This window comes from Coenobita brevimanus, chromosome 6, assembly GCF_032717465.1.
Source record: "Coenobita brevimanus isolate Jiangsu-jjx chromosome 6, ASM3271746v2, whole genome shotgun sequence".
Classification (NCBI taxonomy): Eukaryota; Metazoa; Arthropoda; class Malacostraca; order Decapoda; family Coenobitidae; genus Coenobita; species Coenobita brevimanus.
In genome coordinates, this window is record NC_136959.1 from 28,105,928 (window position 1) to 28,178,016 (window position 72,089).

At 40.7% G+C, this 72,089-nt stretch overlaps 2 protein-coding genes across 2 annotated transcripts; both read left to right on the forward strand.

The window, feature by feature from the left end:
• The first annotated feature begins 28,917 nt into the window (after positions 1 to 28,917).
• On the forward strand, positions 28,918 to 29,705 carry LOC145400728 (uncharacterized). Its single transcript, XM_080273166.1, has 2 exons — positions 28,918 to 29,139; positions 29,388 to 29,705. Exons 1-2 carry the CDS (start codon positions 28,918 to 28,920, stop codon positions 29,703 to 29,705), a joined length of 540 nt encoding a protein of 179 aa, XP_080129292.1.
• Positions 29,706 to 30,110: 405 nt separating this feature from the next.
• On the forward strand, positions 30,111 to 30,719 carry LOC145400736 (uncharacterized). Its single transcript, XM_080273172.1, has one exon. It carries the CDS (start codon positions 30,111 to 30,113, stop codon positions 30,717 to 30,719), a length of 609 nt encoding a protein of 202 aa, XP_080129298.1.
• The last annotated feature ends 41,370 nt before the right edge of the window (positions 30,720 to 72,089 follow it).

Genomic DNA, 72,089 nt, shown 5'->3' on the forward strand with positions numbered 1-72,089 from the left:
ATGTTTGTCTATCTGGTAGTATGTGTGGGCATACATGTTCCACATAATCCCTCTCAAAATTTTTTTTCCTCTGTAAAAACTGATTGGAAATTCTTATTTAGTGCTTCACAAATATCCTTCTCTTGTGTATAGGTGATTCCATCGTCCGTAATGGATTTTATTTTATCTTTTACTTTGGTTTTGCTTCTGATGTAGCTGTAAAATAGCTTAGGTTGATCACTACTTTTATTTATGATATCCTCCTCAAACTGTTTTTGGGCTTCCCTCCTTATTCTTGTATAATCGTTTCTTGCCTGTTTGTAATTATTATATGCCCTTTCACTATTGTGTCTTCTGTATCTATTCCACAACAAATCTCTTTTTTTCTTTTGATTTTTTGCATCCTGTATTGAACCATTTCTTTCTTTTCTTTTCTACTTCTTTGTGTTGTGGGATGTACTTCTGGACTCCTATTTCATAAAGTTCACAGAATTTTTCATATATAGCATTAAATCTTGTCCTCTAAGCTCCTTTTCCTAAGCAATTTCTAAGAAGTACTTCTTTAGGTCATGATACTTTCCCTTTTTATAGTTTAGGCTCTTTTTGTAACTTTCATTGCTGTTATCTATGTCATATGCAATCCTGAAATTGCAATTTAGTACTGCATGGTCGCTTTTGCCGAATGGAGGGTGATATATTAAATTGTCAATATCGTTTTCTTGCCTTGTAAATATGAGATCTAGCATTGAGGGTACATCGAGTCCTCTTTTTCTGGTACTTTCCATTACATGTTGCATTAAGAAAAACTCTTGCACGAGATCCAGGAGCTTTTGGTCCCAACAGCTTTCTTAGCTTATTATATCTAGAGTATTCCAATTCATATTTGTATTAAAATCTCCAGTTAGTATAATTCTTTTCGATTTCTCTTCCATTGTATGTAGTAATGCTCTTAAACTCTGAATTGTACTCTCCGCCAGGTCCTTATATTCGTCTCTTTCCCATGTGTTTGATCTGGGTGGCATGTACAGATTGGCTACAATTACTTTACCTTCAGATGTATTTACATCTACTCAATCAGTTCTACTTGTGAGGGTATATCTAATTCTATTTCTTTGACTTTTAGATTTTTCTTTGTTAATATTATAATTCCTCCTCCTTTTTTTAAGTTCCTATCTCTTCTCCATATATTTTATTCCTCTAAGTTTAGTATGTCATTTGATATCCTTGGTGTTAATTTTGTTTCAGTTAGGCATATTATAATTATGTGGTTCACTTTCTCTGACATAATCATTCATCTCTAATAATTTAGATACCATTCCATCCACATTTGAGTACATCAGCTTAATCATCTTGTTTATATACTTGTCATGATTTGGTTCTACTACCTTCCTCCTTTTTATTCCCTCCTATTTATGTACCATTTTCGTACCTGCAATCCTATTACTTTGTATAAAAAAATGTATTCTTCTCCTCTGATCTTCCCTCAAATTTTGTTTTTGCTTCCTCCCTCTTCTCTTTCAGTAATTCCAGTTCTTCGTGTGTGTGTGTGTGTGTGTGTGTGTGTGTGTGTGTGTGTGTGCTATATAAATGGTGGAAATACGTCAAAGACAAGGGAATAGGGGTACCAGGAAATGTTATAGGCCTACCAACTCACCGCAGCGCAGCAGACGTATGCGCTTAGTTGAACGGTCTTCCAGCTGCATAAACTCTGCACTGGTTGTAACACACAGAAAGCTCTTGCACGTAGATTATTGCAGTTATATGAAACATAAATAGTTCTTATACTGACCATAAAATCCACCAAAACTTTGGGAGCCCTGAAAGTTTAAAGCCACATTAATAAGTTGTAATCCAGAGCCATGACTGTCCCGCTCTGTGACCCTCTTTTTGCCACACTTTATCTCCTCTACCAGCACAACAGGATTTGTCTTAATCCCTGTGTAATCCTCGTACTGCGTTTCGTTTCTCTTCCCAAGACGTTAGCTCCATTTCTGTCTGCCCGTAAGTCAATGTTAGTATTAGAGATACTTTAGGATTAGGTTAAGACCCTCCACTAAGCACACACACACACACACACACACACACACACACACACACACACACAGGTCTGGGTTGGCAACAGTGGTGGTGAAAGGGTGTTTTTTGTATATTAAATGGGTTTTGGAGGTCGTTGTTTTTTACTCCCCCTTCCCCACGAAGGGTTTAACAAAAGCTTATTAAAATCTTCGACAGATCGCTCAGTTAATGATGGTGGAAGGAGTATGATGAAAAGTACCATAATGGTGTAACACTAATTTCACTGTTGTTGGAGGGACTGTGTATAAAGGAAAGCAAACATCGAGCTGTCCTATTGACTATTTCGTGTCTGTTTATCTTTGGCTTAGTTAGAGCCATCTATACTACTCTGTGAGTCAAGAACAAGAATATCAATGCAAGAGGGATCCCCTCCACCATTCCCTAAAGTCGAAGCCTACAGGATAAAGTGTGAAGGAGTACCAAACATTATAGAAAAACCTTCATGGAAATTTTACTGTGCCATTCAGGATCTGCAAGGGAAAGCAGCAGTAAGACAATATTCAATACAACAGTGAACAAAGCTTCGCTAACAGTCCTCTGCCAGCATTGTATCCTGCTTTCCATTTATTTTTTCTTTACCATGGCAGAGAGAATCCCATTAATTTTTCTCATACTGTTTTGTTGTCTGTTTAAAACTTTTATGAAATACACATGTTTCATGTAACATCTTCCATTTCCACTGGTGGTAGGGGAGTGTCAGTGAACTTTTGCTTATGTTTGTACTTATCGATGATGTTCTGTGGTTGTGTTATCTAGCCTCTGAACTGTAAAAAAAAAAAAAAAAAAAAAAAGATAAAAACATGTGGTCAAAATGTATTATTCAAGAATGAAAACAGTTAGCGTGGGATCAGAATACAAATATTTATCCAGTGAATTATTCAAGCATAGTACTGTATCATTGATTCCACAAGGGAAGACAGTTTGTTCCATATAATATTTCCTGTAGTGACGTCGACAAGCTTTGATGGAAGACCTGCTCGCAAAAAGACATCCCAGCCTGAGTAAGGACTAAAAATGGACAATTGTCACCTCTTCTCGTCTCCCCAGGAGAAGTAGGATGGGCCGCAGTGTCGGGACAAAGCCGTGCTTCAGGAGATACACTCTTCAGCGTTTTTTGCTTCTAGACGGGCTGGAACAACCCTGACCTGCTAGTTTTTTTTTTATTCTTGTAGCCTGAGATATTGAACTCAAGGCCTGGCCACAAACTGTAGTGAAAAGATTACATGCTGACACTGGCAGGTTGAGTGCAACTGCTATAAAAGAGGTTGCATCTGGAGTGCTTTGGCCTTTCATCATGCAAACCTCATGACTCCCAGTGGAGATGTGGCTGCAGCAACACACAGGGTGCACACACGCAACACACATATTAAAAACGAACATGCAAATGCACAAAAAAACACATGATAATGGATTTATAAATAGACATCAGTGACATCAACATATAGGACTACAGACTTTCACAACTTTCTCCACTAACACATAGCAGTGGCATGGCATTAATACAAGAGACTAAGGTCACAAACTGGTCTAACACTCCACACTTTACAAACTAGCCAACACTGAAACAAGAAAACAAACAACAGGAAAGGGAGTAGCTCTCACACAAAGACACCTCTTTAACAAACACTGCATACAAACAGTATCCAGTGACAACACCATAGAAATAACATCTATGCATATCAAAATACTCAGTGAAATATGCAACATTGTCAACACATACATACAGTACCTCCACAGAGTCTAGATTCTATTGCAAAAACTACCGAACCAGTCTTCTTGTTTCATAAAATCACTAATGAAGACAGAACATCAATCCATAGTGGCAACCTTAGTTTTTCTTTTAAGTAAAATAGAAATAAATAGAATCAACTCAACCTTTCAGAATTTGAAGCTTTGCAGAACCTCAAAACACCGTAAATTAATTTATTAAATCTCAATAGCATGAAAAGTGGAAAAGCTTTGTGGACAACCTTCATCATAGAGCGAACAGTAGCATAATTTGGAAAACGATAAAAATATCTACACATCAAAAACCTCACCCTCACCAACCCTCAGAACTCTGCAAAGCAGTGATGAAACCATCTCCAGCAATAAGGAAGAAGCAGACATTCTAATTATTTTGCATCGAAAAGCCATAAAAACACAATTCGTCAAAACAGAGTCATTACAAAATCAAAGCTAATAAACACTACCTCCATTCACATCAGAAGTACAGCACATAATACAAAAAACACGAAAAACTCCAAAGCAGCCGGTTCTGATGAGATTTCAAACATCTACTTTAAACATGTTGGTCCTGAAACAATATCCACCCTTACTGAACTGTTCAGCTTCCAGACTCACAACCAAATCCCAGAAATTTTTAAGAAAGCTAGTCCATATTCAGACCAGGAAAACCACCCAGTAGTCTCACAACCTATGGACCATTATTCCTACGTTGTAAACAATTCACAATCATAGAGAAGTTAATGTTAAAAAAATATCCCCCCCGCCAATCCCGTGATTCCCAACTTGGATTCTGATCTAAACTCACTACCACTAACCCTCACGTCAAGTTAATTCTTACCTGATGGCTTCAGCAAGATTCAGTCACCATTAAGAAACTCCTTAGCAGCCATAGACGTAATCAGGGCTTTCGATTAAATACCAAACCGTATGCTAATAACCATAGCAAGAAAATCTTGGATACAAACACGAAAGAAAATAGTGAAAACATAGCAGGCCTGGTTTCAGGCAGACAAGCCCGGGTGCTCTAACAAAACCAAAATTCTGAATTCCGAATGCTACCCAACAGTGTTCCACAGGGTTCAGTTCTTTCACCTTCACCCTTTAGCCTTGTCCTCCATGACATGACAGTACCATCCTATGTCCATAGCATGGCAATAGCTTCACAACAAAAAGTCGGGATGCAACAACCCATTTCCTATACTCACTTTAAAATAAGCTCAGAGAGAATACAAAGACTCCCTCACTAACCGGATCAGTCATTACCTCATTGATCTAAATGCAAAACAAGGCCTTCAGAATAATGAAAGGATGCACTGCAGCCCACAAAAATAGGTCATTTACATCTAGAAACAAAAATACCCCCAGCTGAAGGTCGCATGAATTTTACACGTACCTATTCCACCTATGTAACTTCATGGTGCATCTCTCTTTTTCAAAAAGAAACAAGAAACATATAACTATTCTGCAAAATAAGAAGTAACTCAGGCACATCTCCCCTCCTCCACCCAGCGCCACACTTCATAAACATATCCATAAACACATCGCCAACACAGTCATTCAACGCCTTCAACCAAATATCATCTTTCATGACCTTCGACCAGACTACACCCGTCAAAAACACAGGTCTGAATCAATCTGCTGTACCCACACTGCAGTGCGGGCCCACATCACAATACGCTCACTGATTATACAAGTATGCGCCACCTATCACAGCTTTGACAATGCTTCAACATCACCTCAATGAAAGACCTCTGGAAGCGACCTGTTAAAATGATCATTTTCCTGTAGTCCATTAGGGTCACGATGAGTCTGTGGCAACAACAACCACGAGAACAGCTCTGTTGTCAGCTTATGTTTTATATATATATATATATATATATATATATATATATATATATATATATATATATATATATATATATATATATATATATATATCTCGCATGGACGGACTCTGAGAAGGTATTGATTTTGGTCGATTTTCTTTGTTTGCTTGTTTGTTTGTTTGTTTGTTAGCAACATTACGGAAAAACGGCTGAATGAAATTACATGAAACTTTCGATATGTGGACACTGGTCCCCAAGGAAAGTTATTAAATTTTGGAGGTAACCGAGTGACGCTGAAATGTCAAAATCAAGGTCACGGATTTTCAGAGGGCTAAAAGAAAACGGTTGAAGAGAGAGATATTTGCAATTATTGACTTTCATTTGGCACCAAGACCTTTGACCGCAAGTGACTTTGAAAGGTCAACCTCAGGGTCATTCATATTCAGGGGGCTATAATTCGAAACTCGTTGAACACAGAGATATTTACTGTTACCAAGATATAGGAAGTCTCACAAGGGCTTTCATTTGGCAGCATGACCTTTGACTTTGAGTGATCTTGGAAGGTCAAACCTAAGATAACGGATTTTCCGAGGGAATAACTTGAAAATATTTCCAGCATTACCTTAGACTTTAAGTGTGCACTGACACTAGATGGCAGAAATGAGTCAGTAGTTAGCAACAATGAAATAACTATTGGCGGCCGAGGTTTGTTGTGCCTGGTACCACTTGTTCACATGATTAGGATAGTTTGCCAACATGACTATTTCGTCTGGTGTAAAGCAACTGATCTGTGTGTGTGTGTGTGTGTGTGTGTGTGTGTGTGTGTGTGTGTGTGTGCGCGCGCTGGAATTAAGTTCCTTAAGTTGAAGGGTGACCATTCTCAACCGTCTAACTATCGTCCAATTGCTTTAACATCCTGTATCTCTGAAGTTTTCGAGTCAATTCTTAATGGAAATATTTTAAAGCATCTTTCCTATCACAACCTTCTTTCTGATCGTCAGTATGGGTTCCGTCAGGGACGCTCCACTGGCGATCTTCTCACCTACCTTTCAGACTCCTGGTCATCCTCCTTTCGGAACTTTGGCGAAAGCTTTGCCATTGCAATTGACATCTCAAAGGCTGTCGATCGAGTCTAGGATAAGTCTTTAATTTCCAAACTGCCTTCTTACGGTTTCTATCCTTCCATCTGTGCCTTCATCTCTAGCTTCCTTTCTGGCCGTTCTATTGCAGCTGCTGTAGACGGCCATCGTTCTTCTCCTAGATCTATCAACAGTGGTGTTCCTCAGGGCTCTGTCCTATCACTAACTCTCTTCCTTTTATTCATCAATGACCTGAGTTGTACGTCTAACTCTATCCACTCATACGCTGATGACTCCGCCCTTCACCTTTCCATTCGGTTCCCTTAACGCCCATCTAAGCAGTTACTTCAACAAACAAGGGATGAGGCTATGGCACACCTAATGTCTGACTTGGCTCGTATCTCTGACTAGGGTAAAAATAATCTTGTTGTTTTTAATGCATCAAAGACTCAGTTCTTACACCTATCAACCCGACGAAATCTTCCACAGGTGTACCCACTAATGTTAAATAATATTCAGCTTAATCCTGCATCATCCTTGAACTTGCTTCGGGTTTCATTTACTCGGGACTTGTCTTGGAAAGATCATATTACAGCTCTTGTAAAATCTGCTTCCAAGAGATTAGGTGTGCTAAACCGATTCCGTTCCTTCTTCACCCCTGCACAATTGTTGACTCTATACACGAATTTTATCCGCCCCTGTATGGAGTACAACTCTCATTTGTGGGGAGGTTCCCCACATACAGCTCTTCTCAATATGGTGGAGTCAAAGGCTCTTCGTCTCATTAACTCTCCTCCTCTTACTGACTCCTTTCAACCTCTGTCTCATCGCCGCATAGTTGCATCTTTATCTCTTTTCTCTCGCTACTTCAATGGTCACTGCTCCTCTGAACTCTCTGCATGCATTCCTCCACCTTTACGACGGGCGTGTAGCACCCGTCTAGCAGCAAACTCTCATCCCTTTTCTGTCCAACTCTCTAATGCAAGAGTTAACCGTTACTCCCAGTCCTTCATTTATGCAACAGGACAACTCTGGAACTGTCTCCCTCTGTCTGTATTTCCTGCTTCCTATGATCTCCAGTCTTTCAAACACAGTGTGTCCAGGCATCTCAAAATGATTGGATCTTGAATTTGGCTCTCTCTCTTGTATTTTGTTTTTCTCATGGAAGGAACAGTTGTAGCGGGCTCGTGGCCTTTGGTTCCTCCTTCCTCGCATAAATAAATAAATATATATATATATATATATATATATATATATATATATATATATATATATATATATATATATATATATATATATATTCCGGCCATGGTTAAGTTACACAGGTTCATGTCATATAATCATTCATTGTACTGTTGATCACTTCATCCTGGTATAACTTTCGTCACCCTTAGCTTTATTCTCTTAAGTTTCTATGTTTCTTTTATTATTTTTAAATAAATTATGTAGAGCTGGAGTCAGTGCTCTAAGTGTGGACATGCTTGGGAATTATACGAGTACAATGCAAGGATATTCTTCCGATTTATATTCAGATACTGTAATTGTGAATGCGATTAATTTCCTTACTTTCATTAAAAACCATTTACTGTATAAGTTTCCTTAAATTGGTACCAGCCAGGAAAGTTTAGTTGTGGGGGGATCATCGGGATGGTAGTTGTGGTGGGAAAATAGTAATGGCAGTAATGATGGCAAAGCTGTAGTGATCTTAGGATTGTGGAGGAATTAGTGGTGGAAAGACGGGAGTTGTGGTAAGGATGTGATGGTATGCGTGGTGGAAAGATTGTGGTCTAATGATTAGTGGTGGAGAGAGGCAGCACTGACTGCAGTTGTGGTACGGTTTTGGTGGTTTTGGTTGTGGTACTAGTAGTGGGAGGTTTTGATGGCGTTGGTGGTGAAAGGGTTGCTGTGGCACTGGTGGAGGAAAGATTATGGTAGTATTGGTGGTGTAAGGAGTGTGGTAGTGTTAGTACTAGATGGGCTGTAGTAACAATATTGTGTTAAGATTACCCGTGGAAGAACGCTGTGCTAACTCATCACTATCACACATCGCATTTTCGTCACCATAATATCACTGTATTATATGTATGAGTATACTATAATGCACACCTCCTTTTTCTATTTTGTAGCTATTGCATTCTGTAAGCAACATAAATACATATGATTTCATTGTTACCGAACCTTACTTATATGCACTCCTTTGTATGCATACTTCTCTAATTTCTGCTCTCTCTCTCTCTCTCTCTCTCTCTTGGTTATACTGAACGCCTCGTCTTTAAGCTCAATGAATTTTTCTTTGTCTGCTTCCCCTTCACAATTCCAACACCGCAACCTCATTCTCGCCTGTCAGAAATGTGTACTCCCACTGAGTCGAGGATAATATACTGTCTTCTTCGTTATATCAAAACAAAGGATTATTGGTTTATACAAAATTCTCCTGCACGTGAAGTACAACTAGATTCCCCTTTAATCTCTTTTTTTTTTTCTAGCTTTGTCCCGTACTTGTAAAGTACGTTCTCTAAAGAAACAGTCAGGTCTGTCATTTCTTTTTCCTCAAGAGTACTTTCGCCACATTCTTTCATTGCGTCCCTTCACAGCTCTTTGTGTTTCTTACCTTTACATTGTTTTTCATTTTGCTTGTGAGTTTCCCTTCGATTTTTCTGCCCATAGTCATGTTCTTTTTCTCCATATGTATTCATAATGTCTGAAGTCAGCAGCTGATTTCCAACAACTGCGTCATATATTTAAGTTCAATGTTTTCTCTTCCCTGTTTTAAACTTGACATTTTTATTCTATCCCCTGTCTCAAAAATAAAACAAAAACATCTGGATAACTACGAACATCGATGGAAAGCGTTGATTTTTTTTTTTTTTTTTCACACATGGCCACAGATTCTTCATGAAATTCAAGAATATTGTCTATTGTGAGATATTTATAGTATTTGAAAATCAATATTTTGATAAGCATTTCATGACCTTTCCTATCTTCTTTTTCTTCAAGCTCTGTATGGGGTCTATGTGACTAATCTTCGCCATGTGGCTCGGTCATTTTGGTTTTGGCCAGTTTTACAGCTGGTGCCATTGCCACGCCAACCCTCCCCATTTATCCGGGCTTGAAACCGGCACCGAGATGGGCTGTCTTGCCCTCCCAGTAGCTATGGGGAGTGCTTCTAGACTGACTGCTGCTAATAGGCCCCTCAAGTATGACCCCTACATAGTCAATGCAGAATCAGGACTGCCCACCATTGTAATATACCATTCCAGAAACTGGCTCGTTCCCACCTTAGAAAGGCCACCACCACTTTCTCCAGCCGGGTTTCTGGCTCCAGAGAGTCTCAGGAGAGGTGGAGGATGAGGTAGTCTGGCCCATCTCTTCTGCGCCCTCCTTGTCCCTACCCTTAAAAGTTCACCAACATGTTTGCTGGCTGGAATTCTGGTTCAACAGGTTCTCCAGACTACACTAACGTTTGGAGAGCTACTCAGAAGTCTAAATGAAAATCAGTGTAACTTAGCCCAGTGCATCAAGATCATCGAACAGAAATTGAATGATGCAAGAACAGCAATTGCGTTCAACCTCATTTGCTTACAAGAATCTATCAATATATGTATATTTATATATATATATATATATATATATATATATATATATATATATATATATATATATATATATATATATCAGAGGTGGGCACTGCAAACGAAAAATCACTTCCGCCACGCAAGTCCGCAAACTAAAAAAAATTGCCTTCCACAACCGCAAATCTGCAAAATTCTTGAAGCTGGCAGTTCCGCAAATGCAAAAACGCAAACACAAACCATTATCATCCCTTTCATTACACCGGCATCAGTTTCATTTTATTCTGTATACCATTTGAGGTTAATTATCCGTCCCCACCCCGGAGGGGCTAGGAGACGGATATTGTTCACACGGTTTGTCTGTCTGTCTGTTCGTTTATTTGTCTATTTATTTGTCTGTCTGTTAACAATTTTACGCAAAAACTACTTGTGCGATTTTGACTAAAATTACAAGGATGATGAGCATTGACCTTCTGATCACCTGATTAAATTTTGGGCCAAATTGGGCCAAGGCTTAGGTTGTAGGCCCAAAGAATTATTATTATTTTTTTTTTTTGCCATAAATCCTTTCAAACTCGTCATATCGACATGAAACCAAAACCTAAAGGTATACCTTTCAAATCTGCATCCTATAACATACCTCATTACATCAAGGGGGATCACCCCTCAGTTAGCAGTAGAGGGTCAATGTTGGGTGGGTCGGGCCTAAAATTTCAAAAATTGTCATAAAATCGTCAATTTTCATCCGATTTACTCCAAATTTGATATGTGACATCTTTAACTAGAAATTTTGTTGTGTTTATAAGTCAGCACTAAAATGGCTGCCGGGGACGGGTTTACTGTGCCTTGGCACCACTTCTTGTATTAAGTTTAGTATGATATTTTTCATAATCAAGGGGTTAAAAATCATCTCTAGTTACTCATCCACTACAGTTATATCTGTATTTTCTCTATTCTGAATAACAATAGGTGACTCTATGAAGTATGGAAACTGTCGAAAGTAATGAATGGGCTATATAAAAATATAGTTATGGGAAAACTAAAATATATATATCAGTTATTATTAGTAGTATATCAAACCTTATTTACTACAAAACAAGGGTAAATCCTTCACTACTGTATATAAGTGAATTATATTGTTACTCCTCACCAATGCTGGGAACGCTGCTAATAAAAAGTAGCGGCGCTCCCATTCCCGTTACTAGCTCGAAAAAGTAATGGCGTTACTGGTTTCGCTACTTGAAACAAAATGTAGGGGCGCTCCCACTACTCTGGATAAGAAAAAGGTATACGAAGGAAAAGTTTACAAAAATCTGTGATATAGCAGTACACTGTATACTGTTTTGATAATATTAGTCAGTCTGAGTGGTTATGTTGTGTACCAGTATTGTCAGTATATACTTATACTGAAAATATAAAAAAACATCACATACATGTAGGTGTCACTTTAACGAAGCTTAGAGCCGAAGGTACAGGAAAAAGCTTTTTACCGTATAATGTAACATATGTTCTTTTACATTGTTACCTAGTATACCTACTAAAAGTAACATACGTAAATAAAAGGCAAAAACATATGGCCTACCATTGATACATATTATACAGATTTATTATATTTTCAATGATACCTATTTAAGATATGTACGAAAACGAAAGTAAAAATGAACTGGGGCTTTCTTTTAAAGGCTATTTATACAATAGCATTGTTTTTTTTATTTTTTTCATAACTTTAAACTGAAAGTAACATACTGTTACGAAATAATAACGTACCGGTAGTAAGAATTAGTCTGAAAGAGAGAATGAGGGAGAGAGCGGGAGTTAGAGACGGGGATAGTTGTGTGTGTGTGTGTGTGTGTGTGTGTGTGTGTGTGTGTGTTAGCATTGCGTACATCTAGCTGACATCGTTATTTATCTTGAGGAAAGCAATCTTTTCAAAATTTGAAGCAGACATGCTAGCTCGTTTCGGTCGCAGTATATATTTTCCTACAGAAGAGACTCTCTCTACAGCGACACTAGAACCAATTACAGTGTTAAGTGCAATAAACATTGATTTAAAATTCTTTGATGGAAAGCTATCACAATCAATATTTAATGATCCAGTAGGGGGACTGCTGAGAAATAGGGTCACTTCATTTGAACTCTGTTGAGCTTGTTGAGTATTCTCACTTAATATTAAACACCCAAAGAAATCTCGGTGTCATTATCATTGAATAAAGTAGCGAGGAGCGCGGTAACGCTTGAGTACGTCCAAAAAGTAGTGGCGCTTTCAGTTCCGCTACTGGCTAAAAAAAGTAATGGCGCTACCACCATCGCTATTAAAATAGTAGCGGCACTATGTAGCGACGCTACTAATAGCGGAGCTATTCCCAGCTTTGCTCCTCACAGCTCACACTTGACAAGTTGACACACCGGTCCACCTCTATTCCTTGACTCTAACCTCCCCAGTCCTCACTCCTTAGTTCATGGTTTCCAACGAATGGCTTCCTGGGAGGGCGCGAAGGCTTGATAAAGGGGGTAATTATATTTGAAAACAATTAATTACGATGAAATTCAGTAATTTCTAAATATGGAGAAAATTTTTCAGATATGAATCAGAAATCTAGTTATCTTAATATATAAACCATTTCAATGATTAAGAATCTATGATATTTATTGACACGTGCCAACTATGCCAGTAAAATACAGTATTTGAGGAAGAGGGGCGCATGGAACGTGTCATTCAGTGAGGGGGGGGGGGCGAGAATTAGAAAAGGTTGGAAACCACTGACTTAGTTACAGTCAGACTCCTTCAACAACTGAGACAACAACATATAGTATATGTGTCTGTCTATATTGATACTGCATGGGGAAAGGTGGTTGTCTAGTAAGGAAAATGGTAATACTGTGTTCAGTTTCATTTCATATGTTTCTTGTTTAATCTATTATTTATCTACTTAAGAGATTTTTGTTGAAACTGAAATACTGGCACTGGCGTGCTATATGACTGACAAATTTGAATTTTAAACCAAAAGTCATATTCTAGGTGGACTGTGAGGCTTCGTAGCACATCTTTGCACTTTTCATCTTGTAATTGGCTTGTATACTAAACAAGTCTTTCTAGTGTCGATGTAGTTTATATCAGTAGCATACATTATAACATTTGAGAATCTGGAAAATAAATTGATCTTAAATTAGGCTTTATATTTTTATTTATTTATTGGGGGAAAAACATGTTTGCTGGCTTGTATCCTTAGATTCTTATTTCTTACCCTCCCCCCAGAAAGCACATAGAGAATTTCATTAAGATAATGTGGTGAGGAACCCTTCAATGTAAAGTAGAATATGACATACTATGACGATGTTATGCTTTATTATATAACCATGAGTACGAACGTTGCCCCCTCTTGGCTTATACCCATTTTCATTCCTTTCCTGGGTATGAAGCCAGTGAATATCAAGAGATGAACCGGATCTTCAACCACTCTCTCTCTGTCTCTCTCTCTCTCTCATCTATATATATATATATATATATATATATATATATATATATATATATATAATAATCTATACCTATATCTATATATATATATATATATATATATATATATATATATATATATATATATATATATATATATATATATATATATATATATATATATATATATATGTCTTTTTGAAGGAATCGCTAAATGATCGTACAAAATGTACGATAATGAAATATGCTATTGTACATCGTACCTATGGTGAATTTATCATATGTACACCATATTCATCGTACATAAGGCAACAGTGCGGGAGAGGCGGGCGCCTCCGGTGAGCCAGCAACTCACCCAGAAGCCGCCTGCCAGGTTAGGCCACGTAGATGTTTGCGGGCAGATTTGCGTTTATGGAAGTCCTTCCGCAAGCGCAAAACCGCAAATTTGCGTAGAATTTGTCACAAAAGCAAATCAGCAAACAAAATCACACTTCTGCATTTGCGGACTTTGTGGTTTGCGGAAGTGACTGTGGAGGTGCCCAGCTCAGATATGATATATATATATATATATATATATATATATATATATATATATATATATATATAATTTTATAGATAGATAGAGAGAGAGAGATAGATATATATACATAGATAGATAGATAATAGATAGATACATTGATAGAGATGTGGACCCAAAGATAGGTTCAGTTGATAAAATGGGACCCTGGGGATTTTCCACAAGGGGAGTGACCATCCAGGTTCCAACCAATGCCTGTATTCACGATCATATTGTATTGCTGGGTCAACACCGAGTACCACTGATAGTTTTTGTTTTTACCAATTTCTTCTAATCGACTGCACAATGGTCATTATGGCAAATAACCACTGTGGGAGAGTTTCTGCAACTTGCATCTTCTTTCTCAGTAGGATGGCATACAACTACTCTTGGTGTGGGGATGGGAGTCGTAGTCGATGCTGAATAAACAGGATGGTCATAGGTCAGTGATGTGATGTGATGTGATGGTGAGGGTATATATAAGAATAGATCGAAAAGAAAGTGGGAATGATAGTGCAGGCAGAGATAGAAGGATGGGTTGGGTGATGGTGGGTATTAATGGTGGTAATCATGGTTGTGGTTGTGCTGGTGATGATGGTGATCTTGTAGAAACTTCGTAGCTTCTTGTAATGTGTTTTGTAGATCAATTATACATATATTAGACTCGTGGACGAGTGGTTGTTATACGTGAGTATTTTTGTAAGTAGGTAATCTTCGTTCTCTTTTGTCATGTAATGACAAGAGAGGTAAAGATTGGTTTGGGACTATTTTTATTTGTCTTGGAAATATTAACAAAGTCTCTCACACACGAGTGAAGTATAGAGTCCCGCTAGCTACGTCTCTGTCTCGCTCTCTCTCTCTCTGCCACACTCTCGCCCCTGTTGCTAGCTTCCTTCTCCCTACTACCTGTCGGTTGTATGGCTTGCCCCTTTCTGAGCTCTGATTGCTGCTTTCTCGTCTAGTAGGGGTCGTGTCAAGTGGGCCATACTGTTGTGGAAACATCTAGAACACTGTATGTCTGTGTGTAAATACAGCTTCCAGTGCAGGACCAGCATTCCTTCACATTAAGAGTTGCAGGCTAATTTCCTTTTGCTTGATTCTCGGTGATACACTACCTATCTCACACCCTGGCTTGGTGCTTCTATCTATCTATCTATCTATCTATTTATCTGTCTATCTATCTGAGTTGTATTATTATAATATGGAGTCCTGACATCGCTCGGTCACGCCATTGGCGGTCCTCCGACAGCAATCATTATTGACATATTCTAATCTATTAATACATAACATTGATTATAATATTGTACAGATATAATATTCATGTTAATATTGCAATGATCCAGTAATATTACATTTTAAACAAGTTGTATACATAATTGAACAAATGCAAGATGGTTAAATTGGTTATTGTGTGACATATTGTAAGATGTCTATGTATAACAGACATACCCATATAATTGTGCAAAGGTAATACTGCTAGGTCATTACATTACATATGGAGTTATCCCTTTAGTAATGTCTAATATTTCACCTAACTTGTATGATGATTCTGGTAATACAGAATTGTAGCAACATTGTATGAAATGTTACATAATTGTATTTTTATTGTACATAATTGTATTATAATAACTGTGGCAAGTGTAACATAATTCTAGTAACACTGCAGTAATATTGTAGTAATGCATGATTGTAACATTGTATGAATTGTTACGTAATATTGTAGTAACATTGTAGTAATACATAATTGTAACATTGTATGAATTGTTAAGTAATACTGTAGTAACATTGTAGTAATACATAATTGTAACATTGTATGAATTGTTACGTAATATTATAGTAACATTGTAGTAATACATAATTGTAACATTGTATAAATTGTTACGTAATATTGTAGTAACATTGTATGAATTGTTACGTAATATTGTAGTAACATTGTAGTAATACATAATTGTAACATTTTATGAACTGTTAAGTAATATTGTAGTAACATTGTAGTAATACATAATTGTAACATTGTATGAATTGCTACATAGTACTGTAGTAACACTGTAGTAATACATAATTGTAACATTGTATGAATTGTTACATAATACTGTAGGAACATTGTTGTAATACATAAGTGTAACATTGTATGAATTGTTACATAATTGTATTGTAATTGTTACATATCGTTTGTAGTTAAATAATTGTAGCAAGTGTAACATAATGCAATCGTTTGTCGTCACATAATTGTAATTATTGCAGTCCTGACATCGCGAATCCGGTCATGCTGCGGTCGATGATAGTGATGATGTGCCTTGCCACTTGCTAGTGGAATATACTAATTTGCTTTTTGTTTCACTTGTAGAAGGAGTTTATGTGGTATTTTGGCATTTGTAGTAACACGCTTTTTTTTTTTCATTTGTTTATGTTATCTTACTGTATTTCTTTTCTTTCTTTTTTTTTGTATGTATTGATTTTCTATAGTTTGTTTTTCTTCGTTTGACTACGCTTTTTCGGTGTTGTCCAAGGTTGCATAATTGTTATTTAATTTCCTTGCGACCCCTTTTTAAGGTTTAGTTTATATTGCACAGATATTATTGATAATTATATTATATACCCCATATATTGTTATTTTATATAAAAAAAAAATATATACGCTATATAAAGTATTAACTATATACACTGACTTGTTCACTTGTACCTATCGTGGGCAATATACAGTATGTGTCAGCACTGTGTGGAAATCTTTGTCATCACGATTGTGTGGAAGATGTTGTTCATTCTTGCTAACGTCATTTATGTTGGCCATTTTTTTTTCTTGTAATTTAATTTGTCTGTTTCCACTAGGTAGCTTTAATTAATAAATGTTTAATACAGTTCTTTTAATCGCTCACTGAATAATTGTGATAGTATATTTTCTTTATTACTTTGTGGATGTATAGTTGTATGTATGAAACACGTATTTTATGCAGGTTTAAATGGTTACACCAGTTGTTAGTAAATAAATGCTATAATAAATGAATGAATATATACAGTGTAGAATATTTATTGTTGATGATTATTTAGTGGTTGAATTTTGTAGATAACTGAAGTATGTGTACGTAAGTTGTAACTATACAGCACGTTTTATATGTTTGTGCAGACGGTGTCTACCACTGTGTCTATTACTGTGTATTGTATAAATGAAGTAACTATGTAACTCACTAGTTTTTACCGTGGTGGGAAAGGTGTGAGTGGTGTTGCACGTGGCGATAGCATTGTCCTTCACGGGCTGATTGACGTGTTGTGGTGTCTGACACACGTTGATAGGCGTGGCGTCGTCTCAGCAAACACGCATGGTGACGTTGACTTCCCACACTGGTAGCTGTGGTGAGTAAATGAGTAGCGACGAGTAACATGAGTGAAGATGAGTGAGTAAGATGAGTTGTGAATATGGGCTTGGTGTTTGCCGTCATCGTTTTGACCTTCTTACACTCCTTTGTCAGCGGTGGAGGTTGGGGGACGGTAGGAGAGAGCGCTGGGGTTCTAGTGCTTGTTGCTTTGGTCTTGCTTTTCGTTTGCTTGTTCTGTTTTTCTTTCTCAATGTATTCTTGGTTCTTTCCTCTTGTGATTTGCTCATTGTGGAATGAAGACTGCCGCTACTTGTAGGTGCGTGTAGAAGATTATAGAGATGTCTTGTAGACTTGTTACTTGTAGTTGATCGTAGATGCTTGTAGTTCGTTGGTTCGTTGTAGAAATTGGAAGATTGTTTGTATCAATATTTTGTTAAACTACTGGCAAGACGTCGTGTGATCTCTTCACCTCTACATCAGCGTGATGATTGAGGAGACGGAGGGGGGGTTGGAGAGAATACTGTCAGGAGCTGGTTGTGAGTTGTTACTTGTGAGAGGTATTGTTTGTTTTCTATCTTGATAATGTAGACTCAACTGTACACTCATAAACTCATAGACTCGTAGGCTTGTAGACTCGTAGACTCGTAGGCTCGTAGGCTTGTAGACTCGTAGACTCGTTCTTCTTACTGCATACATGCTTGTGGTTACTTGTAGAATTGTAGTTTCTTGATAATGTAGAATCAGCTGCAGAACTGGAGCTGATCTAGGTTTCAGTTTTGCCTGCTTTTGTAGAAATGATGATTCGTAGGCGGTGAGTCGATCGTTACTGCCACCATATCTTGTAGAAACTTCGTAGCCACCATTAATATATATGTAACTCTTTGATCTTCTAATAAGTGAGTCTTGAGTTTTGGTTAAAGTTATTTTGGTAATTGAAGTACAGGAGTTAAAGATGAATACAGGGAGTTGTTCTTGATTTATTATCTTCAGAGAAAGTCTGAGTTGAGAGGCGTATGTATTACAAGGGATTTTATATACTAACTAAGTCTAGTTGAACCCCTCTTCTTATTCACTCTCTTAACTACCTGCCGGATCTATGGCCAGCCTCTTTCTGAGCTCTGATTGCTACATTCTCATTTAGCAGGGGTCGTGTCACGTGTGTTATACTGTTGTGGAAACATCTAGAACACTGAATGTCTGTGTGTACGTACAGCTTCCGGTGCACGACCAGCATTCCTTCACATTAAGAGTTGCAAGCTAATTTGCTTTTGCTTGATTCTCACTGATACACTACCTATCTCACACCCTGGCTCAGTGCTTCTATCTATCTATCTGTCTATCTATCTATGAGTTGTATTATTGTAATATGGGGTCCTGACAGTGATGCCTTGAGGTATTTAGCTAAAGGACCATCTCATTTATATCCAGTTTTAAAGAAATTAAATATATTTCTCATTTACTCTATACCTGTATTTCAGGGCTGCAGAAGGATGAGGATAAGGTGACGGAAAAAGAAGTTAAGAGCAAAATGGATTAACAGGTGAGTTCAGAGCCTAATGTAAATGTTAGTAAATTTAAATCCGTTCAGAATGGAAGGAATTTAGTAAACTGAATAATATGATCTGGAGATGCCAAAAATAAGCATGAATGACGTCATAATACTGAAAGGGTTATTGCCTCTGTTTTCCTATGATGGTCTTCACTGAGCTCAGTCATACTGCCTGGCCGCGTTTGTAGGAAATATATGTAAAAGTCGCCATTGTAGTGAAGGTTAAATAGTATTAACTGCATCCCCAGCTCATCTGAACGTGAACCCGGTTGACTGTTGGCTGATTCTGGTCCCCTCTTGCAATTTACCTTCTTCCTATAGGGGGAGAGGGAGCGAGTCGAGGAAATTTTGTATAAACGGACAGTAGAACAGATGAGTTACATTGTTGCTACCGGGAGGAGTCCCTCCCCAGCCCCAAGGAATGTGGTAATCGACACATATATCGCCTTTTTGTGTTTTGCCATTACAGTGTGGGTGACAAACGATAATTCCGTTTTTCATTTTCTTTTTCGTCTGGCTACTGACTCAGGCAGTCCAAGGTTGACTGGAATTGCTTTTCTCTTTTGAATCTGCCACTACGTCAATTTCGTCCACTTCTGGAGACCAGTGAATGTCAGTATTCTCATTCAGTAGTTACTCATTCCTTTACTTTACCTCTCTCTCTCTCTCTCTCTCTCTCTCTAAGCCAATCTGCTCCCCTCACACCTCCTCCCCTCCGGCTTTTGTTTCATTCACGGTTTCACACTCGCCCTTCCCGCTTCCCCTCTTCCTTCTCATATTTCATTGTGCTTCATCACCTTCTTGCCATTCCACAGCGTGTACGAGAAGTGGGACGAGCCGGATCCTTATTTTTAGGATAAGGATGAGGGTGAGGATTAGGAGGAAGAAGAGGAAAAATGAGCGCTTTTAGAGAAAAAGTGGTGCCTAGCAAACCGGAACGTCCCACTACAGAAAATGGCTTTGGCTTTATAGTCCAGGAGACAGTGAGGTGAACCTTGCAGTAGGGTATATACAAGTTTTTTTTTTGCTGTTTTTAGTCTTCCTGGGTGTCCTAATGAAGAATCTGACGGATGCCACTCTGGTACCCTTGGGCATTTGTTTTTATTAAATAAAATTCAAAATGACTGCCGGACCATATTTATCACTGTGGTACTGTGCAGAAGATCAAGAGGATACCTGCTTTAAATACTATGTACAAGCTGTCACTGCTATTATAATAACGTCTATGAGTTTTATTTAACATCACACACATTCATCATGACAATACATGGACATAGTATGGGCAAAAAGCTACCAAAAGGGATAAAAATAGCAAATAACAGCAACAAAATGTATGATGCCAGCAGTGAGTAACATTCATCAGTAAGTTCTTTAAACTACCCTTCACCAAAATATTTAAAATAAAGCTCTCTACACTTCACCACAATATGTAAGCTTTAAACATTTACATCCATAGCTCAAAACAGAGATCTATTCATCCAGATCATCCTCACTGTCTGATTCAAGAGGATCATCGAACATCTGCTTAACTGTATGTTCATTGTTGCTCTCTACACTTCACCACAATATGTAAGCTTTAAACATTTACATCCATAGCTCAAAACAGAGATCTATTCATCCAGATCATCCTTACTGTCTGATTCAAGAGGATCATCGAACATCTGCTTAACTGTATGTTCATTGTTGCACTTGTCCTCTGTTTGGCAGCTGCAGAATGTGGTGCAAGACATCTTTGCACTCTTACAGCTGCACTGCTTACGACTACATGGTGTGCTGCTTGTGCATCCACATGCGATAACTTTCATCAAGTCTGAAGGTGCTGCAGGCCTCTACATTGTTACTGGAAAGGGGACCCCATCTCTGTTATGCCACCCATAGTCTTCTGCATTCACATCTGGGGGTTGCTGCTCATCAGCAGCTTTCCACAACATTGCCTGAAGGTGAGCTCGCTTCATGTGGTGAGTGAGTGACTCGTCTGTTGGCGGAAGAGAGCGGAGGTTGGAGCATTTTTCTCTCTTTGTGGTGAAGAGCATGTGGCGAACTTCAGCCATGGTTGTGCAGATCATGGCACCATACAAGAGGCAAAACAGACGACGACCAGTCTGCATCAAGACTTCTTCAGAAGTGTTTGGTTGACCCACTGGAGTAAGATCAAGGTTGTCATGCTTCATCATGACATTAATGGCAGATACGTTGCCTTTCCCAAAGGGGGATGAGACTGTGTCACACCCGGTAATCACATGCAAGGGCAAAAGCTGCAAGCTTTTACTTCCAAGCTTTCTAGCTGTAGCAGTTATATCGATAACTGTTCCATCAAATTTCCTCATTGTGACCTCCTGGGAGAGGTGGTGTTTCCAACAAAAGTATACCAACAGCACAAACACATCTGTGTCCTCACTCAGTACCTGAATGTGTTCCCTGCTTTCCTCTCTTGCCAAAAGAAGAGTGTAGCTGATGATGTTGATATCGGCTTCTTCATGTCCAAATTCTTCATCCTCCTGACCAATCATCTTCACATTCACATCATCAACATATGCTGAACAAAGAAGGCCAATGAGTTGCATTTTGTTGTTGACATTCTTCATGAGCACATTCCTAGCTGGCAGAGGAGTGTTCATTGTCATTTTGATGTCAGGGGGCAGAGCTCCAGATGTACGTCTCTCACGTTCATGGGACTTAATGGATCCCTCCTGGTACCGGTCAAAGATAACGTACACCTCATGACTTCGAGATACAAAAATTTGCTGAAGTTAGCTGCCAGCTGTTCCATTGCTGCATTCTTTGGCCAGGAGATGTGGTACAGCATTGCATTACCATCAATGATTTCAACCTCGGGCTGAATGGTTGAATACTTCAATACTGCAAGATGGCTGACAAGAGAGGATTTGTTGCCTTTCCTCATATCACCATAGTCATCGAATAGACTGAATGGGATGGGTGCCAGTTCATAACTGAGGACATCCTTTAAGTCAAGGCCCCTGTGAGCACTTGTCACGAGCATTCTTGCATACAACCTTTCTGTGTCATACATTGTCTTGTCTCCGACTCTGACTCCTTTCGTCACTGTCTCTATAGTGACCACCTCTTTTTTCACTGGTTCATAGAAACCTCCAGGTAATTTGCCTAGAAACCTGGCAGCCATATTTTGCCCAATTGCAACAGCATTCTGGACATTGACCTTGCTGTCTGCAGTGCACCGATTGACAATGTTCCCAAGCTTTTCATTTGAGGATTTCAGAGGTTGGAAGCATTTCTGTAGTTCACTCCATATTTTCCGTCTGTCCATTGCATCGAGCTCAACCCTTTGTGATCCTTCCTCCTTATGCCTTTTCTTTGACTCCTTCCCTTCCACACTGATGCTATCTTCATCCTTGAACACTGTATCCATAGACAGAGAAACCGTGTTGCAGACACCATATGAAAGGATCCATCGTGCCACTTGATCTGGCGAGAGGGTGATGTGAGGAGTAATCTGTAGCACCAGTCCAGCAGGGCAGTACTCCCGAGGTGGATGGAAAGCTGATGACAGGGAGTGCTGGAGCTCCCGTTTCATCAGCCCTCAGGACTAGTTCCTGACCATCCCTCTTTGCTGAACTTTTTCAGTGTCTCAGTTACACAGAGAGTAGTCCAGCATGCTCTCCAGTACAAATTTCTCTAACTATGTACACCAAACTACATGCACAGTACACACTACACTTCCTTTTCCAAAATACAAAAAATTATGGCGTCTCATCACCAAGCCTCGGAGTCCCCGGGGGGGGGGAACATAAATGCCCCCACCATCCGCCCCTCTCCCGGTGACGACTCGAGGTGCCTGGGACCACTGTCTGACTCACTTCTTCTTCATTTCTGCAACATTCGCGGCCTTTCCTCTAACTTTCGCTGTGTTGAGCACCACCTCTCCTCCTTTAAACCTCACCTTTTTCTAACTGAGACAGCTGTCTGAGGCAACTGACAGCAAACCCTTTTCTGTATCCTCCTACTTTCTCTATACTCATTTCAAAGCCAAAGGTGGCTGTTGTGTATATATACACAACGACTTATCTTGCTCTCGTGTTCCTGAACTCGACTCTTCTGAATTCTCTACACTCTGGCCTCGGCTTTCCTGTCATTCTCTGACTAAATATATCTGTGCTGTTTACTTATCACCTAATTCTACTGACTATCAAAAACTCTTTGACCATCTAACTTCTATGATGGAACACATTCTATATATTTCTCCTTTCTCTGAAATCTCCATTCTAGGAGATTTCAATGTTCACCACCACCTTTGGCTCTCCTCTCCTTTCACTGATCCACCTGGTGAACAAGCCTACATCTTTTCTATCCTTAATGACCTAGAGCAGCTTGTACAGCACCCTACCCGTATCCCTGACCGCCTTGGAGAGAGCTCCAACATATTTGACCTCTTCCTCACAACTAATCCTTCTGCTCACTCTGTTAATCTTTTCTCTCCGTTGGGCTCCTCCGATCACAACCTTATCACCTTAACCTGTCCTATCACTCTGGTACGGCCTGTGGACCCTCCAGAGAAACGTCGTCTGTGGCATTTTGGAGCTGCGGACTGGGAGGCCCTCAGGCAGTACTTCTTTGCTTTTCCCTGGAATGATTATTGCTTCCATGGCCGTGAGCCATCTGAGTGTGCCTTGCGCGTTACGGAGGTTATTCTCTCAGGCATGGAAGTATACATTCCTTTCTCATATCCTTTGACTAAAGCAAGAAAGCCTTGGTTTAATCACGCTTGTTCTAATGCTGTCCGCAACAAGGAGAGGGCCTACAAAAGGTACAGGAGCCAATCCACCCCTGAATCACATCATCTTTACGTTTCTGCCCGGAATCGTCCTAAGTCTGTTCTTCGCTCTGCTAAGAATAGTTTCATCCATACTAAATGCTCTCAACTCTCCAAGTCGAATTCTTCCCGCTCCTTCTGGCACCTTGCCAAAAACCTTTCTAACAACTTTACCGCATCATCCTTCCCTCCTCTTTTCTACTCTGATGGTTATGTAGCTATTTCTTCTACTGATAAAGCAGATCTCTTCACACAGACTTTCTCCTCCAATTCCACCTTAGACGATTCCGGTGCTGTTCCTCCATCACTTCCCCCCTCTGATTTCCTCATGGCTGACATTAAAATTTCTTCAGCTGATGTATTTTCTGCCATCACTGGCCTCAATACTAACAAGGCATATGGGCCTGATGAGGTCCCTCCTGTTGTTCTCAAGAACTGTGCTTCTGTGCTTACACCCTGCCTAGGCAAACTCTTTCGCCTTTGTCCGTCAACTTGTACCTTTCCTTCTTGCTGGATGTTTGCTCTCATTCAGCCAGTCCCAAAGAAGGGTGACCACTCCCAGCCCTCCAACTATTGTCCAATTGCTTTAACGTCCTGTATTTCAAAAGTTTTCGAGTCAATTCTCAATAGAAAAATTTTAAGGCATCTTTCCTATCACAACCTTCTTTCCGATCGTCAGTATGGGTTCCGTCAGGGACGCTCCACTGGCGATCTTCTCACCTACCTTTCAGACTCCTGGTCATCCTCCTTTCGGGACTTTGGCGAGAGCTTTGCCATTGCACTTGACATCTCAAAGGCTTTCGATCGAGTCTGGCATAAATCTTTAATTTCAAAACTGCCCTCCTACGGTTTCTATCCTTCTATCTGTGCCTTCATCGCTAGATTCCTTTCTGGTCGTTCTATAGCCGCTGTTGTAGACGGCCATCGTTCTTCTCCTAGATCTATCAACAGTGATGTTCCTCAGGGCTCTGTCCTATCACCAACTCTCTTCCTTTTATTCATCAATGATCTTCTAAGCTGTACATCTAGCCCTATCCACTCATACGCTGATGACTCCACCCTTCACCTTTCCATTCGGTTCCCTCAACGCTCATCTCAACAGTTACTTCAACAAACAAGGGATGAGGCTATGGCACACCTAATGTCTGACTTGGCTCGTATCTCGGACTGGGGTAAAAATAATATGGTTGTTTTTAATGCATCTAAGACTCAGTTCTTACACCTATCAACCCGACAAAATCTTCCACAGGTATACCCACTAATGTTTAATAATATTCAGTTAAATCCTGCATCATCCTTGAGCATGCTTGGGGTTTCATTTACTCGGGACTTATCTTGGAAAGATCATATTACATCTCTTGTAAAATCTGCTTCCAAGAGATTGGGTGTGCTAAGCCGACTCCGCTCTTTCTTTATCCCTGCACAATTGTTGACTCTATACATGGGTTTTATCCGCCCCTGTATGGAGTACAACTCTCATGTGTGGGGAGGCTCCCCACATACAGCTCTTCTCAATAGGGTAGAGTCAAAGGCTTTTCGTCTCATTAACTCTCCTCCTCTTACTGACTCCCTTCAACCTCTGTCTCCGCCGCACTGTTGCATCTTTATCTCTTTTCTATCGCTACTTTAATGGTCACTGCTCCTCTGAACTGTCTGCTTGCATTCTTCCACCTCTACGACGGGCGCGTATCACCCATCTGGCAACAAACTCTCATCCCTTTTCTGTCCAACTCTCCAATGCAAGAGGTAACCGTTACTCCCAGTCTTTCATTTATGCAACAGCTCAACTCTGGAACTGTCTCCCTCTGTCTGTATTTCCTGCTGCCTATGATCTCCAGTCTTTCAAACGCAGTGTGTCCAGGCATCTCAAAATGATCGGATTTTGAATTTGGCTCTCTATTGTATTTTGGTTTTTTTCTTGGAGGGAGCTGTTACTGCGGGCTCAAGGCCTTTGGTTCCTTCTTCCTTGCATAAAAAAAAAAAACAAGTCCTCCTCTTGCTTTTCCATACCGGATGTATGTTTGGTCCCCGAATTGGTCTGAAACACAGCATTCCAAGGTCCTTCTTCATGGCGGCAGACATGCTCCCCTCTTAGGAACACATCTTCATTGACTTAACTTCAAGAAGATGAAACTGGGAGCAGTGTCTGAATAATATAACGGCTGACCTAATCGCTTATAAAGGAGACGGTACTTATTTGCCCCTATAAAAAATTTTGCCCAAGGGTGCCAGATTGGCATCCGTCGGATTCTTGTTCAGGACATGTGGGAGAGCAATAAACAACCAAAAAACCTTGTATATACCCTAAAGCAAGGTTCAGCTAAAAAAAAACCACCCGTCTCCTGGACTATTAGGTCTAGCTGTGTTACTGATACGGACATCTCTTTACGACTAACTATGATATTTTTAGTGTTTATTGTGAGCCTTTACTTTCCAAAGAGTCCCCTGCTGTACAGTGAGTCTGCACAGTTTTGCCCTCTCTGTTTTATTTTTCCCCACCTTCCCTCAGTGTGGGGACGTGAGGACATCACTTAGCTCTTCTCCTTTATGCCGCCTTATTTTGTTTTCAGTTTTTCTCAGTTCCTATTCATTTTCTTCTATATCCACTCTTCCTTCTCACATTCTTCTTCCTTTGTCAAGTGATTCTTCTCCATTGACTTTTGTCTCTATGTTGATTTTCATATACTATATCCTTCATTGGGGGTTTGTGCGTGCGTGTGTGTGTGTGTGTGTGTGTGTGTGTGTGTGTGTGTGTGTGTGTGTGTGTGTAATCAATTATATCTCCTAAAATGGTGGTTCACTAAAAGAGAAACAAAGAATCATCAGCTTTTATAGACGTTTTTGCTTCTTTTTCCTCATTCACCAATAGAATCGCCGACAGAGAGAGAGAGAGAGAGAAAGAGAGAGAGAGAGACGACATTAGTAAACAACAAAAACTGAAGAGAGGCTGAAGGAAAATAAAATTCATTATATATATATATATATATATATATATATATATATATATATATATATATATAGATAGATAGATAGATAGATAGATAGATAGACAGATAGATATAAAGAGAATTTCTGTCCATCCTCTATGGAAATCGAGAGGGATGCTTATACTGTAGAACTCTCTAAGCAATTATAACAGGTGTGACTTTTCACGGCGAATTTAGATGTGTACGTTACATCTGCTAAAATATTACGAAACGTTGTTGAACTTGCAAAAAGGAGGATTTCCTTAGTGCCCCCCTGTTGATTCAAAATGGAACCTCACTTTTCGGTGTGTCTAGCTACAGTTTTCAAAGTCTCGGAGTAGAGCAGGCTGGACGAGCGACGTAGGCGGGACGAACAGAAACTCAAGTGTAAATTCGAGGCTAAGACTCACGGAAAATTATTCAGATTAATTGATGGTTCATATAATCCGTTTATATATAAAAGAAGATATCTATTCCCTGTTTGTCTGTCCTCTATGGAAATGGAGAGGGATGAATATAGAACTCTCTAAATAGATTTAACATGGGTAACTTTTTTCAACGATATAAATGTGTACGTTACAGTTGCTAAAGTGATGCCTCTGATGGCCAAGATTAGAACTGATTAGAAAAATTCAAGCCAACATGGTGGGGATGTGGCAAACAATTACCACTGACATTTTTACTTCTATAACCGTATCATTATTAGCTGCAACGGATCGAGTGGGTGGCTGGTTTTGTGGGGTGGGTGGGCTGGGTTGAGTGGATGGATGGGTGTGGTGTGGGAAGGTGGGTGGGCAGGGTTGGATGTGCGTGGTGAAGCAGTTGGGGTGGGCGAGTTGGTGGGCAGAATGGATGGGTGAATGTGGGTGAGTGGGTGGGGAAGATGAGTGGGAGAAAAGGAAGGGTAGGTGGGTGGATGGGTGAGCAGGGTGGGTGGGTTAGTAGTGGAGAAAATAAGTCCATGGTAGAAACAGGTCCATGAGGAGTATATTCCTGGGAGAAAGGGCCTAGTGACGAACATAAGTTCAGTGTGTATGGGGTCCCAAGGGCCCTCTCGCACAGAGGTAGTGGCCGCCCTGGGTTCGAGGCATTGTGGTATGCACGATCATAGATTTTTACCCGGGCAATGCAGGGTGCCCCTACTAGTGACTAATCTACAGTATACAAATATAAAAAAATCTGCATTGTTTGTTTGTTTGTTTGTCCTTCAATCACGCCCAAACCAAGGGCCAAACACCCCCAGACCCATATATATTTTGAATCACGGTGACCCAGGGATGGTTTTAGGCAGGTCAAATTTCAGATCTTGGTAATTTGAGGTCATCGGTAGAGTGTTCGCCTTTTTGGCCCGGGCAACGTCGGGTAGGCTACCCCTGCAACCCAATATTTGTCATGGAGACTCACATGACCTCCAGTTCGGACATAGGCCATGTGAGGTTGACCTCCGAGGCCATTTGAGGTCACCAGTCAGAGGTCATTTGAGGTCACCGGTAATAGTAAACAAGTGTGCACAAATTAATACTGTGCGTTAGTCTGCGAAAGCTGAAATAGAAAGTTCTTGGATCTCTTAAAATCCCTCTTCAAAGGCAAAAGAGGTCCATGGTCTTTTTGTAGTAGAAAGATGTGAGTGTTCGCCTTTTTAGCCCGGCAATGCCGGGTACCCTTGTTAGTAAATGTTATAAAGGACACAGACATATCTGTCCATCCAGTGTGGAGTCCAGTGAGCCAGGAAAAATCGCACTAACTCTTCTCATAATACTGATAACAGACTAATGAGTGCTTGATGATATATGACATGGTAGCAAAGACCTCTGATGTTGTAATAAGCCAGTATTCCTCATAACGATAATTATCTTCAGTGACTGGTCAAAAGGGTTCAGTATTTCCTAATGACAAACAGCTAAATACACAGACCCAGCCATAGGCGGTGCAAGCCAGCACAACTCTATGCCAGTCCCAAGCCCGGATAAATGGGGAGGGTTGGCGTCAGAAAGGGCTGTGGGCCAGTAAAATAAAAGCCAAAACCATGATGAGCCACAACCAAGAAATAGTGGATCATGTCAGGGCGTACCCCGTTATAAGCAACGCACAGAGGCATCGCCCGACCTCCGCGAATGTGCAAGGGCTACCGCGCCATGAGCGAGCGCGGCTAAAGAAGCGAGCTCCTGTCGCCGTGAGGGTGGCAACACTGAATGTTGGGACTTTGACAGGTCGAGCAAAAGAGGTGGTGGAGCTGAGGAAGATGAGGAGGGTGAGTATACTGTACTGTGTGTGAAGGAGACCAGGTGGAAGGGTAACAAGGTGAAGGAATAAGGAGATGGATACAAACTTTATTACAGTAGTGCAACTGCAGAGGGAAGGAATGGAGTTGGAATAGTGGTGTCGCAGGAAATGAAAGAATATGTGACTGAAGTGGCGAGAGGAGGAGATCGGTTGATAACAGTAAGGTTAATATATGGGGCATGTGTAATAAATGTGGTTAATGCATATGCACCACAGACAGGATCAACAGATGAAGAAAAGGAAGAGTTCTGGAGAAAGCTAGAAAGTGAGATGGAGAGAATTGCTATGGAGGAGAGAGTGGTGCTAGGCGCGGATCTGAATGGACATGTTGGAGCAGATAATGAAGGAACTGAGAGGATACATGGAGGCCATGGGCTTGGAAATGTAAGTGCAGAGGGTGAACGGATACTGGATCTGGCCATTTTCTTTGACCTAGCAATTGCTACTACTTTCTTCTGCAAGAGGGAAGAGCATATCATCACGTATAAGAGTGGAGGAAATTCTACCCAGATAGACTACCTTATGTACAGATGATCAAATCTGGTAGAGATAAAAGACTGTAAAGTTATACCAGGTGATCACGTTGCACCACAACACCGGCTGCTAGTGATGGATGTGTGGCTAAAAAGACCAAGAAAAGGAAGGAAGAGGTATGAGAAGAGGATTCGATGGACGGCACTGAAGGAGGAAGCGAAGAGACAAGAGTTCAAGACTAAGGTACTAGATAGGGTGAACGTAAATATAGAGGGAGTTCAAGACTAGTGGAAGGAGAATGCAGAGACCGTGAGAGGAGTGGCCAGAGAAATACTTGGAGAAACATCGGGAAAGCGACGTACAACTAGAGAAGAATGGTGAAGGAGAGAAGACGTTAAGAATGCACTAAAAAGGAAAAAGGAAACAAAGAAACAGTGGGAGCAAAGCAGATCGTGGGAGGATAAGATGGTGTATAGAAGCGCAAAGAAGTTAGCACGGAGAGCAGTGGCAGTGGCTAAAGCTAAGGCTTGTCGTGATATGTTTGAGGAGTTGGAAACACCTGAAGGAGAGAAGAGAATATACAGGATAACAACGATTAGGAACAAGTCTACACAGGATGTAAATCATGTGAAGCAAATGAAGGATGTAAATGGTGTGATGCTAATCGATGAGATGAAGGTACAAGAGCGTTGGAAGAAGTATTTTGAGGGCCTACTAAATGAGGAGAACCCATGGGATCATCAGGATGATGGAATACCATACCTAGGTCTTACGAGATGTGTAGAGAGAGCAGAAGTGGTGAGAGTGCTTAAAAGAATGACAAACAACAAGACAACTGGACCAGATGAGATCCCGGTGGAGGCGTGGAGGGCCCTGCGAGAAGCGAGAGTGGATTTGTTGTGGAATTTAATGTGCAAGATAGAGGAGCAGGAAGAGATACCAGATGAGTGGAGGGAGAGTGTGTTGGTAGCCATCTTCAAGGAGAAAGATGTACAAGAGTGTGGGAATTATCGTGGAATTAAACCGCCACCGGGTATCACAAATAATGAAGGTTTGGGAAAGGATACTGGATGAGAGACTGAGGCTGGAGGTGGAGGTGACCAAAGGTCAGTTTGGTTTTATGCCGGGAAGAGGAACAACGAACCCAATATTCATACTGAGACAGATGGCAGAAAAGTATAGAGAAATACAGAAAGAACTACATATGGTATTTATAGATCTAGAGTAGGCCTATGATAGAATACCGCAACATGAGTTGTGGAGATGTTTGAGAGAGAAAAAAGTACCGGAAAAATATGTAAGACTTGCAAGGGAAATATACAGTAATGTTAAGACGCGAGTGAGGAGTGGAGCAGGCATGACGGACAGATTTGGAGTGGAGGTGGGGCTGCATCAGGGCTCTGCGCTGAGCCTCTTCCTTTTCAACATTGTATTCGACATGTTGACAGAGGATGTAAGAATGGGGACACCGTGGGACATGATGTATGCCGATGATGAGGTTTTGGTGAGTGAGTCAAAAGAAGAGATAGAGTGCAGGCTGGATGAGTGGAGATTAGCACTGGAGAGTAGAGGAATGAAAATAAGTAGAACAAAGACAGGATGTATGCTGTGTACAGAGCAAGTGCACAATAGACGTGAAAGTATTAGGCTGGAAGGTGTGGAGTTGAAGGGGGTGGATGCATTTAAATACCTGGGATCCACCCTATCAGCAGACGGTAGTGAAGAAAAGTAAATAATGGGAAGAATCCAAGCAGGATGGAGAAGTTGGAGAGACGTATCAGGAGTATTGTGCGACAGGAGAATGCCAGTGAAATTAAAGGGGAAGGTGTACAAAACTATGGTAAGACCAGCAATGACGTATGGGGCGGAGGCACTACCTGTGAAAAAGGACACGAGAGGAGGATGGAAGCAGCGGAAATGAGGATGTTGCGATGGATGTGTGGCGTGACAAGGGAGGACAGAATCAGCAATGCAAGGATCAGAGGAACAGTGAAGGTGGTGGAGGTTTCGAAGAAGACACAAGGGGCAAGACTTAGATGATACGGGCATGTCATGAGCAGCCATGGACAAAGTGACGAGAGGAGAACACTGGATATGGAAGTTCAGGGAAAGTGGAGGAGAGGAAGACCCAAGATAAGGTGGAAAGATTGCATAGTGGCGGATATGAGAAAGAAGGGTCTGGATACCAACATGGAAGGCGATAGAGGCAGGTGGAAGAGGCTCATCACGAACAGCGACCCCATATAAAGATGGGTAAATAAAGCTGACGAAGAAGAGAAACAGCTAAATACACAGTGATCATCGTAGCCAGTATTTGATAAAGGTCGTTATTTAGTTACTGATTACTATCAGTGTTATATGAGGCTCAGCGAAGGAAAATGTGAAATGAAAATTAAGGAAAAAACTTTTTGTAAAAAATGAACAAAGCAGTCGATGGTTTCCACTCAGAGTTGTGTAATCGTTTATCTATCTGCATACATAGAAAAATAAAAATGATCCATCTAGCCTTGATCCACTCCACTTTTTGAACCATCAGGAGTGTAGGTGCCAGGGGCTAAACTCCTCAGTCCTGACAACTAAGGCGTGGGTAACCAGCTTTGATCGCCCTTGAGTGGAATTGTTACCAGTAAACTCCAATCACTCCTTGGATGTAAATCCTTATAGGCTCAATCCTTAGCCAGCCTTAATCCACTAACTCATCAGGTATCACTGGACTTAAGAGTGTCACACACAAGGACAAGGGCACACTGAAAACAAAACAGGATTCGTTTTACACTTCATTCCTGAATATCGGTCAATAATTGTGACAAGTCGAACACGAACGAATGGGACGAAAAACTATTTTTCTGGCTCAGTCACCCACGGCTCTCGACTTCATCATTTGAAAATCATCTTAACCTACCTATAGGTCTTAGCCACTCCAGTTCCACTTTTTTTTTTGTTTCCTAGCATTCTAGGCCAACGCACTGCATGTATAAAGCATTGTCGGGGCCACTGTACCTTCATACCTACCCATCTTTGCCTGAATATACGCTGTTTTTCCTTCCACACACTTCATAATGCCCATAATACTTTTGTCTCCTCTCTTAACCTATGAGTTACTTCACGTCCTCATGATTCATATGTTGCTACGACCAGTTAAAAAAAAAAAAAGTAAACAAACACTTTTCCTCCAAATCTTCCCCATTTAAAGTCACTCACATTAATATCTTTCGCTCTGTCCTCTTCAACACCATATATGCAAATTTACTTCTCACGTCCGCTTTCAACTCCTTTCTCCTGTAAACTCTTTGAAATGCAAATACTAGGCTATCTTCCGAAGCTTACCAACGAATGTGTTGTATCATGTGCAAGAGATACCTGGTTTTCTTCCCTCCCACTCCCCCCTCTCTCTCTCTCTCTCTTTCCAGGTCTCGCCCTCCTCCCCATTACCCCTATACCTGCCTCCCTCGTTGGCCTTAGTGCAGTCGGGAAGTACAGCCAGCTCTATACAAACGATAGGATTTAGTTAAGAAGTAAAATAGGGATGAATGAAAACAGTAGGGCACAGACGAGAGAATCTACAGCCACAAGAGCAAGTAAAAAAAAAAAAAACTACAGGAAAATTAAGTGGGGAGAGAGAGAGAGAGAGAGACTTTGACATGAAAATGATTCCCGCCAAACATTATCATTATTTTACACATCATTATCTCACTCTCATCCGCCTGTTCTCGTCCGCACAAGCCACGGTTTTCCCAGAGTCTGAAGGGTGTACTGTGATGAAGTAAAGTATCAGGAAAGTCCAAGAGTGTGAAGCATCTGATGAGAAGAACTGCGTCTGAAGAGTTTAACAAGGAATGATGCGTCTAATGGGTAGAGCAAAATAGTCTGAGGAGTTTAATAAGGAAAACTGAAACGTGATTAGCAAAGGTAAAACGGTAAGAGTTAGGGAGAACTGCCTGGGAAAAAGGGGGGGCTGTGGAATATAATCATGAAATCTAAAGAGTCTGAAGAGTTTTGGGAGACGAAGAGGAACCAGAATTTCAAGGAACGAGCGCATGTCACAAATAATTCAATCAGTGTGTTCAAATGTCTAGAAAATACTAGCCTTTTTTTTTTTTTTTATGAGTCCGACTCAGGGCATAGACGTTCATTAATTAATTACATGCGAGTAAAATGAAAGAAAGACTGAATTCTTGTTACTTGTTTTTATAATCGTGCTTTTAAACTGAGCTATGAAGTTTTAATGATGTACTTGTTGTATAACACACATGAATGGAGGAAGATGAGAATAATTCACTTTTGTCCATTGAGGGTGGTTTTTCTTCATGCTCATTGCCCACAAAAGTATTTCTTCCATTACTCTGATCCAAGACAACGGTTGTCAGCTGTACTCAGTTGACACGTGATGCAGCCAGCACAAGGACGCTGTATTAGCATAGTCACTTGCCTGCAGAGAGACACATGCCACTCACTCCAACTCCGGTGGTTGCTGTAGGAAGTGGTGGCTCCTGTAATCTGCTTTCCATGCTTTAACCATCCTTGATTAGCTTACATCCGTAATGGCTTTTGCATATTTGTCACCTTTAATCAGATGTCTGGAAACCTTCAGTACTGTATCTAGAAACACTCGTAGCTGGAAGCCCCCATTATCTGCAAAGCGATTGATACCTGAAAATCACACACACACACACACACACACACACACACAACGAATCCTGGCAATATCCTTGCTTCCACTACCTTCAGTGTGCGGAGGCGTCAAGAACTCGTATGTGGGTGTGAGTCATAACACTTTTACCTCACACAGCTGCAAGTCTAGGGGATCACACAGCCTTCCTCCTGGCTGAGAGGATGGACTACCTGAGGATTGCGTGGGAGCTTTAGCCGGTCACACACACACACACACACACACACACACACACACACACACACACACACACACACACACAAGCACACAAACGTGGACGCAGAGATTTTTTCATCAAACAAATGGGTTTTGCTGAACAAGATTTTCTAACATTTACACAACATTTTGTACACGTAGATAGTATGGCATAGTTGTCAAAAACAATTTTGCTTGAATGTTTTCTTCTTTCAGCTAAACTGGATTTTGCGTACGAAACACACTGGAATACCAAATTTTGGTTAACTTATTTTTATTTATCTTAACAGTACACTAATGTGTCTACAGCAAAATTACCCAAAGCCGTTTCAGCAAAATTTATTTTGTTATGATATAAATCCCCTGTATCCAACCTCTACCATACTTATGCAACTTATCTAAGCACAGATATTTCCATATGATCCTGAATAAGTCATCAGTAACAATCAGCAGGTGCTATATTCAAATATGAAAAGAAAATACCAGCAGGAGATATGTGCATTTCCGGTAGATTCATGTCAGTTGAGGAAATGAATACTGTATATGCAAGGACAAATGAAGATCAGAAAGATTATTTTTTTTACCATGTGTTGCTGTATACTTCCTTCTTTATCCCTCAGCCCTCTTGATATCAAAATCACCTGATGTGGTACAGTACAGAGAAGAACCACTTGTATCAGCTAAGGACTATTAATGCTAGCATTGCAAATGGCAGTACTAGCTCTCTTCACTACGTGACCGTGTCTCACAATACTCAGGTAACATAAGGCCAAAGAAGCGGACTTTATGAAGCTGTCATAAGACTGAGACTTGGCTATAAATATTATTGGAAATTCATCAGAGATGACTCGTTACCTTGTGCAGTTTGTGGGGCACCAGCAGCACACACACTTCATCACTATATAATGGATGTCCTCTTACTGTGAAGTATAGAAACTTCTTACGCTGACTGATCAAATCTCGTGGTTAATCAATGAAAGGCTGCTACCTGCCACTCACCATGATAATCTTGAATTTGTATCAGAGTTCAAGAATGCTTTACATTCAATACATGTATGGTTACACATACAATTGGTTGCTATTCTTCATTATATATTATATTTATCGGCAACACTCATTAAGTTGCCCAATACGGTGCATGTTTCACCTGTATATTTACATCATAGCCTCCATCTTACACACCCAAGTCATAGCCTCTAACAAAGATACTATTCAAGCCAGTGTAATAGAAGACACTAGTGTGTACCAATGAAGGACATGTATTAAATAAATAAATAAATAACTAAAAGTAGTGAAGTTGAGAGAGAGAGAGAGAGAGAGAGAGAGAGAGAGAGAGAGAGAGAGAGAGAGGTGTCGTCTTGGTGGGTGTTTTGACCATCACCCATCGACCCCATACGACCCACTGATTAGGCAATGCGTCTTTACTGATTTGGAGCTACTTCTCTCTCCTGTATGTAATATATCTTATAAATTCCTTTACATTTTGTAACATATATTATATCCTCTATTTGCTATAGGGCATGTTGTAGCTACACCCAAAAACTTATAACCAGTGACTATATATGACTGTATTTACTGAACAAGGTGTGTCACAAGACCCATCACCTTGTTTTGTTGTTTATGTACTCTGTGTACCTTTACAACAATAAATATTTGAATCAATCAATGCATGCATTATACATTTGTACAAATTGATATATATCTTTTCTCCATCAGGGGGATTATCCCCCTCCTCTGATGGCCGAACCATCCCAAAACTATATTATTACTTGTGAGGGCATTTCAATTGATTGATCGGTTACAATATTTTTTGTCGTAAAGGTACTTTAACACAAGAAACTTTCACATCTTTATGGCACGAGTAAATCTTCTAAAGCATGATAATTCCACACAATATATTTTGCTTATGATTCCACACAATATAATATTACAGTATACTTACGATTCCTCACAATATATTATGCTTACGATTCCACACATATTCATAGTATCAGAGCTGACGAGTCATATGAACAATTACATATGAATTACAAGACATTACAAAACAAGTGATGCCAGGCACAACAAACCTCGCATGACCGTAGTTACTTTATTGCTGTTAAATACTGACTCATTTCTGTCATTCAATGTCAGTGCACAGTTAACCCATTTGTGCCAGGCTTTTCAAGTATTTGGAATTTCAGATTATTAAAAATGTGTAGAGGCTGAGGGATTCCGGTTATTTAAGTGCTTCCATTCTGCAGACTACTTATATATATATATATATATATATATATATATATATATATATATATATATATATATATATATATATATATATATATATATATATATATATCGTTTCGTTTCGTTTTTAAAGGCTCCAACAAGCTTGCATGCGTCGGCCTTTGTCACCTAATGGCAGCTTTCCACGCTGCACGATCCATTGCAGCCTCGCTGTTCAGTCCCTTAACTCTGAGGTCACAATGACCTCGTCCCATGTCTTTCTCGATCTACCCCTCATAACCTCACCCCCAGTATTAACACTTCTCACCTTCCTCACCCAATTATCATCCCCCATCCTCTCCACATGTCCAAACTATCTCAATCTACCTCTCCTCATCACAGCACCAATACACTCCAATCCCATCCTACCTCTCAACTCTTCCATCGTAAACCCAGCCCCCCCGGACCTTGCACGCAGGGACGCACTACACATCCACCTAATCATTGTCATTTCTGTACGTCTGAGCCGATGAATATCCTCCTCCTTTACTGCCCAGGTCTCACTACCATACATCATTACACTCCTAACACATGCTGCATACAAAGACCCCTTAGCACGTAGGGAGAGCCCTCTCAATGTCAGAAGAGGCAAGAGCTCCCTGAACTTCTTCCAACCACTTCTCACCCTAGCCACAGAGCTAGCTCCAGCCCCACCTCCAGCACACATGTCTCCCAAATAACAAAACTCTTCCACACACTCAAGAGATTCACCAGCAAGTTTAATCCTTTAAAGCCTGACAATCTCCACCTCCTCTCCCCGACACGCCGTACACATAAAATCAGCATTACCTCGCAGTCTACCTCTGATACCACTACATCTAGAAGTGATTATCAATAACTGCCTATCTCTAGATGACCATATCAGTGAGAAGGTACGGAACATGTATACACCGCTTGCTAATATGAGAATACAGTAGCTTTCACATACATAAATGAAGACATACTTAGAAAGATAATAACATCATTAAGACCAACCCTGGAGTATGCATCAGTAGTCTGGAATCCTCACCTCAAGAAACACATGGACAAGACTGAAAAAGTTTAAAGGACTGCTACAAGATGGGCACCAAGCTTAAGGGATCTAAGCTACGAAGAATGACTGGAAAAATTGATTCTACCACCAGTACAGGAGAGAAGGAAAAGAGGAGACATGATTATGCTCTATAAATGTGTCACAGGGAAAGAGAAAATAGACATAAATGAGTATATAACCTATGATGAAAAATCAGCAAGAGGACACTGCACAAACTATAAAAAAAGAGAGGTGATAAAGACGTAAGGAAATTCAGTTTCCCTAATAGGGCAATTGATCAGTGGAATGCACTACCGAATGAAATAGTGTGTGCCAAAACAATTAATACATTTAAGGATGTGTATGATAAGTGACTGAATACACGGGACAGTACGAGCTTGACTCATTCCTGTTAAGATACAATTGGGTAAGAACAATTAGGTACGAACACACACACACACACACACACACACACACACACACACACATACACACACACACACACACACACACACACACACACACACACACACACACACACACACACACACACACACACACACACACGCACGCACGCGCGCGCGCCAAACCAGTCTCACATCCATACGTTGTTTTGGGCACTATCTCACCTTCATGCATTTATTTTCATATTCATTTTATTAACAGTTTTCATTGGACCTGTGACTAATTTTTTCCTTGAGTCGACCTACTCTTCATTTTCATTACACATTTACCTCTCAGATGTAACAGAAAAGGGAAAACTACTGTTACTGGAAACGGAGAGTAAATTTGTGCAGTAATAAAAGTGCCATTAATATTAAGGCCTTGATAAGATGCAGAAGGTAGAGTATAATGGTAAGTACATGGACTGAGTGTCGGTGTGATAGTTTTTTCATCAACTTATGATTATGAGGCGTTGTTGTGCCATAAGTAATGAAAATTCAACTGTTAGAACAATGGATATAACTAATGAATATGTTCGGAGTGGATGAATGGAAACATATAATAAGCAAATGACTCGAAAACGATGCAAGTCAAACATATGATAAAGTACTGCAGTATGTGAGACAGAGAGCTATGGAAGTAACGATCTTCAGGGAATCGTCGCGGTGGGGGTCAAGCTAGTTAGGGGATGGCGGTGGTGTAACCTGAAGAATATTCGCGTCATAATTGAGAGGACCCGCGTTCGATTACCAGGCCGACAGGATCTGTTTTGCCCAACGTGTTCGTACCTAGAAATTAAATAGGACCCTGGATGTAAATCCTTTGTCCTCCTCTTAAGCTAGGTGAAGAAACTACAGACTCTTATCACACATAAACAAACATACGACACCAAGTGTCCGATATTCACCCCACCTCTTCCCTATACACCTTTCCCTAACACGTCTATGCCGTTGTAGGAAGCTTTACAGTGTTTAACCATCTGCAATGAAGCGGTGCAGACCTGCAGTGGACATGGTATGAAGTGATGCAGATATGGACACAGTTTTACCATCCTATAGAAACGTAACAAGATTGTATGTGCAAACTGGTTCACGCCGTTTATATTTTTTCATCTTTATGTGCAAGAGTTTCCTCTGCTGGGAAATTCTGAAAAAAATAAAATAAAATCTATGGCCAGTCTTTCAAACGTTGTGTGCTCAGGCATGTCAAACGAAGCAAACTCAAACAATATTTTTTCTCACCGGTTGGGAGGGGCAGGTTGATATCACCCTTGTGTCTTTGATCTCTTTTTCTCTTTATAAAAATATCTGGAAAAAGGTTGAAAGGGGGGAAGTGACAGCAGATATTTTAGAAAGGAAGGAAGAGGAGTGTTGGAGACATACTAAGGGTGGGGAAGTACTAAAGTTTTAGTGGAGGAAGAAAGGAGGGGAAATGAAGAACTGATAAGTGTGGGTGAGATGGGAGAGATAATATATAAAAACACAGGGAGCAAAAAAGTGTTAAACAATGGAAATCAGCCTACATATATTGACACAGAACTTCAGCAGACAGTGGCCAGAGGAATGTAGCCAACTTATCTATTGTTATGAAGCAACTGAAGAATTAGTTGTGTGAGGAAATGCCACCACTTACTCCATTCCCTCATACAGGTACACCAGACTCTAGGGAGACATTAGAAAATACCATTCATAGGAGAGAAAACCCCATGAACCAACATCCGAATAATGATTGTAGAAGGGAAATATCTGCTGCAACTAGTATGTAATAAAGCCAACATTTAAACTATAGATAGGCTCGTCGAATACAAAGAAGTATATCTAAACAACTGGAAATCAAGAATATATAATGTACTGCGGCTTACAGGTTTAAAGCTGGGTCAAAATATTAACACGTGGTGATGATACCGCAAATGATGGTGAAGGGAATTTACTGTATGGCGAAAGATTGAAGAATAATCGGTTGCAATATTGAAGCTCGTAATGCACAGCATCCCTACGTAGAGGATCGATGATTGGGCGCATGTGCATATCTGTGCGTGTGTGCGTATGCGTGTACGTACGTGTGCGTGGGTGCGTTTGCGTAAGTGCGTTTTCCTGCGTGCGTGTGCTTGTGTGCAAAACGAAAGAATCCAAGGCTTGGTCTGTAAAGTTTGTCCATTCAGAATTATAGTCGACAAAGAAAAATACAAGTTCAAAATAACATATATTCATTTTAAGATTCCTGAACACATTGCATTTAAAAACTGCAGGTCACAGGAGACTGGAAAAACAGTGGGAAAGACAGTTTCAGTTGATCGGTTGCATAAGGGAAAGATTGAGAGTACCGGTTGACTCCTGTATCAGTGAGACGGACAAGAAAATGGTGCGAGTGTGTAGCCAGGCCGATGTTATGCCCGCCGTAATGACGAAGGAATGCAAGCAGAGAGTTCAGAATAACAGTGACCGGAGTGACAGCAACACAGAACAGAGACGCAACACTGCGGCAAAAAGAGAGACTTGATGTTAGAGGAGAGGAGTATAGACGGAAAGCCTTTGACTCCACTCTATTCAGAAGTGCTGTATGTGGTGAACTTCCACAGGCATGATCCAGACAAAAGCAAAGGAATCTTCTGTATTGTATCGGCACTTAAGTTCAAAGATATACAGCGCCTAACCATTGTGAAACTGTTGCTCCAAGAGGAGTTACGAGATCTTTGCAAGTCGGATTACAAGGGAAAAAAAAAATCAAGAAGAAACTTGAAGAGCTGACGTAAAGATTAGCTGTGTGTTGCGAAAGTTAGAGAACAGTCTTGTAGAAGACAAAGCCTATTCTAGATACTGAGGGATTTAGCTTCTGTGGCATTAAATGTAATAAAGTTCCTTTTGTTCAATCAGAAGTTAGAGACAAAGAAGTCAAGTGGTGGCAAATCCTCGTCCCTTGATAATTGCGGCGATTGTTGTGAAGCAGTCTATGAGAAGCCGAAATGTATAGGATGAAATCACAGCATATATGTGAGTAAGGATATAACTTGTAGAAGTACAGCTAAGTAGTTCGTTGATAAGAAGTGTGAAGTGAGGAGGATGGAATCTCTGTGAAAGAGGGTGTGTGACTCTGGGGACACGGCTGGGGAAGTGTGACGGAGGTTGAGTGAAAGAGGGTTTGTGATGTAGGGAGGTGTGGTGGAGGCTGTGTGAGGAAGAGTGTATTAGGCGGATGGTGGAGGGTGTGTTGAGGGGGTGTGAGGGAAAAGTAGGTTGGCCAGATGTTCGGCTTTAGGCCGCACAGTCCTCCCTTTGAGTTCCCTGTCCTCCGTTTAGTTCGTGGCAGTCACTTGTCGGACGCCTATCTGTCCCCTCTTTCTGATCTTGCTTATCTAAGTCATCACACTAGGCGAGATTTTGCATCACTAGTTGACGCACATGTGGGAGAAACACGTATTCACTGGTTTGATTAATGAAAGAACAAAGGTATTACAGACAGGCATCCATTTACAGTACGGTGAAGTAAGTTTAGGATCAACTAATTTTAGTTTATTTAATATGTGGAAGTGAATTAAAGTTCCATTTCATTAAAAGAACATCTGTTGTTTGTTGCTGAGTAATTCCGGTCTCTTTGGCTGATCAGATCCATCAGTAGCGAGCAAACAACCACCTATTGCTGGGTTTTTCTGTGCAGTGAAATGATGTCCCCTTGCGGCAGACAGCGCCTCACCACTGCGAGGCGCGGAGAAGAGAGTCCTGGATGGAGGCCATATTTGCGTCTCTCCACCCAGTTAACAGGGGAACCACAATACGCTCCACATCATCCTATTGTCTGGCTATCCGGTTATCACCCAACGTTGTTAATGGTGTCCTTGGTTACAGGAAACTATTAGGCTGGTCACTAAGTGTAGAGCCACGAGAAGTGGAAAGATGAGCCACAAAACGTGACAGGAAGAGTGCGAGAAATAGGGTTGAGGAAGACAGACACAGACAAAGAATGAAAAAGGTAAAGCACTTCATTCAGTGAGTAGATGATGGTCGCAACAACCCACCACCATTGAACATCTGTAATGTGTGTGTGTGTGTGTGTGTGTGTGTGTGTGTGTGTGTGTGTGTGTGTGTGTGTGTGTGTGTGTGTGTGTGTGTGTGTGTGTGTGCCAGTTGAAGGAGGAATAGTTTTCCCTACGCAGTGTGAAAATTTCTGTTCTATCAATTATTTTTCTACGGCTTGAATGCAGTGAACTGAAATTAAATCGATCAAAATCACTGAACATGAGTGAGAGACATTAATAAAGTGTTTGAGAACGAGGTGCTTGGGAGGAGAGGGTGACTTAGAACTTGATGGAGAGATAAGGATGAGAGAATAAGTTAGAGTGATGTGTCATATTAGATACATATAGGCCTACTCGCAGAGGTTGATATTATACTCAACATTGCCCTGGACAGAATGTTGGAAAAAAACACCAAGTGCAGAGAAAGGACCCGCTTTAGTTAACGTTTCGCCAAGTAGGCTTCCTGCTTGGCGAAACATCGATTAAAAAGGTCCCTTCTCTGCACTTGGTGCTTTTTCCTACAAGCACAAAGGTTATTTAGTTGAGGCCACCTTTTACACGGTGCGGCATCAAGCAAAGTCATGTGTAAGTGATGGCTTAATTATTTGGTTTGGTGAAACGCTGCCACGCACATTGTCCTCCTTTTGACGTTATGGAAGTGGCCACCCAAGGGAGAAGGTCTTCAGCAGGGAGGATGTGTGTAAAGGAGTGACACACCATCGTCCCTCATATACTTTGTCTTCCCATCTTGCTTTTGGTCCAACTCCATTTTGCCTTCATTCAGTCAGCTCGGTGTCTCCCACTTTCTGAACTATATATCTGATTTTTTCTATAAGTATTGTACGTACAGATATCATGAGAAAAGATGAGAAGTAAGTGTGGAAGAGGCAGTACTGAGAAGCCTGGAAAGAGAAAAAAGGTAGTTCAAGAACCTTAGGGCCAAAAACTCCGAGAAATTTGTGGTAAAACGAAGGTGGGTGAGGACAAAAGGTTAAAGGGTAGGGAATGACGGAATGATGAGATCAGAGTCATGATTAAGTAGAAATAAATCATTATTATTTGCAATGAGGGAGTGTGTGAGGGTGGGCTGAGTACAATAGAAACAGTCAAGATTATACTGTAATTCTGTAATTGAAAGTATGGCTAAATGAAACATACGGTGGAAACACATCGAGGTATTTTAGGGAGAGTAAAAATGAAAACGTTTAGAAGTCCAGTAAATAGCATGGGAAGAACGTGAGACCAAGCTGGAAACGCAGTAAAGGGATTGACTTCAAAAGTGGTGGCAGAGGGTCATGACACAAATGAGACAGTGAGTTAGCTGAAGAACATTTACCGTGCAGATGTCTGTTACCGCTAAGATTATCTCATTCCTATTACCATCAGTATCAAGATTATCATCACCAATGTCGAATCCACTACCAAATTCACCACTATCATCTTTACAACAACCATCACAACCAACATACTTTAACACCATTATCTACACCGCTGCCACAATCACCACTATCATTACCAACTCCATTACCTCATCTTTACTATACTCATTTGTGCAGCATATGAGTTTAATGCAAAGTAGTTTTAAACACAAGCGCACGCACTGAGCAGCCCAAAAGCATTAAGCACAGGAATAAAATTCACACAGACAAACTTCAGTTAAAACAGTTTCAGCCACGAATCCAGTTACATGGACTTCATAACTGAGGAAATTTTCATAGGTTTCCACACGAGTTCTTGTTCAGTTATTTACCAATCTTACCGACTGGCTATTATATTACACACACATCATGCACTGTTCACATTCCAGTATCCCTGTATGTGAAGGTTATAAGTTCCATTCATTGCTGTGATACGCATTACTTGGGAATATCTATGCCTTGTCAGTACATGAACGTCGGGTAAAAATTTGATGTAGTCGCCTAGGTTATTTTCATATTAAAAACATCTCAATGATGCTATTGTGAGTATGGCTGGCTCAATTTTTTTTTTTTTTTTTAAGAAAAACGAAAATTGATAGTGGATTCAGTTAAAAGATGAACTGAGTCAACAGAAACTTAATTAAGCCGGATATCGGTGTATGGACAGGGAGAGAGAGAGAGAGAGAGAGAGAGAGAGAGAGAGAGAGAGAGAGGAGAATTTTCCGTGAGAGTTGTTGCACAGCAGTGCTGGATGCCCCAGCTGTTCATCTGAGTGAGACTTCAGCGTCCACTTGTTCACTGGTGCTGCCTGGGCGTGGGGTGTGTGGTGGTGACCCCTATGGCATGATACTTTAGGGTCTACTCTCTCTCTCTCTCTCTCTCTCTCTCTCTCAGCTTCTGATGTACATGGGGAATGATAACGTACCAACGTATACCTGAACAAACTTGGACAGTTTCCTCAACTCCTACGCTAAAACTCTTTACTCTTGCTCTTGCAGCTCCTGGGTCTAAGTAACTTTTGCAGAGCTGGTAATCAAGAGTAATGGCAGGCAACTTTGAACATTACCACTTCATTTCTGTCACACTGGCTCACGACTTCTGTAACTTAACTGAGGATAAATGAGGGAATTAATGCTATAATGTGAAGTTACAGGGGAGATTGTGTTTTCGTCGTTCTGAGATGTTGCTGTGGTCAGGGAGGTATGATTTTCTTTTTTTTTAATAGGAGAAATTTATAGGAGTTAATTGACATTATTAGATTTCAAAACTGAGATGGCCGAGACTGCGGCGGTACTTAACCCTCTGGCTTTCCCTGATTCCCATTTTTGTACGTACTGTAATGTGTCCGGGCATCTTGAAAAACATGCTTCTTGCTTCTGTTTGTTTTGCCTATATTTCTTGCGATATAAATGACAGTTTGTGTACGCAGATGTGGTCTGACATCATCAACAAACATAATTTTCTTTTCCAAAGAAATTAATGTCACACACACACACACACACACACACACACACGAGGGGTGATGAAAAATTTTGAGCTTCATCCTGAATGGGTGATTATACCGTGATTATTATTATTTTTTTTTTATGGCTAGCAGACTGCTTCATGTACTGTACAGTCTGTATATTATAGGTTTATTCCTTTGTCCTTTACGTCCTGTTTTGCTTTGTTTTTTCAAACACGTCATCAGTGATAATATAAACCTCAGAATCAAACCTCTTGTTGTCACTAAATTTCAAACACTAGAGAAAAACACACCTTCCGAAATTCTTCTTAGTATGGTCAACCTGCAATATGTTATCTTACGGTATTTCTTCGCAATATATAGTGATTCTGCTGAACTCCGTTAAGGTAGAGTCATTCTCAAGAATATCTCAGCTGTGATAAGAAAACGTAAGAAAACGATGTAGCCGTGCAGTGAACGATGACTGTGGATCGAAGAGTGACTGCGTGTGAGACAAAAGACAATGTGAGAACTCAGTATGGTATTATTCTCCATATCCTACTTTATCAAAACTGGTGCTTCACATTTATCCGTTTACTCTGCCGGTGGATCAGCGTGATAGCCAACTTGGGATAATACCATCAAAATGTTTTACACCCATCTTAACCTTCATTTACGTTTTGTTTCTTTGTTAACTACTGTCAGTAGTGTCCTGTTAATCCCTCAATTTTCATTCATGCTCTTATAAAGCAGTACTGTATGTATTATTTTTAAATTGTTTGTTAAATTCCCATCCTCATTGGTCCTTTAGGGATTGCTTTATTAATATATATATATATATATATATATATATATATATATATATATATATATATATATATATATATATATATATATATATATACAGTATCAGAACTCATAGCCAAAAGTCTATTCACTGGTCCAGTTATAGTTCCAGTGGCTCTGCGTGCACATCAAAGGCAAATCGTCACCAATCTCGCTATTTTGCTATGTTGGTGTATTGTTGTCTTGTTCACAGCTATGGGTCAGTGTCATTATCATGGTGCTGCAAGTATTGTGTAATTAACCTTTCTGTTGGTAATTAAAGCAGTCTTTGTTCCTGTTCTAGTTCACTTTCCTCTCCTTCGTTCCTTTGTTGTTTTCCCTGACATGCATCTTACACTTAATTCATCCGGGCTTCTATGATTAACTCTCAGCTTAACAATGTCATGCGGCATTACCTGCAATAAGATGCACTGAAACGATGTGGCCAAGAAAGAATTAAGTTGTAACAACACACAATATTTTAAATCTGTTCAGTCTCATCATGACTCTGGTGCCTGGTGCACCTGTCTCAGCGACTCTGAATTTAGTCTTTGGTTATATCGCTCATAAGATTTCACTTTTGCCTCTGATTACAAGCTTAGTTACTACATTATTCAGCTTTTGCTCATCGTTCCACAGTAAAATGTTATCATCAGTAAATGTGGAAGTACTAACATTTTCCACAGCTTTTGACTTCATAATAAGATTTATTTTCTTACCTATTGGCCAGAGTTTTTCTACACATTGACAAATTAAGAAGTCATTCCCTTCGTTCACATTAACCGTAGATAACAGTAAGCACTTAGCTGTACTGTCTGCACCAAACCTTCAATGCGTTCAGTGCACTGCAATCCACAGGATAATAAATTTTCAGCACATTTCTCACAGCATATCGCTATGTTCTTCGCAATCTTTCATTTCTTGTGGTGGCACTTACATAACCTGGGACTCCACTGTTTAAGTCATGCATCTGTTCCTGAAATCTCTCCACGTCTCCCGAAGAGTGGATGATAGACTGCAGGAAGAGGCAGCTTCAGTCTCCAGCCTATTGGGTTCACATTCAGATTTGCCCAGGGTTATAACAACTTGCCAAAAACTCTCAATTAAGGAAAGTTTTCTGCCATCAAATTGTGTCCTAAAGCACGTGCTCCTTACCAACAAGTTAGACAGTCTTCATTACGTTTGAATATATTCCTTTACTGTTAAATAGTTCGTCTTTCAAATTCCATAAAGTAGCCATGTTAAAATGCCTAATACATGATACTCAGCAAATCCTTTCCTTGAATGAGTGAAATGAAACAGTAACACGTGATGGTACAAGATAACTGTGACAGCAAAAATTCAGTAATTTTAGCTGACCTTAGCCTTTGTTATGGCTACTGCTTGCTTTTCTATGCAGGCTTTTTGATTTCAGAGGTACTGCCTTCGTTACACAATAAATTCCTGATGCCTTTTGTACCGACATTTTGCTGTGATTTGATACCTATAGACACTAAGAGTGTCACTACACTGTGGAACAGAGGATATTTATTAATTTTATCGAACAAGATACTGTTGCCTGGACTCACTGTATTGGCTTTTACCGGAGGAACACTGTCATTGATGTGAATACCGAAAACGTCCTAAACCTTCTCATTGGAAATATATTTTATCTCAGCAGTGTGAAAATTTAGTTACGCAAGGATGAGTTTTTGATAATCAACTAAAAACCGTAAAACAAACTAATGTCTTTTTACCATTCGCTCCCACAATTGTCATCTGAGTGCATACATGAATGAGATGAGCGCTAAACAGCTGACATCTGAGAAGCGGCAGAAAGATATTGGTATATAAGGATTAGGTGTTATTAATTTTCATAAGACACTCATGGGCAATACACATGAGGAATCAAGACCTGAGGTGTGAGGAAGGTTAGGACACGAATGACATGGATCTTCAAACTATAGTCGGCTTATTTTCATCTGATGCAACTGAGTCACTCCCACATAATAAATAAATGGTCATGGTTACATGAAATTTGATGAGCCTTAGCTATGAGGTAGGAATGAGTCTTCTTGGTTACTAGTCAGATCAACCCCCCAGCCTGACTACATCTTAACCATCATCTAACGTTAGACAGGTTAGGAGTCAAAACCAGTTCACAGTAACTGCACTGTAGTGCAGATTTTTTTTTTTATTTCTACCTTCAAAAATTGGTGTAACTGAAAGGGGAGCTGTAATTTCTTTTGATCCATAAGCAGCATTTCATATTTTTCATTGTAGGATACTTACAGTATATCATATCATACTCTTTCATCAGTTCCACTTCTCATAAGTTCCCAGTTCTGTCCCTACCTCTCATTAACCTTCCATCAAAACTTGAACATTCTCGAACAACCTACTGTACACGAGTTTTCTGCTAAAGATCTCTTATTAAACACACACACACACACACACACACACACACACACACACACACACACACACACACACACACACACACACACACACACACACACACACACACACACACACACACACACACACACACACACACACACACACACACACACACACACACACACATGTATACACTTCCGCATTCACACATCTCTATTTCACAAATACACGTATATGCATTGTGACGCACAGAAGTTTATTATATATCACAGTGTCTGTAAGATAAAACATTCATTTCTGCTTAGCTTTCGAATTAAAACATTAAAACAATGTTCAGGTAGTTTTGGTAATACTGGAGTATTGTAGCCGTAGGTTACCACCTCTATCAATTAACTCTGAATTATTAATGCTATATATCTATCTCAAAAACGTCATCAGCAGCCTCTGTGGTACAGTGGTATAGTGTGTGTTTCGAACACTGATGAACCAGGGTTCGCACCCCGTCAGGGTTATAAACTTTTGGAGTGTTCACCCGACCACGTACTGCATTGGCGGACACAAGGGGTGTTGTGGTTGAACCAGCGTCGCTTACTATAAAGTATGCTTGCACCCAGTCGGCTTACGCGGGACGATTACACTTGGTTCACAGACTACACACACATCCAAAGCCACTCCAACACTACAATTACACTTACAAGCACTTCTCACCCTACATACAATCTCTACTAGACAGCCTAAGCCACTTGGTAGAGATACATTGGCTATATCGTCCCGACTTCGGTTAGGATAGGCCGGTCCTGCAGTGGATACTCAAACGGCTGATGATGATGATACCATCATCATCATCATCATTATCATCATCATCATCGTCATCAGCCATTGCAAGTCTACTGCATAACAAAGGCGTTGCCCAGCCTTTTTCATGGATTCCATGACTGAGCCAGTTTCTGCCAAGTTTTGCCTACAAACTTCTCTATCTCATCTTTCCACTTCCTTTCTGGCCTTTTTCTGCAACGCTTACATTCTCTTGGAGTCCGGTCAGGCAACCTCTTGCCCCATCGGTTATCCCTTATTCTTGCTACATGACCTGTCCACCTCCATTTCAGTTCTTTTATAACTCCTATAATGTCTCTGACTTTCGTCTGCTCTCTCACCCAAGTTGATGTTTTCCTGTTTCTTAAAGATATTCTCAACACTGACCTTTCCATTGCTCTTTGAGAACGGATTACTTGATTATCCATCGATTTTGTCAATTTCCAGGTCTCACAACCGTATGTCATAGCTGGAATTATACATTTGTATACACTTTTCGTTCCATATATGTTGGCAGGCTGCTTTTCATGATATCTCTGTGTTTACCGAAAGCTTTCCACCCAAATGCAATGCGTCTTTTTATTTCCCTATCATGGTTTCTCGTTAGTTTTATGTGCCCCAAATAATTGTACTCCACGGCTTCTTCAGGAATTTCTACACTTATTCTGGTGACGCTCTTTTGTGTATTTGGATGAAACATTAGTTTTACACCGGTTCATCATTAGACCTAATTGAAACTTTCTCTATTTAGGTCATTAAACATTTCTTGCAATGTCTCTGCTGTTTCTGAGATTAGGGCAATGTCATCTGCAAATCTTAAATGGTTTAGGTTTTCTCCATCTATGTTTACTCCTTTGTTTTCCCAGTCTAGCTTTCTTAAAATACTTTATAGGCATACTGTAAAAATTTTTGTTGAAATTGTATGTCCCTGATGCACGCCCTTCTCAATCTTAATTTTTTTGGCTTCTTAATGTACAATTTAACTATAGCAGTTTCCTTTATATATGTTTTCGAGCGGTTTTACAATGTTCTTGCAATGAAGTTGTAATTGGTATGTGCTCCACTGAGTCGAAAGCCTTTTCGTAATCAACAAAACCAAAGTACAGTGGTTTGTTATAGTCTATAGTTTTCTCAATAGCTGATTCATTGTGTGTTGATGATCAGTAGTCGAATACCCGCTTTGGAATCATGTCTGTTCACGAGGTTAGTTTTCTTCCAAATTTGTTGGTATTCTGTTCATTAGGACATCAGTGAAGAGCTTGTAAATAACTGGTAATAAGCTAATGGGTCGGTAGTTATTAAATTAACTATTGCATTACACCACATTTTGGGAATCTTCTTCTTTTTTGTATACTGAGTAAATAAGCGGGCGAGCCTGTTTCGTGCTTCTACTATTGTATCCGTCAGTAAATCTGCTACTATTCCATCTTCTCTTTTCATGCTGTTAAGAGAAATATTTAGTTCGTCGGGTGTTACCTCAGGTATTTCTTTTGTGTCAACTGAAACTTGGCTATTGGTACTACTGTTATTGGTGCATACAGTTTTTTGTAAAATTCTTCAACCCTCTTCACCATTCTATCTCCGCATTTAATGACCTCACACTTTTTGTCTTTCAATGGTATAATTTGTCGCATTCCTAGTTCCAATTTACTTCGGACCTATTTCAGACATTTTCCTTTTCTGATGGTTTCTTCGATCTGACCCAAGTTTCTCTTTCTTTTCTCTTCCCTCTGTCTCTTGCTGATAAGCTTACTGTATTTAATTCTGCTCTTTCTATTTCATCTTTGTTTTTACTTTCATTTTCTTTATTTTCATGAGCTCGAGGGTCTTTTCTGGGTACTTGTAGGTTTGGCTGTATAACTTTCCCTGCTACCTCTGCTGATTCGAATAGCACTTTTGTTAGACTATCATTCAACTCATCAGTGTCACACTCAGCATAACTTAAAGCCTGAAATCAGTTCGTTATTTCTAACTGAAAGGCTGCTTTGTTTTCTTTAATTTTTATCGGGCATATGTTGTTATTTTTTTATCATCATCTTTCTTTGACTTCTGAAATTGAATCTAGCTGTGCAAGCCACCATTCGGTGGTCAGTTCCTATATTTACTTTGTTGATAACTGTGACATTTGTGATCGTGTTATTCTTATCTGCTATAATGAAGTCGATTTCAACCTTTGTTTCTCCATCAGGACTTCTCCAGGTCCATTTTCCTCCTGTTCTTTTGCGTTAGAATATGTTCATTATTCTCATGTTTATACATTTCAGCAAATTTTACTACCATTTCTCCTCTGTCTTTCCCTTCTCCCACTCCGAGTTTTCCCATACATGCTTCTCCATTTTTCAGTTTGCCAACATTTGCTCCGAAGTCTCCCATGAGTATAGTATATGTGGTCTTTTCTTCCATAATCTGGGAGATGTCGTCATAAAATGTTTCTATTTCTTCAAATGAGCTTTGAGAAGTCGGTTCATATAGTTGTATTTCTATAAGGGTGTATGTTTTGCCCAGTCATTCTGTTAATTAGAATCCTACACCACTGACCTTTTCATTTTGCCTTCTTCTGTAGGAAAATAGGTGATTGCTGTCTTTCAGCTGAATTAATTTCTCTTCTTCTTTGCGGATCATTCTCAAACCCACAATATCGCAACTAATGTTTTCTAATTCAGTCATTAAGTTACCAGGTTTGTAGTCTTCTGCAATGCTTCATACACTGTACATGTAAATCTTCAAGGATTTCAGCGTTTTAAGTTTCCTGGTCTCTGATTTGCCGAGACAGTGCCTACTCACTTTCGGCCGTAAGCACAGAGACAGTGCTGTTGGACTACTTTAGTAGACGATGATCCAGCAGGAACTCCCGTGTAATCATTAATAGCAGGATTCATGTGACTAATGCAGTGTTCAACTGATTAGACCAGCGGTAGTGGAAGGGATGATGGTCAGCAGAGGGATTGCCCGATTGTACTACTGAACAATAGTGAAAAGGTCAAGGTCGCATAGGAATGTGACATTTTTTTTTGTGTGTGTGTCGCTTTGTATCAAACTTGGGGGAAGATCTCAAGGATAGTCAAGGGTGAAGTCAAAGTTCCAGGTGACAAAGCAAGAACAAATGCTTGATCCTATGTCCACCGAATTCAATCAGTTTTTATTAGATTTGAACCCAAATTAGTGGAATGACTGAGGATCACCGAAGGATGGCGAGATTCTACTTTGTTAACTATAGGTCAAAGATCAAGGACATTAGGCAAGGTCAACTGAGAGAGGTATGATTCGATTTGGTTCAAGCTTGGTGGAAGATTTAAAATCAGAAATGAGGTAATTTAATTTTTATAGAAACTGGTTGATGGTCAAAGTCACTGGGCAAAGTCAAATGCCTGGCCGCATATTTCTGTTCCGTATGCATATTCGTCTCACCACCGGGAACCCTCAGCCAGGAACGACGCTTGCCCCGTCGTTTCAAAACTAACCATAGGTTCTTATAACTTTACTAAACTATCCTATCGCCCTAGGGCTGCTTGGCTGAGGTGGCTGGCTATGGTATTGAGACGAACACCTACACAGAATGAATATATGCTGCCCGGCCCCTGACCAAATGTAGGACGCGTGCGCTACCCTTTTTTAATGTTTTGTTGTTGTTGTTGTTGTTGTTGTAATCTGATTCTGTTTTCTTCACCTTTGGCTCTGTTATACTCGGATTCTGTTTCTGCTTTGACTTTGCTCTGCTTGGTTCATTATCGATAATCTCCCGCTGAATCCCATTTTGTCATAATGCACTGGTCTGTGGGTGAACTGGCTTGTTTCCGTCCGTTTGTTTCCCTGTGGCTTAATTGAAAATTCCCAGTGTTCCTTACTGACTCTATTGGTATCATCTGATTCTCTGTTTCCTCCTTTGTGTGAATGGATGGACATGATCCAGCCATTGTCTCCCGCTGATTTGCCTGAAGATGTATATAAGCACCACAGGCTAATTTTACATTCCAACGGTGTATAATAATATTTTCACCAAATGTATGCTAAATTATGGTGCCTGCCCTCATCTACACCATTAAGTGCGACAAAATGTTTTCCATTACCACTAAAGCCCACACTTATATTCTCAGGAAGATGACCAGTAACTCTAACCTTAAGACTGACAACATACATTGCACTCAGTAAGATGTATTCATTCGCTGTGACGTCAGTACTCATCTCGGTTCTCTGACTCATCTGACGACTTACATACATCACAAGACACCCACTGTCACATAGCACTTATACACACTCAAGCACCTCTTAACCACATCAACCTGACCACATCCAAGCTTTATAATATCCACATTTACTGGAAAACTTAAACTTAGTCCCATACTCATTAATACTTTCTCACCTACCACAATATTTACATCCACCACAAGTCCTTACACGTCTCGCTTTCCCAGCTTAATATAATTTCCCAGTCAGTGTTCCTTCAGACCAGCTTCCCCTCCCACAGTAACGCTGTCATTTTTTTCACGGCCCTATTTGCTTAATGATTTCAACAGGTGTTGGGCGGGGAACCCCCTTTACCCACTGCCACTGACAGGCTCAGGATTTTATAGTATATATTCAAGATGTGGTTCTTGTCAGGCTCAGTCGGGAGTGTGGCGTATGTGGGTGGACACGTGTGTGTTGTCCCTCCCATAATATAACTACAATATACGATTGCCTTGCGGTAACAGCCTCGGAATCGTAATACCTTATTACAGGTTTTATATGTTCACTTGTCAGTGCATATATCGCCAACTATGTACTAAAAAATTCACTATTCCTGATCGCTGTCCACTTGTCTCTGTTGAGTCCTTAGAAAATATATAGTTTATAAAAAATGTACCCGACATTTCGTTTATTATCTAGTTCTTTTTCGTGAAGTTATCTGTGGACCATGTTTTAGATCGCTGTTCATAAAAACACGATGGACGGGTTAGTCTGAAAAAATAAAGATAACCAGTGACAGAAGATGGGTGCAAAAAGATAATAACAAGCGATTAGAGTGCTTGCGACACAACTGGCAAAATTAGACTGACTATGAATAAAGTTTGCTTAAAGAAAGATGGCAGATAAAATACATCAGAGAAAGGAGCCGTTTCATAAGATGAGGCCCGTATCACCTATGAATAACTCCCACCCCCGCCACCACCACCACAACCACCATCACCATCACACAAGGCAGCCAACATTACCTGCCAGTGTGTCCACCAAGGTAATTTGTTGTGGCCGAACCCACTGCACAGACAGTACTTGGTGGTGCGGGGCTGAGAGCGAATATATCAACAAACAGCGGATTATTGCTTGGGTGACGGAAACATGTTCGTAATTACTTAAATGGCTTGAGAGAGAGAGAGAGAGAGAACTGCATACCCCCATCACAAAGTCTTTACGGTTTCAGTGAAATAGTCCGACCATTAAAAGAAAAAATAAAAATCTAGTTCGGGAGGGAAGAGGAGGGGAGGGGGGTAAAGATGAGTGACGCTGCCGCAGCCTGATAAGGAGCGCTAATGAGAGCCTCACGCTGTCAGCTCCAGACCTGCAAGGTGAGGGCGGAGGAAAGGAGGGAGGTGGGGGAATCAGAGGCAATAAGAAGGGATGTGGGTGAAGGTGGGAAGCGGGATAAGCGAAATTCTTGGAGGAGGGGAAAGGTGTGAAAAGGAAGGAGTATTCAGAATGGGCACTGGGAAAGGTTCGTAAATGGGTCACTTGAGATGGAAAAATGCAAGTATGAAGGGAGGTGATGGTTGGTCTTAAAAAGAAGGAGAGAGATAATACTGGATGAGAAAAGGATAAAGACTTTTTGACGAGAAACGGTAGTTAAGGAAGAATTGCAGTGAGAATGGAAGAAGAGGCAGCGGGAGAATATGTGGAAAGTCTTAGTAATTAGTGGTGGCAGGAGGAAATGGAGGCGGAGGCTGCTGTACAAGGGAAACGTCCAGAAACGTGAAAGACAGCCGAGGATGGGAGATCAAGACAGCAAGGCATAAAGAGGGGATTTGAAGGGGATAAGAGGCAGAAGGATCGAAGGGGAGGGATTACTTACAGAGCAGAAGGACTGTGAAGAAAGGTATAAGAGTAGACCTAATCAGAGAGAATATGATGGCACATGAAAGGGCGTGGGTCCAGTATATAAAAAGCTGGTGGTGTAATATGGTATCGGATGACTAATGGAACACTGAAAGGGTTCAGCATACTCACCAAAATGTGGTACCAAATAGGCCAGGGCGCTGTTTTCCGTCGTGTGTACTGTACCATTTTGAATATATTCTTAACCAGGAAAGTCTAGGTTGGGTTAAGTATGTTTTCTTAGTCTCAGGTTATCTTAGTCTGTTAGTCGTTTAGGTTAATCTGTTAGGTTAGGTTACGGTAAGTTAATTTAGAATTAAAAATATGAAAATGTTGGGATGATCATCCTAAGAAAATCAAACTCATCATGTGGTGTTAACATAATATGCAGAACGGAAATCTGAAGCCGGACTGCATCAGAAGTGTGTGTGGATGATGTCCCTATGGTTGTTAGACATACAAGGTTTCCTAGAATTTTTCTAGGTTGAGCAATTTAGGGTTATAACTTTTTTATTTTTTTTTTCAAATAAAGGTAGCCTGTATCATGAATATACTAATACCCCAGGCGGTGTACCAGACACAAAGCACACTCGATGTAGGACAATTTGATCCCAACCTGTGTTGATAAAACGTGGGACAAATATACATAGGTTTGATGACTGATTGAGAGATTTATATCTGTCATGAAAGACTTTGTAGTAACTTGTAGGGAAGTTTGTTGTTTAGTTGTCACTCTCGATTTCTTGTAGTAGGAATTAAAGATGAATACAGTGAGATGATCTTAATTTATTATCTTCAGAGAAAATCTAAGTTGAGCAGGGTATGTCTCACAGAGACAATATAATAAGTAAGTCTAGTTGGGCCCCTCTTCCTTGTTCACTCTCTCCACTACCTGCCTGTTCTATGGCCTGTCTCCTTCTGAGCTCTGCTTCCTAAATTCTGGTGAAACAGGGGTCGTGTCACGTGTGTTACACTGTGGATGGAAAGTTCCAGAAACCTGTGTGTGAGTATGTGTGTATGTCACTAGGCTTTGTTCGCCTGCTATCTCGCTGACACACTACCTACATCATCCCCTGACTTTGCTACTTCCTATGTATCGTCAACATTTCCTCAGTTAACTTGCAAGATCATTTCCCTTTCCCAGGCTTACATGGAGCTGTCTATCTATCTATTTATTATGATTTGTAATTATAATATGGACTCATAACATCTCTCTCTCTCTCTCTCTCTCTCTCTCTCTCTCTCTCTCTCTCTCTCTCCCTCTCTCTTTTTACATTCTGCATCTACAGCATCCTTCATGTGGGCAGTCGCCGACATAATGTACACCTAGTACATTCTTCGTCGTGCCTGTGATGAGTATTTTGGGTGGTCCATGTACCTTGTTCTTCACCTAAACTGCCCGAATTAGTGTCTTTGCACAGTGAATTTTTTTTCTCCCCTCAGATATAAATCTCTCAATCAGTCATCAAACCTATGTATATTTGTCCCACGTTTTATCAACACAGGTTGGGATTAAATTGTCCTACATCGAGTGTGCTTTGTGTCTGGTACACCGCCTGGGGTATTAGTATATTCGGAACACGATATACTGTACAAATTTTCATGGTAACAAGCTTACGACCTGTCATACGATGTCCTGAATCTCACTTGTTGTGAATAAAATATGTCTACGTCTATTGATAGAACATTCACTGTCCATTTGCCTATTTATTTATCTCTGTCTATCTATATCTATACTATATACTGTACATACATTCCACCCAGTTTCAGTGGTTATATTATTATGTGTCTGTTAACGGGTGAACTTGAGTTCCATAGTCCTTTATTCAAGTTTCCTCCTTCAGAAAGCATTGAAGAAAATTGGTCAGTCAAATAAGAACCCCACAAACAAAGGGTGTGAAAACTGACTACCTTACATGTCACAAAACGGAATCAAGAATGATGGGTGAGGAGATGGCTGGGAAAAAATTAAAGAGAAAATAAATCTAATGAGATGTCGCCATCAGATTTCTCGTCTTCATAATGAAGGCATAATGTGTGCTGATGCCACAATGCCATTCAGTAGTTCTTTAGACGGGAAAAAATGTCTGAATAATGAAGTAGATTGTACCCTTATATGGTGTCACGGGGTTTTTAAAATATCACTGGGTTTTTTAAAATAAATGTTAAGTATTATTTAATTGATATTAATATTCAATAATATTAAAGAGCAGGGACAATGATTGTCTTGCTAAATCGAGCAACGATTCTCTAAGAACGAGAATTTATAAACTTTCTCAACAGTACACAGCAGAGACTAATTACTCACAAATGCTGAATTAGTACTGTTAGCCTCTGGAGAAAGTTACTTCACCCCTGACAATAAATAACTAATACTAATATCAGGTTCTTGCCGATGCTTAACTCCTGGCACAACGGATTTTAAGTTAATACAACAAGACTGGTCTAAGTACCAGTTATGAAAGCAAACGTTTATGCAAGCTAGGAGCTATATGGAAAATAAGCTTAATTTGGAGAAATGAAACAAGATTTTACTTTACATTAAGCTCAAGAAAAAGAACTGTTAAATTTATTGATTACAAAAAATAAATTTAACGTTACATTTCAAATCAAATCAATGAGACGCACTCACTCACTCACACAAAAGCTAAATTCTTACGCCTTGAAAAAAAAACACCTTAACTAAACTCTTAAGACTACAAAATACAAAAAGGAAATACTATAGTCGATGAATGCTTTGTATTACCCGAAGCTGAACTAAGGATGGGAGTACTGGATAACTGTCTCAGTGGAGTCTGGGTGCTAGCGACCTCTTCTCTCGCACTTCTGGAGCACAGGACCTCTCTCCATCAAAGCAACAACTAGACTGAATTCAAATGATGTATAGGCAGGACGCACAAGCCACTGGAAGAAGGCGTGGCTAACGGTTGAGGCAAGCAGGGGCGAACAATAAAGAAACAATTGTATCGCTCAGTAGAGCACTTAGTGACGTGCATTAAATCGGTCACTTTTGAAAGTGACGAATGTTTTGAAAAGTATACTCCGAAATGGAGAGAGAAACGGTTAACTGAGCGATACACAGTGAGTTTTCCACTAATAGTTCATGGCTTCTCACAAAAGGGAAATGTCGCAAATTGATTCGTGACATTACGCCCCTACAAAATTAAATTTTTTCCTTATGGGAAAAAATTTGTGGATATATATATATATATATATATATATATATATATATATATATATATATGTACACATCCTAAGTCATTCACACAAGATTCACACTGTGGTGTGTGTGCTATCCTGCTACAGGAGAAAGTCGCAGTCGCCAGTGAGCGAAAAAACCTCGTATTTACGTTAATAGAAGCAAGCTTGAGGGAAAAACTCCGTGACGACGGTGAAAATCCTGTACTCAGGTCAAACTGAGCGAAAATTCGCTACATTTACACTGACAGCTAATTGTTGTGTAGCGTGGTGTATGTAATACACGGTGTAGGTGTGACAGTTGTAGTGTGACTGTACCTATGTGTAAAATGACACAGTAAATAATATGGCGACAACGAAGGCAGAGGAGAAGAGGCGGCAGCGTGCGGCAGACGATCAGCTGGTCCACACAGCAAAACTGCTACACCCATTGCTGGACCTGCAAAACCAATTAAGGTGGAGCATCAAAAGTGTCAATGAGACAAAATTCTTATTACGTTACAATTACTCTCTCTGCCTAGCAATCAGTACATGCTACGAAAAATACGCTCTGGCCGAAAAATACAAGTGACAGCCTAAGCTACGTACATTTGAGGTCGCCATTAATTATAGCACACGATTAGTGTCGGCAAGTTGAGAATCCTTGTGCAAACTCGGGTCTTCCATAGCCTCGAACTGCACACGGGTCCTCAACCTGTGCCTTAACCTACAGTTCTTATATTAATATCGGGAAGCTGAGAATCCTTGTGCAAACTCGGGTCTTCCATAGCCTCAAGTCGCCTCTGCTGAGTTCTCTCTTCCCTCTTAACCTACAGTACTTATATTAGTATCGGGGAGCTGAGAATCCTTGTGCAAACTTGGGTCTTCCATAGCCTCAAGTCGCCTTTGCGGAGTTCTCACTTCCCCCTTAACCTACAGTACTTATATTAGTATCGGGGAGCTGAGAATCCTTGTGCAAACTTGGGTCTTCCATAGCCTCAAGTCGCCTTTGCGGAGTTCTCTCTCGAACTTCCCCCTTAACCTACAGTACATAATATGTATGTACAGGCCCTGGACATACTGTGTCCTGTGGGGTCAATGAGTGAGACGTCAGGTCTGCACCCACTTCACCACTACCCTGTCTCTCAACTGACTCAGAGATTACAGGTGTGGTTACAAACGGCACAGGAAGGACATGTCCCTGATTAGTGGTGTTACTTTGACACACACTGCAGGAACGGACAAAACTATCTATGTCCCGTCCCATCCCTGGCCAGAAAAAGTCAGCTCGGATACGGCCCTGGGTCTTCCTTTTGCCCATGTGACCTCCTGAGGCTGAACAATGACCCCATTGTAACACTGCTAGGCGGTACTTGGTGGGAACGACAAACTGCAGTCGAACCTCGCCCTCGGGTGTTCGTGACTCACGGTAGAGCCGTCCTTGTTTACGAAGGAACTTGGCTTGACCTCCCCGTGAATACTTAATCACTCGACCCTTTTGTTTGTTCCGCACGGCAGCAAGTGTCAGGTCAGAATGTTGTTCTTGTACAACAAGTTGCCTACACATCAGATCTTGCGGCGATTCAATGATCACTGGGGTGACACAGTCTGGAGCCTCAGCCATGGCTCGTGTTACCGCAGCAGCCGAAGTCTGAGTAGCGTTATCATCGGAGCAACTATCCTTGACACCGGAAATATTGCCGATGATGAGTTCAAATAAAGGTTCTGGCATGACAACTGCAAGTGTCGTACCAGTATAAAATGGAGATGCCACCTGGATACATGCCTCAGGGAACAATCTCACTGATCCATCAATAAGGTTTGCATGGATCTGTCGACCTGTATACTGCTCAGGCCGAACTAAACTCTGCTTAACAGAGCAAACTGAGGAACCATTGTCTCTCAGGACCTTCACAGGAATGTCTCCCACAAACCCTGGCTGAACAAGGAAGGTACTGTCACCTGTGGGAGGGCCTGTGGAGGAAGCAGCTAGCCACTCATGAGGCTGCTGAATTGATGCGGCAAACATTGTGCCTTGAAGACTACATTGGGAAGATGGAACATTGGCCATCTGTGGAGGGGGGTTCACTGTCACTGTGGGACTAGTGAACTGTGGGGAAGTACCCACACTGGTAGGGACGTGACCACCGTGCTGCTGCTGAGGAATGAAGGCTGCATTCGCTTCCTGCCTCTTTTGAGCTGGTGGTGAAAAAGTTTGTCCCGACGGTCGGTTGCGTGGCTGATACTGCTGCTGATTAGGGTACTTGTTGTACCTCTTCCACTCAGGTTTCTGAGTGTTTTGCCCCTGGTCCTTCCACTGCGGTTTTGGACCTTGGCCATTATTCTGAGAATGGCCTTGTTGCTGGGATTCAGTCTGAGACGGCTTCCCAGACTTGGCAGTATCTTTTCTGCTCCAGGTGTTTTGCTTACGAGTTTGATACCCGTATGCAGTAAAGAATGTGTCAGCCTTCTCTACCATTTGGCTCGCATCTTTCACCTGGCAGATCTTAAGCTGTGCTATGAGCTCAGCAGGCCACGACCTCTCTAGCTGTGTACGCAGCATAAGGTCAATTATCCCCTCACGTGTGGAAGGAGTTTCATCTTTCTCCATCCACTCATTTAAGTAAGCAGTGAGACGATCGAGGAACTGAACAGCTGTCTCCTTGTCTTGGAGACGAGCTCGCATGAACTGAACTTTGGCGTCGTCTACTGTGAGACCATACGCCTCAATGAGTGTAGCTTTCATCATCTCATATGTGAGATTGTCTCCACGAATTCTGTGGAGAATATCGAGGGCAGGGCCCTCAAATAGGCTAAGAAACTGAAGCCGCTTAGCTGCCTCATCCAGTTGATACATGTTTGTCATGTCCTCAAAACGAGCAATGTACGGCTCGATTCGCTCGCTTTCCTTATATGAAGGAAGCTTGATGCGTGGGGTCGCCAGGACATGTGCAGGGGAAACGCTCGTGGAGCTTGGACCAACTGCAGCAGACGTGTCTGAAGCCAAGGAATCTCGCTTGAGCTTCAGCACTTCAAGTTCATGTCTCTCGCATGCTTCTCGCTCGGCACGTTCGTGTTCTCGTTCTCTGTCTCGTTGTTCACGCTCGTATTCGCGCTGTTCTCGCTCTTGTAGTAGCTCGTGTTCGCGCTGTTCTCGCTCATATTCGCGCTGTTCTCGCTCATATTCGCGCTGTTCTCGCTCGTATTCGCGTTGTTCTCGCTCACGTTCACGAGCGTCTTTCTCACGTTCTTGCTCGTAATTAAACCGTGAGAGAACGTAACTCTGTATTTTCTCTGGGTCAGTGAGACCCATATCTTTGGCTTCCTGTACATAAGCACTGGCTGCCATGGCGCTAATTTATTAAGCAAACGAAACTGAGCACTGACTGCTTCGCAAACGAATGCTAATAATACAAATAAAGAATACAGACACAAGCTAGTGGTGACCAGTCTTATCTAGTTAACTGGCAAAAATTAAAGCAAAAATGCAAATGACTGGGAAGACTCACTAATAAACACAATGGGTACGCTGACTTCCCAGAAGCGAATAAAATCGTCTGGCGTTACCAAGAATAAACTAGAGTTAAGTACTCTATTGATTAATAAAGCAAAATTCACTTGCTAAATCAACGGTAACCACCAATAAACTTGTGCCTATAAACTTTAATGATAAATTCCTAAATATGAACGAGTGAGCACTATCTCGTGAATAGCTTTAGAGCTAGGAGTTAATATCCTGGAATGAGGTCGCCAATTGTCACGGGGTTTTTAAAATATCACGGTAGTTTTGGAATAAATAAATGCTTATATATTATTTAATTGATATTAATATTCAATAATATTAAAGAGCCGGGACAATGATTGTCTTGCTAAATCGAGCAACGATTCTCTAAGAACGAGAATTTATAAACTTTCTCAACAGTACACAGCAGAGACTAATTACTCACAAATGCTGAATTAGTACTGTTAGCCTCTGGAGAAAGTTACTTCACCCCTGACAATAAATACCTAATACTAATATCAGGTTCTTGCCGATGCTTAACTCCTGGCACAACAGATTTTAAGTTAATACAACAAGACTGGTCTAAGTACCAGTTATGAAAGCAAACGTTTATGCAAGCTAGGAGCTATATGGAAAATAAGCTTAATTTGGAGAAATGAAACAAGATTTTACTTTACATTAAGCTCAAGAAAAAGAACTGTTAAATTTATTGATTACAAAAAATAAATTTAACATTACATTTCAAATCAAATCAATGAGACACACTCACTCACTCACACAAAAGCTAAATTCTTACGCCTAGAAAAAAAAAACACCTTAACTAAACTCTTAAGACTACAAAATACAAAAAGAAAATACTATAGTCGATGAATGCTTTGTATTACCCGAAGCTGAACTAAGGATGGGAGTACTGGATAACTGTCTCAGTGGAGTCTAGGTGCTAGCGACCTCTTCTCTCGCACTTCTGGAGCACAGGACCTCTCTCCGTCAAAGCAATAACTAGACTGAATTCAAATGATGTATAGGCGGGACGCACAAGCCACCGGAAGAAGGCGTGGCTAACGGTTGAGGCAAGCAGGGGCGAACAATAAAGAAACAATTGTATCGCTCAGTAGAGCACTTAGTGACGTGCATTAAATCGGTCACTTTTGAAAGTGACGAATGTTTTGAAAAGTATACTCCGAAATGGAGAGAGAAACGGTTAACTGAGCGATACACAGTGAGTTTTCCACTAATAGTTCGTGGCTTCTCACAAAAGGGAAATGTCGCAAATTGATTCGTGACATATGGGAACTGTGGATCAGAATAATCATTCTAGTATTCTACTTCACAAAAAAGGACAGTCAAAACGTGAGGAACTATACCCAGTTAGGCTTCTGCCTGATGTGTACAATCTTCCATGATAGTAAAATTATATCAGCACTAGATCCAAACCAGCCAGGAAAACAGACGGATTTCGTAGGGGTTATTCGACAACAGACCATATTCATGTTATTAATCAAATGATGTAGAAAACGTCAGAATATAAGAAACCACATTGCCTGCCATTTGCTGATTGTTAAAAGCCATATTATTCAATTGAAACAACTGCAGTGACTGGAGCAATTCGATGACAAAGTGTAAACGAAACTTACGTTAAAGTACATGAATATAAAGATAGTACTGCCATGAAACTTCATAATAGTAATAAGCAAAAAATACTAATAAAGAGAGGCGTAAGGCAAGGGGATACAACATCACCGAAGTAATTAACAGCACACCGACAGAAAATATTCGGAAACTTAAACTGAAAAAAAAAAAAAAGTGAATTAGTGTGAGCGATAAAACAGTCTTAGACTTGCTGACGACAATCTCCTTTTCAGTGAACAAAGGGAGGAACCGCAAGAAATTATAACCAATTTGAACAGGAGGAGTCGTAAGGTTGGCTTGAAAAAGTATTCGAAAAAGACTTAAATCATGTTAAACAGACATGCCTAAGCCCATCCAGAAGAAAGACGAGGTGAAGGATAATAAGGTGTTGAAGACTACGTAGGCTACATCTGGGCCAGGCAGTTCAGGCACCCAGCCCATGACAGTGAAATCAAACGAAGAATAGTAATGGGTTGAGGAGCTAATAGTAAACCAAATAATTACTTTAAGGATAAGCAACTGCTGTTATGTCATAAGAAATCGTTATGTATTCAGTGTGTCCATCTTGTTTTAACTTATGAGTTGGAAACGTGGAATCTAACAAAATACTTGGAACGTAAATGTACATTAGGAGTGCTCAGAGAGGAGTGGAAGGGATTATGTTTGGACTCACGTGTAGAGATAAAAGAGAGCTTCCTGGACGAAAGAGGATTATATACAGTACCGTACAGCAATCACCAGAGCCAATGTGCTCATCTGGATGTGGACAGGTTACGGAGCACGAATAACAAATGGATAACCAGGATAAACGAGTGGCAACTTAGAGATGGAGTGAGAAAAAGAGGCAGACAGAGAAGTGGATGGTGAGAAAAGATTTCTAGAACTGGTGAGACTGCACGGAACAGACTTATACCCAATAGGTCATAGTGCAAAACGATGGGAGAGACCGTTGTCCTGCCTAGACTTACCTTAGCTGATTATAATGATGATGATGATGATGCGAACAACAATTTCGGTCAGACTTGGACTGTCTTCAGGCATAAAGAGGATCCATGAAATGAAGGCCGAAAATGATTTTTTCTGAGTCCAGCCCACAGGATTTTTATAAGTCCCGTATAACTCTTCCAATAAAGGCAGCAACTGAAGTGTTTAAGGAATCAAGTAAAAGTAGTAAAAGGATAGATAAATATAAATTACAGTGAGACTAAGGTGTGGCCGCGCACACGGTAATGTTCTGTTCGGCGAGAAAAAATGTAAGTGCAAGCCTGGCGGGACGATAAGACTGCCAGTGCGAGGAACATACCCATCGGCCAACACACATGACAGCGGAAGCAGTGTTTTTTTTTTTTTTTTTTTTTTTTTTTTTTTTTTCGGGTTACCGTGAGCGCTTCATACCCTCGTTTTATTTCTCAGATTTTTTTTTTATTTACTGTTGATGACGACACAGACAGACAGGTAGACAGACTTCCATATGGAGTATGAGGAAGTTCCCGGGAAGACAATGAACAACAAATATAGAGGAACAGATATACTAGCTATAAGCAGGCATAAAGGCAGACAGATAGGCCTAAGGAAGGAGAAAAATAAAGGATGAACTAAAACACCGGCACATAGACTAAGCAGATATACAGTGCAAACGAGAGAGAGAGAGAGAGAGAGAGAGAGACCATAATGAAGACACACACACAGACAGACTAGGTTTTAGAGAGTAAGTTTCGTATAACAGCCTGAAAGACGGTGGTTAATTTAATATAGCCCGCACTAAGTGATAAATTGCAGGAGGGAAGACAGAGCCTGTGGGAGGGAAGCTTTAATGTTTACCCTGGTGAGGCAGGGAGAGAAGCACAAGAAGGAGGATTAAATGTTGATGATGGAGAAGACGTAGGGAAGAAGGAAGAGGAGAACTATCAGAGAGGCATGAACATGAAAATCAGTAGGGCGATGGAAGAGTAGGCGGAGAAGAGGGAGATGATGAGAGGAGGAGAATAACTGAGAAAGAGGATACAGGGAGAAGGAAAGAAGAAAGATCAGTAATAAAGGAGGAGAAGAGATACATTCTGGTAGAGATTAACCTCGTATGTTTGGTGACGTCTTTTGAACTTGATTCTTAGTATTATCAAATTATTTTACTGAACATAGGAAGACACTCCACCGGTAAAAGTTTTAATCAAGGTCATAGCTGATGCTTCTGTGTTCACGAATTTCCAAAAGATTGAATAAAATCGCCACTATGTCACCAGATTAAATAAAAAATAAAGACGTTACCGATTCAGGGTCTTAGTGCCCTTATATCTAAGGCAAAGAAACAAACGTGGAAGAGAAGAGACAAAGAGAGTAAGGGTCATCAGAGAGAGAAGGGGGGGCTGAGGATGTGAAGGATAAAGAGCCAGATGTCGGGTAGGCGAGGAAGAAGGGAGATATAATTAACATAACTGGTTGAAAAGAGAAAAAGACAAAGGATAAAAAGGAGTAAAATAAAGAAAAAAGGATAAATGAAAAACGAAATGAAGGTCGAAAAAAATGGATCTAGCCTGTATCCACGCTGACCTTGCCACGGCCTTCATGCTGACCGTCTGTCCCCTGTATGGACATGAGAAACTTCTGCTGTTCTTTACGCACCTCCTACCACTACTACTGACCGTCCACCTTTCCTTGTTCAGTTCTCTATCCTTGAAACTCTCTCCCCAGTTGCCACACCTTCCCTATCCTTCCTAGTCAAGGACGGTTCTCCTTGCTAATGGCCGATTGATGGCTTCCTGCATTTCCTGTAGTTCCGCTTCTCCTGTCTTCTCCTCCATCCCTGTCTCCTAAGGTGGGTCAACAGTACCCAGTGTAAATTGTTTGCTCTTATCTTTTCCCTTCACTTCTTTCTGAACAGTTTTCAGGCCTAACCATCAGTGATTCTTAAGCAGCCCTTGCCCTTCTTCACAGCCTCTCCTGCCCCCTCTCTTCTCTTGTCTCCCCTCCCTCTTCTTGTCTCCATCATGCACACACACTCTGTTTACAAATTTCTATGGTCTTGATTCTAGCCATGTTGGTCTGACTCGGCAGGACCAGGCTGGCCTCCTTGTCAGAGTTGAATGTGACCTCCCCTACCTTGGTACCCACCTTCCTGTATTGAGTGGCTACATATAAAAAAATTTTCTTGCTTACTACAAAGTAAAGCAGGAACAGGGTATATAAAACAATGGAGAGACTGTTAATGTGTTAACCCTCAACCCCCATTTCCTTGACATACTGCAGTGATGAAAGTGACACACAAGACTACGGTTATCTTACTGTATATTTGATGTTAGGATTGATTAACTTTTTTTATGCAAGGAAGAAGGAATTGTGCCCTGCAAGAAAAAACAAAAACTAGATAACAGAGCAAAATTCAAGAACTGTTCATTTCGAGATGCCTGGATACACTGCGTTTGAAAGACTGGAGATCATAGGCAGGAGGAAATACAAACAGAGGGAGACAGTTCCGGAGTTGACTTGCTGCGGTCATGAAGGACTGGGAGTAACGGTTAACTCTTGCGTTAGAGAGTTGGACAGAAAAAGCATGAGAGTTTTTTGCTAGACGGCTGCTATGCGCCCACCGTAGTGGTGGAGGGATGCGAGCAAACAGTTCAGAGGAGCAGTGACCATTGAACTAGCGATAGAGAAGAGATAAAGATACAACAGTAAGGCGAAGAGACAGAGGTTGAAGGACCCAGTGAGATGAGGAGAGTTAATGATATGAAAAGCCTTTGACTCCCCTTTGTTGTGAAGAGCTGTATGTGGGGAGCCTCCCCACACGAGAGGCGTACTCTACACGGGGGCGAATAAAACCTGTGTAAAAAATCAACAACTGCGCAGGGATAAAGAAAGCACGGAGTCGGCTTAGCACACCTAATCTCTTGGAAGCAGATTTTACAAGACAGGTATTATGTTCCCTCCAAGATAAATCCCGAGAGACTAAAACTCCAAGTTTGTTTAAAGAAGATGCTGGATGAGCTGGATATTGTTAAAAACTAGAGGGTACTCCTGTGAAAGATATTGTCAGGTTGATAGATGTAAGAAAAGGGTTTTGATGCATTAAAAACAGCAAGATTATTTTACCCCAGTCAGAGATATGAGCCAAGTCAGACATAAGGTGTGCCATAGCCTCATCCCTTGTTTGTTAAAGTAACTGGTGAGATGGATGCTGAGGGAAGTGAATGGAGAGATGAAGAGTGGAGTCATCTGCACATGAGTGGACAGTTATATGTACAGCCTAGTAGGACATTGATGAATACAAGGAAGAGAGTTGATGATATTACAGAGCCCTGAGGAACACCATTATTGATAGCTCAAGGAGAAGAACAGTGGCCGTCTACAACAGCAGCTATAGAGCGACCAGAAATGAAGCTATAAATGAAGGCACAGATAGAAGGATAGAAGCAGTAAGAGGGCAGTTTTGAAATTCAAGATTTATGCCAGACTCTATCAAAAGCCTTTGAGACGTCAGTTACAATAACAAAGTTTTTGCCAAAGTCCCGAAAGGAGAATGACCAGGAGTTTGAAAGGTAAGTTAGAAGATCGCCAGTGGAGCGTCCCTGGCAGAACCCATGCTAACGATCAGAAAGAAAGTTGCGATAAGAAAGAAGATGCTGTTTTTTTTTTTTTTTTTGTTAAGAATAGACTCGAAAACTCTTGAAACACAGGATGTTAAAGCAATTGGGCGATAGTTAGAGGGATAGGAAATTGGGAATGGTCACACTTCTCTGGGACTGGCTGAATGAGAGCAAGCTTCCAGCAAGAAGAAAAGGTGCAAATTGACAGACAAAGACGAAAGAGTACACCTAGGCAGGGTGTAAGCACAGAAACACAGTTCTTGGCGACAACAGGATGGACCCCATCATGCCCATATGCCTTGTTAGTATTGAGGCCAGTGATGGCAGACAATACACTCATTGAAGAAATTTTAATGTCAGCCACGAGGAAGTCAGAGAAGGGAAGTAATGGAGGAACAGCACCGGAATCGTCTAGGGTGGAGTTGGAGGAGAAAGTCAGAGTGAAGATTTCTGCTTTACCAGTAGAAGAAATAGCTACACAGCCATCAGAGTCGAAAAGAGGAGGGAAGGATGTTGAGGTAAAGTTGTTAGAAAGGTTTTTGGCTAGGTCCCAGAAGGAGTGGGAAGAATTCGAGCTGGAGAGTTTAGAGCATTTAGTACGAATTCAATTATTTTTAGCAAAGCAAAGAACAGACTCAGCACAATTCCGGCCAGAAGCATATAAGAGATGAGATTCTGGAGTGGGTTGACTCCGGTACCTTTTGTAGGCCTTCTCCTTGCCGTGAACAGCATTAAAGCAAGCGTGATTAAACTAAGGTTATTTTGCATTAGTCAAAGGATATGAGAAAGGAATGTATGCTTCCATGCCCAAGAGAATAACCTCCGTAAAGTGGAAGGCACACTCAGAAGGCTCTCGACCATGGAAGCAATAATCATTCCCGGAATAATCCAGGAAGTGCTGCCTGAGGGCCTCCAAATCAGCACCTCCAAAGTGCCACAGACAACGCTTCTCTGGAGGGTCTACAGGCCTTACTGGAGTGATGGGACAGGATAAGGTGATAAGTTTGTGACTGAGGGAGCCCTTCGAAAAGGAAAGATTAACAGCGTAAGCAGACGGATTAGGGATCAGTGTCAGGTCAGTGTCACAGATACAGTCTGATAAGCACTGGATATCTACAACAAAAGTGAAAGATAGCAGCACTTGTCAGACCAGGATAGGCATCCCCGATGGTGCTTTGGTTGATAATTAATGTTTCGTTTTTTCCCCATAGCAGTGAAAGTGTATGGTACTCTTATGATTTCTACCTCCATAGTTTATAAACTGTGTAGCTCAGCTTATAACGAAAACCGCTGAAAAGATCATCATCATCATCATCATCATCATCATCATTATGATATCCGAGACTCTCTGAATGAAGTGGAGCGCTAAGTCCTACCTTACCCAGCTGGCATTGTTTAGGTAATTATAGTGCACTTAAAAAATCGTTCTTCCAGCGTGCTCGATAAGTTTCTCAATTTACGAAGACAGCAGAACAAATCCAAGCATCACAGAAGCACGGCAGAATCCTATACTCAACAACTGCAGGTTAAATCCTGCCGTGGCTGGAGCGGTGTGGCGTGACACATGAGGGTCATAATGGCTGTCGGTTTGCTGGCCGTGGCTGGATAGTTGGTAGTATCTCAAAGTGGCTTCACCAGGAGAAATATATGCAATTTTACCCTGTCTTTGCCTTGGACTGGAGGAGACATGAGTGGACGAGACATATTTATGTTAGGTAAATGTGTTGGTGCCTGGCTTGAAGCCAGGGTATTCTCTGGACCAAAATATTGCGATTCTAGTACATATGGGGAATATATGCAGGCCCACAGTTACAGTTGCCATGTACAGCATGTGATGAGGATGTTGTGTAACTAGAGTCGATGCAATGTACCAAATACTGCCACAATATACAATGCTATCTGAATACAAAGGGTTTGAACCTTGCATCCTATCCGTCCCTACTTCTCTTCTGCATTCTCTCATTCCTCCTCACTCACTGTTTTTCACTACTTCCCCCCCGCATTTCCTCCCACTTTTCCTCTAGTGAGTTCGTGTTTTCTTTCCCGCACACCTTACCTCCCACTTGCCTTCCCTCCCGCTGATCCTATTGTCTCATCTGTCTCTACAAATATGCAAAGACAGAATTTTATAAGTTAAAATGATTCAAAGATATTCGTGTGCGTCAACTGACCTAGTTTGTAAAACACACAAACACAAACACACACACACACACACACACACACACACACACACACACACACACACACACACACACACACACACGCACACAAACACACACACACACACACACACACACACACACACACACACACACACACACACACACCATAAAATTATTTTTTTGGACAGAGTTGAATTTATATTTAATCTTTGGTAAAAATACCTTTTTTCATAGATTAAATAGATCTTGCCCAAACAACAAGGAATCAGATTAGCTTGAGCCTGTACTTTTTTAAACAGTTAAAGTTCCTTTTTTTTTTTTTTTTTTTTTTTGCTAAGTTACACTTGTATACAATCTCATGTAGGCTACTGACAATGCCAGTATCCTATTTTCACATTCAAGATTGCATTCCAAAATACTGTCATCTTATTCTAGTTGACCACACTGGCAACATCACTCTACATTACAACACATAAGTGCTGAAGTTTAGACATCACATGCAAAGAGCCACAAACAGTCACGGTCACTCTACCACCATATCTATCGCACTGCCAGTATACCACACCACTTCATTACAGTTATTCACGGTTCACCACGACACTTATGCACCACCACGTATCTCACTGATCCACTACACTTACACTCCATATGATATTCTTACTTAAATCTGTGCTGCTACTACAGAAGACGACGGATACTATAGACACTAGAATGATGTTTTTCTCACTGTCGTTGGTGCCAACGTGTGTGACTGTGCAGACCAATCCTGGATCCTCAAACTTACCATACAGTCGACATGTCAAGCCGGGTTTGCTGGGAGAACTCTGTTTTGACTGTGCCTCCGTTTTCTACCCTCTTCTCTGGCCAGGTTCCGGGCTTCTTCAAGATGGTTTCCTTCGTTGCAGAGGACTCACTACTGTTTTCTGTCAGAGGCATTGGTTTCAAGATCTTTTGGTAGGATGTTGCATGTCTTCAAAGTTGTCCTAAATGATCTTTACATCTATTCTTCTGTCTGTCTGGGTTGCAACGTGTTGCAGGGAGTTCGCCATACAGAACCTGGTGGGGAACGCAATGCTCAGGCATGTGGAACACATATCCGACCTATCTCAGTTGTTTTGAAGCCAGCATAGTTTCTGTGCTGATTGACTTTGTCCACTGGAGAATTTGTGAGTGAGGGACTTTTATCCTCCCACTGTGAGTCCTAGGATGTACACTGACTTCGAATGCCAAATGACTCAAACTGTTTGATGTGAAACTGGTAAGTAATCCAGGATTCAGCACCGTATAAGGTGGTGGAGAGGCAAACAGCAGTATATACTCATACCTTCTTCTTGATTCTCTGTTTGACGTTTTCAAAGGCTCTGGATCTAAGACGTCCTAAAGAGGCTGGGTTGTGGTTGATTCGTTTTGGTCATTAGTATCAGCCAGTCTTTGCAGCTCTTTCGCTTGCTCATTACATCATTTGTCTCCGTGTCACGCAGTTTCTCTGGGTTTCACTTCTGAGATTCTAGAATTCACCTTTTTTTTTTTTTTTTTTTTTTTTTTAAGGAGGTAGGATGAGCAAGACATCTGTTACATGCTCTATTCTTCAATACAATAAGGTCTCGTATGTCCTCAGCATTTTCATCAAGCCAGACTTTACCTAGACGAGTGGAGAAGCCCAGGGTTTCTTCTGCAGAGCTTTTAAAGCAGTGTTTTATTGTTTAACCAGTTTGCATCCAGGTTTGTTGTTTGTTGTTTGGGTCAAGTGGTGGGCAATGAGAGAACGTCTCTGTAATAGTGCTGCAGAAGGTGTTACAAGTTCACATCATTTAAAATACCTGTTTAGTTTCATGGAGGATGATCAATGGCA

What these genes read in the sequence shown, in the direction of transcription:
- LOC145400728 (XM_080273166.1), top strand. Translation starts at nt 28,918, where the DNA reads ATGAGCCACAACCAAGAAATAGTGGATCATGTCAGGGCGTACCCCGTT. An exon ending in AGCTGAGGAAGATGAGGAGG is followed by an intron (nt 29,140 to 29,387) that starts GTGAGTATACTG and finishes TATGCACCACAG; the next exon opens with ACAGGATCAACAGATGAAGA.
- LOC145400736 (XM_080273172.1), top strand. Translation starts at nt 30,111, where the DNA reads ATGGTGTATAGAAGCGCAAAGAAGTTAGCACGGAGAGCAGTGGCAGTG.